Here is a 71,782-nt window from a genome sequence, read left to right on the forward strand (position 1 = left end):
ACCAGGCATCTGCATTGCTTTTTGTAGTCACTGGACAGAAAAACACACTTGCAGGGACCAACATTAGGGATCTCTTTATTCAAAACTGGCCTGTGTTAGATATTTAACCTAGATGAAATGGATTTTGTCTTAAAATCCATTTAGTAGATCTTTACCATTCATGAAGGAAGCTTGGGTGACTGGCCTGGATTTATATATATATGTTATAGTGGCATCCAAGCCTTGTCCTTTCTGTTCAAAGTAAAACCTCATACTGATTTGACATCTTCAGTGGGTGTGTAATGGGTTATATTCCATCTGACCAAGGAAGGTGTTCCAGCCTTCACTACCAAAACCTGATTTGCACTCTTTTCATCACTGTGTACTGTACACGATCTTGTCAGTCAGACCCGTATGCTGGATATCAATTTTGACTTCTTTGACCTCTTTTGAACTAATTTAAATACAGATTCAATGGTTTAGGTTCCTCTAAAATACATCTCATCAGCAAAAATTGTGTGCAAGTTTTAGGTCTTTTGCATGAGCAAGATGCAGAAATTGTCTAAAATTCAACTACTAAAGAGTATGAAACTTTACTCAGAACATGGATAACTCTTAGCTGTGCAGTACTTATGTACAATCCATACTCTACTTGCATTGCCACATCTGTATGGTTTTACTTTTCCCCTTCTGTGTTCATCAAAACTCAGTTGTATCTCTTCTCTCGGGTTAACAGCTTTTCTGTCCTCTCTTCCTATCATGCATACTGAGTGACTCCTGCTTTTGCCACATATTTGACATGTTAAAAAAAAAAAAAAAGTATTCCTATTAATGATCTCTCAAACCCATTCATTGTTCTAATTCAGATTCCTTCTTTCAGCTTTCCTTGGCTATGATGGCTAGAAAATTCTTGGCAATCCATGCTGTCTGGCTGGCTAATGCAGTTGCATCGCTTCCTCACTCTCCATCTAGGTCTTTTGTATTTTGTCTTGGATTTAGATTGTAAAAGCTATTTGCCCATGTGTATACAGTACTGAGCTCAACTTCTGCTAAGCCACTACAGAATAGAAATATTAAGGTATTAGTGAAGAAAATAATAACACTGAAAAAAAATTTGAAAACTGAAGGGTAAATAACATTTCACAAAAGCTTTCCAGTGGAGATTTGCACTGTCCTGTTTCATAAACACTGACACTGTGCTTCCTTTGTTAGAAAATCTTTATTCTTCTGGTTTTGATTCTTTCATACTTTTAAGCTGAAAAGCTTCAGCTAGGTTCTGAAGCCAACACTGTTGCAAGCATGCAGCCCTTTGGCAAAGTTCTTGTATTTTGTTTTTGTCTGTAAAATACCATGCTTTAGAATAAAAGATCACCATCATTTTCCTCAAGTAAGACAGAAAACTTCCAGGCTGTAGCAGGTTTCTACCATCTGCTACTCAGACAGAAAGGATTGTACTCCAAGTGGGCATTGGTGAGACAAGATTTATTGATAGTCTTTTGTTGGATCAGCTGGTATAGTTTGAAAAGTTAGACAATTTTCAGAAATATTAGCCCTTTGTATGTCCCAAAACTTAATGTATATAAAATGTCTAATATACCTCATGCCATAGAAACAAGAAACAGGTAAAACACAGTAGGAGAGGTGTAATATACAGCCAAGACCTGAGATACCACCTCACTTGGTCTAGAAAGAGCACAATCAATGCTATATCAATAATGTTGTATTTTTTTTTTAACAAAGGATACCATTCTACTTAACTAGATGGAGTGTTTGAAAATAGGTGTTTAAACACCTCATAAGGAATTACTTCACAACAGAGAGAAAACCTCCACTGGTTCTGTGGAGTAGCTGACAAGAGCTATCCTAGCCTGGAACCCACAGAGAGCAGTAACAGCTTTGATTACAGTCTCAGGACATAAATATCCTTCTTTGAAAATGTTCTAGACCTCCTTTCCATCCCTCAAACAGCCCTCTCCTTTGAAACCAAGGTGTCATTTACAGAGATACAGTTTCTTCAGGTCTTCTGCTTTGTGTGGTGTCTCATTTCTGTGTTGTATCTAGTGAAGTCTCAGTCAGTGATAACAGGGGAAGAATTAAACTACTACATGTCAGTAATTAATAATAATGCAAATATCTCTGAGACACAAGAATTATGAATTCATTGAGCTTGTTTTTCCAAAATGTATGAAAGCTAGTCACTGTCAGGATGAAAGAGAAGTCATTTGGGGAACTATCTCATGTGCCTGTCACCATTAAGCACTTATATATGCCTTATTAAAGCATTTGGCCACACAGACTGGCTCAAGGGAGCTGCCTAGAATAGAATATAGATGGCTATAGGTGTTTCATCAGGAATAAAAGTCTGTGCAAAGCTCTGTCTCAGTGGAATCAGTCAGCAGTCCTTCTGAAATCTGCCAGCTTTCTGAGGCACCTCAACAACTTGACCTTATCTTGTGTGTTCTGTTCCTCTGGATAACTGTTTTCTGCTCTGTGCTAAACATGCCTTGTGTGCTGGGAAATGCTGTTGATCTGGCATGGTGCCTGAAAGGTTTTGCATATGGGCAGGAATGTTTTGTTCTGATAAAGAAAGGGCTGCAGATGTAAGAATATCAATTCTCAAGAAAAAGGGAGGAGAGTGCAGTGGAAATAACCCTGCTTTTCTCATGGACAAGGGAAGTGTTTAATAGTGCTCAGCACCAGCTCTACCCATTATTTTGTCTGTGAGGAGCACCTGATCTTCACCTTGGTGATTTATCATCCACATGAGCAACTTTTACAAGAAGCAGTGAACTAATCTGAAGTTAAGATATTCAGTTGCAGAGATTGTTGCTGCTTCAAGTCTGTCGATCCTGACATTTTGGCAACATCTGTACATGAATTTATCTATTACACCGCAGGACTGTCTTCTCTTCACCAAGGTCTTGATTTGATACAGTGTCTGTGCAACACTATGAAATTTGTCAACTTTATGTAACACAGCAGTGTTACAAAGGCAAATCTTTTTCAATTTGTACTTGAAACTTTCAGGCTTTATTTAATAGGATGCACTCAACAGTGGTTTGTTCACATCAAGTATGAAAGTGGCCTGAGAGACACTAAGACTGTAATATTGAGCCCTCAGTTACTTTTATTTTTTTTTCCTTTTACAATTTTAAGATTAGTCTTGGATTGCATTGCATCCTTTTACAACACTCATAGCCAGGCACTAAAGACCAAAATCAGGACATCCTAAATTAAATGTCTAAACCAGAGTGGATAGATGGTGCTGCCTCCTCCACTGACTGCACATGGACCCCAAGGGGATTAGCTGAGACCGTCACCTCTGCTGTGGACATGGGGCACTGGGGGCAATCTAACTTGCCTGAAACTACCTGGAAGCACTCAAGTAACTGTGTTCCAGCACAGAGTATGCATGATGACAGTTGCTGTAGGACAATTGCCTCTTTGTACTGCCAATGAATATAGTTTGTCCCTATAGCTCAAGCAGCCTGAGCAGTCAAGCAGATAGGTGAAGTTTCACAATGGTTCTACATGTGCAATATACAGGGAGAATAAATTAGGACAACCTTCTATCAAACATCTGCATAGCTTTTCAGCCCATATACATAATGTTTTGCATAGACATATAGGAAATGTAATGGTAAATTGCCTGTGAATCCTGTTCATGGTGCAGTTAGGGAATGGGTGGAATGGTAAAGGATGAGAAGATAGTGCAGAGAAATAAGGTCATTCTTTAGCATCAGCTTCCTTCTGAAAATATGCTGGGAAATGCAGAGAATAGGAGAAAAAATGAGGTTGTCAGCACAGATTAGAGAAGGAAGTTACAGGAATGTAGGATAAATGGTAACATGACTGAAAAACTATATAGTCACTGTAGAGATTTGAAAGAGTTTAAGATTCAATGAGACACCAATAAAACTATATAGCACACTTGAATGCTCATCCAGTGTTTTAGTATTGAGAGGATAGGGGAATTAAAGTTTATTTTATGTCTGGAAACTTCAATACTGGTCTCTGAAAAGGAACATCAGCAGTATGTTCTTCATTTAACTTTCAATGCTCTCTTAGGTGTAAAACAGCCCAGTGGTTGCTCTGGTGGAAGATGCTGGCTGGATTTAGATGAAACTCTTCTAGCTCCCTCTCTCCCTCCTGAATGTCTGTATCATGCAGATGAGCACAGTGTAGAACATCCTTTAGGAAGTGCTGATTCATACTGGCAAATCCACATAGCAGAGATGTTCCCAGTCTTATCCACTGTAATCTTTCTGGAGCAGATGCCCTGCATGCAGAAAGCAGAAGGAGAAAAATATTCTCTGCCAGAGCCAGCTGGTGGTGGAAGAAGTGGCCACTGCTGCCTGTGTCATCACATCTCTCCACCAAAGTGGCTATTCTTTCTTCTCTTTTAAAATACCAACTCCACGGGTTTCTCCTGATGAAGCAGTAGGAATACATTTCTGACTCACTTAAGTGAAAAAGGGACAACTTGTCTTAAAAGTTTAAATAATTAATTTTCACAATCTAGGTCACTTTGCCAGAGAGATGGGTTTGGAAGTGCCTACATAAACAAGTCATCTGACAAATATGAAGGGCCAGGAATACATGGAAGAGTGGCAACAAAGAAAATTTGGGAGTGATAACTTCTTCCAGTGTCACAGTTGAATCTAGAGGAAGGTGTCAGCTCACAGACTGAAACTGTGCCACCCAGAAAGGGCTGATGTACACAGCTAATAGTGAAACCATGCTTCGGTGTCTGGGATACTGGTTAAGCTATAATTCAAAATGGAATGACACCCTAGAAAGATGATACCAATATGACAAACCCTTAGACATCTTTTGAAAAGGAAATTTATGTCTCAGCCTTATATTATAGTACTCTAAATCCATTAATAAAATGAATCAGGAAGAATCAGGAGACAGAAAGTTGGACTTGAATGAGCCTTTGAATAGTTACGCCATCCAAGAGAAGTAAAATACCACCAGAGGCCATGAGAAAAATCAGTAATTACTCCACCCATGTTCATCACAGCCAAGAGTTAACAGAGTAGCCAAAAGTTTGGAGTAGAAACTGCAACACTCAGCATGGCAATACCAAATAGCAGGCAACACTCCAGTCCTGGCAGCTTGGTGTCCTACAGCATTTCCCCTGAAATCATGTGTTATATAGACTTGGCAGTGATGGTGGGGACAGTGTTGCCTCTTCTGTCACAAATGCCAGAAGCAATGCTATCCCCAGATCTGTTCTGGGGAGAAGGATTAAAGGAGAGAACAAATGCTCTTATTACTTACCACGACTCTTCCAAAGGAAGAGCATCATAAAACACACTTCAATGCAAAAAAAAAAAAAAAAAAATCTACCCAAGCTAAGCTCTTGCTATGTGATAAGAAAAACAACTTGTATTATTTTCTGTAAAATTGCCATCTAGGGGCTACTCATATTATATTCCTTGTTTGAAGTGGTGACCATGGATATATTTATGAATGTTTGTTTCTGATCTGGAAAGAGGTGAGAAGCAGGAAGGCAAAACCTGCAGACTAGTCAGTATTATTTCAGAAAGAAAGACCTGGAGACAGAGCAGAAAGTTTTTGAAGGAGTATTCTGAAATAATGTGCTCAGCTTGGCCACTGAGTCTAATAAAAAATATAGTTAAAAGAAAAGGGTTGAGAGATGGGTAGTAAGACTCATATAAGAATGGAAAACCACGGGTATTAAAGGAAAAATACTAAAACTTAATTTTAGTAGCAGGACAATGAGGAGATACTATGATGAATTGCATGAAATGAACACTTAAAAGAAGCACATTGGGATTCTTTCATTCATGTTCTTTTCACAGAACACCATTCACAGAAAGAGAATAGCAGTGAACATGAAAGGAAGGAGGGAGATATTATTTCAAACACTGTACAACCCCCACTAACTTACAAGGTACTAGAGTGAGAGACTAGCTGTTCTTAAAAGAGAATTTTTTATTTTTTAATTAGTATTTTCTGACTATTTTCATGAAAAATGGAAACGTTCTCATTTAAAGGAATAGCAATGAAACTGTGGTATGGAAGAGATTTAAACTCTAAAATTCCATGGCATGAATGCAGCCAAACTATAAGTGAAACTGAAACAAGGTAAGTAACTCTTTTGATTGTTTGTGGCAGCTGCCTGTATTCCAACATCTATTTAAAAAAATAAAGCTATGCCAATATGAGCTATAATAATTCCTGAGATTAGATTAAAAAATAGAAATATGCACTTTTTTTTTTTTTTTAATTCAACACCTTTCGAGACTTCTCCTTCTGGAAATGTGACACCAGCTTTTGGTAAGGAATTTATTACTTTACAAATTGCAATGAATCAGAACTACAGTGAATATGAAATGAACATGCACAAAGGGAAGACAGATGATCATAACCAGCAGTCTGATGGCCAATGCCTGTTTAGCTGCTCTGGGAATCTATGTATGAGCATGAGCATCATTAAGATATTACATTTTCTTTAAATGTGTCCCTGGGCAAAACAAAAAAAAAAAAGGCTAAACTAAGCGATCACCATTGTAACAACTCTTAAACAAAAACAAGGCAGTCTTTCATTTCTTTTCCAGCATTTAAACATCTCATTGTTGAGCCAAGAGTAAAATAATGCTGTTCTGAAGAAGCCTATACATTATCCTGATGTGCAGCAGCTGAAGATTTAATCAAGGTTGCTGACTGAGACCTTCTCCCTAAACCTCTAGCCTCCTCTAAGGTATTTAACACAGTGACTGCATTCTAGTGAGTATCTTCAGGGAGCTTGAAAATAAGCTGATCTCTAGCTTTCTTTGTGGTCTGTAGTCCAAGATGTAGGCAGGGCTCATTGCAATGACAATTTGAAAATGCATGCCTAATATTACCTCTCCCATGTGTCTGTATTGTTTTGAACTTGACTTTATACATAAGATTGTCAGCTTTAAGGTGGTTCTAGGTCTACAGATGAATTGTGAGGATGGTGTTAACTGTGTCATTTTGCTATTGAGGTCAGAGAAGCTTTGGGCTGTGACTCATGGGCACAGGCAGATGAAAAATGTCTGTAGGGGCTGACACCTATAACATGAACACAGAATTCAATGTCTTCCATTGCACTGACACTGGAATTTGTCCAGTCTCTTGATGAGCTGGTTCTGGGCACCAAGGTGCCAGGAAACTACTTCAGTGAAATAAGTGAAAGTTTTCTGTGGATTTATTGCCTTGGAGTGGGGTCCTCAAGAGTCATATAATAGGAGAGCTGGTACTAGGAACAAGATGGGATGATATGGGCAGGGACTAATCAGGCAGGTTTAAATTGTCATTTAGTTGTGACTAAAGGTGGGCAACTACACCTGTGGATGGAGATCCTTGCTGTGCTCAGCGGTGTTTGCTGCTGCTTCCAGACTCCTCCTCCCAACACAAGGTGCTGCTGCCTGGCATCTGCTTGCAAAGCTGCCCTGTTGGGTCACAGTGAGCCAGGACACTTCCCTTTAAAATAATTAAGAAACCAAACTATTTGTGCTTGAAACAGGCTGGGAGACAGGTCTGACAGCAGAAAGAGACAGGCAGCTCCAGAGGAGAAACATGGCAAGAGGTGTGGTGGGCTGGGCACACAGGAGACTGGCAGCAATTATGCTTGTGGTCATGGCTGTTTACCATAGGTATGCTGGTCTCTACACTTAAAAAACTATGTTTTAGCTTTGAAAAATCAAAAAAATAGACACACACCCCACCCAAAACCAAACCAAAACAAAACAATCCCCATTAAAAACAAAGATAAATTAGGAAGTGGCTTGATAAAAAAACTTATTCTTACAGGGAAGAAATACCAGGTGCCACTTAATGTCACTAACAGCTGGGGCCAGGAACATTTCACAGGAGAAATAAGGTACAATTGTTCAACTGTGAGAGTGATTAATCAGTGGAACAGACTACCATGGGAAGCAACAGATTTTCCATTTCTTCAAGTCTTCAGCTCAGGACTGGATGCCTTTGTGGAAAATACTAAATAAACATGAGATTTTGGGCCCAACACTAACTAATTCAGTAAAACTCAGTTGTGCTTATTAAACAGGAGGTCAAGCTGGATCATATAATACCCTTTCTACTCTTAAAAGTCAATGAAGTGTAAATGAAACAGCTATTGAACTCCACTATGGAACTGGTTAGGGAACACATTCCTATGCTTTCCTTGTCAGTAACAATGTTTTGGCTGGAGTATTGCAGCCTCTGGTGTCCAGGACAGCATCTTGCTCCTGCTTAACCCTCCTCTGAGGACAGCCTGTCTCTGTCTGAAGCCCTTCAGCTATGACTATCTCCAATTCAATGTTCTTTGTGTCTAGTTCAAGTTGTGTTACATAAAAACAGAAGTACAATAATATTGGAAAAAGAAGTATGCTTAGTACCACATGAAAGGTAAATAGAAAAAAGCTAATTTAGTTAGATACAACAGATGCTACATGTGAATGAAATCTGAGTGACAATTTTTTCATGCAGTCTTAAATCTGCAATTTTCTCAGCAATTCACCTCTAAAGTCACTAAAAATGCTGGGTTTTTTTTTCCTCCTAAAAGTAATAAAACAATACTTAAAAGTGAACTTTTCCTCATTAGGGCCCAAAAGTTTATTAGTGAGGAAATCATTATTATTTGCTTCAGATTTATAGATGGAAATGAAAAGAAGGTCATAGGTAGTCAGAAAACTAGTGAGGGTGATCCTGCTGTCTGTATGTCAGAAAAGTGTCCAACAAGATTAGGAGTATACACATATCTGTATTTTATTGCAAGAAACCAAAAGTATTTTCCTAAAGGTTTTTTCTGTGGCTGTCTTGATAAAAATTCTGAAGGAAGTGGGCTAAGGGATCTGATGACTTCCGTCAAATACAGTCATACAATAGATAATGTATAGCTAAAGCTGCAGGCATTTCTGGTACCCTCTGGAGTGACATTTCCAACCATTTATCATGTTCTTCAGATGTAGTTAAGATGTTCAGAGTCAATCCATAGCCAGTAGCGTGGGTAATGTGCATCCCAATGGCAAATGAGAGATACAACAGGTGGGAGAGGAGTAGCTGCAAAGTGCCTGGTGCTCAGCCTGAAATTCAGCACACAACTGCACAGCTGCTCTGCATGCACAGAGCTGGTGCCTGAGTGCCACCCACATATTTACATGGAATCATGATTGGGAACAGTTAGCTTGTACAGTCTTGGACTGTCTGTGCACTTAAAAGCAAACCCTCAGTCTGAGGATGAACTAAAATCAATGTTTTATATTACAACATTGTTGTCACCCATTAAAGAGTCACACCATATAGACAAGCACAGGCCATGGTAAACAGAAAGGAACTTGAAGGCTTCAGAGTTTTCGTAGTAACTTTTTTTTCCTACCAGCCAACTTTGGAAACTCCTTTTCAGCAATAAGCCAACATGCACACAAGAGGTAGAAATATTACGTCTTCTCTTTCTCAAAGATTATCAGAAATATGTAGCTACCCTGAGCCCAAATCTTACCTTGGCACTAAGCGTGAAGGAAACAGGCCAGCAAGACTTTCCCCTGATTCTGCTGCAATGTAATCTGTTAGACTATTTTGTTCTCTACTAATCCCTGTTAATTCTGTGCTTCCTCCTTGTCTGCCCTGCATCTGGAATATGCTTATATAGAAAAGAATTCGAGAGGCCATTGGCCTCACTGGCCTTATATAGGATCAGTTACGCTTAAAATATTAATGACTGACATTTCTCTAACCTTGAAGCTTCCATATACAATCCTTCACAGCAACCTCTTCCTATTAATTTTCTATTAGTATATTTTCCCTATACATAATCTGAATCTTCTTTACTGCAATTAAAGTTCATTGCTTCTTCTTTTGAAGAAAAGAATTTATTTCTTCAATGATATTTCCTTTTTTTCATGTCTGTTATCACCTCTCTTCTCAGTTTTCTGTTATTAAGGGTAAGAAGTTCCAGTTTGTTCTGTTTTTCCATTGCAGGTCATGGTTTCAAACCTATCATGATTCCTGCTGGTTCTTCTCTGGACACTCTCCAACACAGCCAAATTATTCTTGAAGTGCCTGGAACTGGATATACAGACAAGACCTTAGCTGCAGTAGTTGACATTATTCAAGCCTTTATGTTATAATCTCCTCAGCCTCCTTCTTGAGGCCTGGTCTTTACTTTTATGTTGTCAGCCCCATGCTTGTGCAGTTGAACATTTCTGCCCAAGTGCAGTATCTCAAATTTACCTCCATTAAAAAGCTATTTTCAGACCCTTCTATAAATATGTCAAGAGCGTATGGAATTCTAATCCTATACCCCAGTGTTTCTTCAGTCCCCTCCCACCTCTTTGTTATTTCCATGTGGAATGTGCCCATTTTCCATTCCAGCAGCTAAACTATTATTGAATAAATTGAAAAAGACTTAACGAGGGAAAGTTCCACTTGGTAATGCCACTACACTAATAAAGGATGGCAGCAAGGAACAGTGCAATGCAGTTGTGACAGCACTGTCCTAGTCTGGTAATACCCAGAACAGAGATAGACCAAATTGTTCTTCTCCAACCTTTTAAGGTCTTCAAGTAGAAAAGTGATGCAAAGACATTTTGGGCCATAGTTTAACCTATTATGTTTTAAAGCAGCAAAAGTTTATGTTTTCTGTTTCCTGCCTTCCCTTTGGCACATGTACCCTGCACAGCCTTTTCTATCAGGTCAACACAACTATTTGTGTGGCCAAGTGGTAAACCAGGTTGGGGGAAAACTAAGACAGTAGAAAGAGAAGATGCATAGCTCATGCATAGATGCCCGCTCTGAACCAGGTCACTGTGGAGATTGTGCCCATACAAGGAAAGGGACAGGAAAGCATGGCTGGAAGTGTAGGCTCACAATGAAAGAGAAAGACTCAACCCTGGTTGCTGCTTGGAGAAATTATCCATGCACCTCTCTGCCCTTACTTTCTCTCTGATGCAGGCTCTAATATTTCAAAATATTCTGTTCTTTTTGGCTCCATTAATTTTGATTTTGGTTGGATCCCTGATCTGGCTGACCACAAGACAGGCATTAGACATAGGAGAGAAGCTCCTGAACTCCTGAAAATGTAGTTTCATTACTGGCTCTCATCAAGCAAGTGCTGTTTTGGCCCAGAAGCATTTTCTTTACTGTGCCTTCCACCAGCTCAGTGTGAGGCTGTGTGACTGACAAAAGGGCACAGCAAGCACCAGCAGTGTGTCCTGGGCTGCTGCATCCATGCCTTAGGCGTCTCAGCCTTCTGTATTGCTAAGGGCCTTCCATCTGCAACTCCAGTCCTGCCTCCCAGAGCTGGGTCTCTCACCCTGGCTGCCTTGGCAATGTTCCCCAGAGCTCCTGGGGCACTATCTTTCCCTTGTTTTTCTCATGCTGTTGTTCTCATGCTGTTATTCTGTTTTTCTCATGTTGTTATTCTAATGACCTTGCACCTGCAAGTCCCTGATAGTGTTCTCAGCAGGTTCCCATGGGAAGTGATTGCCACCAGCGTGGCAATCATTCTACCTTTCCCTCTTATCCTACCCTTTGCTTCTGGTTTTCATTTCAGGGGGCACAAAGCTTAACAATCACCCAGCATGTGGCACCTACAACATAAGTGGTTTCAACCAATAGCATTTGAGTGGGTCCCAATAACCATTATATCATTGCTATGGTAAGAGCACTTCAGGGCAGCCTGGAGAGAAGTCCAGGAGAGGATGCTTTCTGAGCACCCTCTCCCCATTTTTTTTCAACAGTCCATGTAGAAGAGCTTTGCCTTTCCTTTCTTTTTCTCAGTTTCTCTAGATATTTTTTTCACTCTTAGTTTCAATATATGCCCTCAGCTTTGAGCCCCATTATTAAATATTTGTGCATGTGAACTTGTCACCACACCCTGGGTGCATCGAAGTTAAGGCTTGTAAGGAGGAATCCCCTGGCAGCCCCCTTGCTCTAGCAACACCACCTCCTATAGCAGTCTGCAGCATCGTGCAGGGAAGAATGCAGCTCCATGCTGGAGGGGAGGGAACACACAGCTGAGGCAAGACAGAAAGTGACAGTGGAATGGCAGCTGCATCGCGCTGGAATAAAGTGAAAACATACTCTAACTGGGAAGGAATAAATTTTAATACCCAGGACTTTCCTCTTTGTAGAGAGACAACAAGTTTGCATCAACTGGCATGAACAGAAGAATGGCTCTGGTACTGAAAGCTGCCTGTCACCACAGAGACAGGCAGATCCTGGGGAGCAGAGTTCTTAGGAAAAGAAGGGACAAGAGAAAAGTGATGAGGTGATAGGACATGGGAGCTGTTCCAGCAGCTGCTGGTGTGGACTGTTGCCCTCTTAAGCACTGCTGGCAAATCTGCCTGCACCCTGTTATGAGGTTTTACAGTTACTCTGGAGTTTTTCCAGTACAACTACTGGAAAATGAAACTGAAATATGAGCTGAGAGAATAAAGCATTCATTTAAATACAGATTAACCATAGGTGTTGGACCATTTTCCCCAGCAAATAACTCCTGCAGCATGCAGCTAAAGAAAGCCTGAATTACAAAGCATAACTGTCTGTCTCTAAGGCATTTCTAAATAATCACATTTTGATGCACTGAAGTTTTAGCATTGTGAGTAGCTTCTGAAGATGATGTCAACGAGGTCATCATGACTGTGTGCGTTTCAGTGGAAAACACTTGGGCTAAGCCTTGTGCATGGCTATTTCAATAGAAAAAATATTTAAGGGAAAGTGTATTGCCATAGTGATCCAGATAGAAAAACTAGGGTGTGGCATGGGAAAAAAGGCAAAAGTTACAGGCAAAGGCAGAAGCTGCATTTTTGAAAATTTTATTAATTTATCCAAATATTTTTTGCATTAGCTGCTCCTTTTGTGAGTGATGCTGTTACAGAACAGGCAATGTGGCACAAGACCTGAGTCTGTACTATCTTCCCCATAGACTGGCTGTGTAGCAGGGTGGCTTCTCTAAGAGTATTCCCTGGTATTAAGGAGACACCCAAGCCAAGAACTGCCTGCCAAAGTGGCTACAAGTGGTAATGGAAGCATGAGGCTTCCCTGGATACTCCTGATGTGTTGTATCTTTCCAAAGTTGAAAGCAAATCTTTGTGGGGATCGTCCTTGCAGTGTTTTTGGGAAGATGGGGAGAAAATCCTAGGGAGGTAGCTGCACATACTTCTGCTCACTGTACAGATGGCAAGTGAAATACAGCTTAGCTGAATGTTAGTTTCTTATCCTGGCCTTTCAGATTCTTTGGTATTATGGTGATTTAATGCTTTAATAGTCACACTTCTATGGACTAGTTCTGGGATAGCAAATTGCATGGACAGCAGCCCTTAGCATTTAAGACATTTTTAACTGCTGCTGTTTCAGGCCACACCAGGAGCTGAATTCCTGTTGATGGCAGAGGTTTCATCAGAGTCTTTATTGTACTTTGTCACTCAGCCAGTGTGTGGGACTGTAGGTCCCCCAATTTCTTCTATAAACTGGGCTCCAAAGTCCCTTTGCAAATGTGCTCCATGTACTGTAATGTGCCTGTCTGGTTCAGTGGGAGCTCCTTCACATACAGAACAAGCTATTCTGTAAAAAAGGTCAATTTAAACTAGGCTAAAGGCTCTGTTCACATGAGCTATGGGTCCAAGAGGATTTATTTGGTGACAATACTGGCTTAAGTAATTCTGGCTTTTTTCCTGCCACCTCCCTCTCTTCCCACCAATTGTTCTTGCGCCACTCCCTGCACTGTGACAGCAGAGCTGTTTGTGTACTACTTTGTGAACAAACAAGGAAACTAATCTAATACAAAAAAATAGAGATGTGCTCCTTGTTTTCTTCTGCCAGTTCACTTGACTTGTGTGATTCTTTACACAGCTATGTAAATCACTCCTTGGCAGAGAATAGAAGGGCAGGTGGAAGCAGGAGAAATTAGGCGGATGGGGTGAGATGGGACTGGCTGAGCCACGCTGTTGCTGATCATGAAGGCACAGACTGAGATGATACTTTACTGACACAAAACTGCACATTGCCCCTCTGTCATCATGGCAGCAGAGCTGCTAGAGCAGATAGAGAATCCTACACCTTGGATCAAACCCTTTCAACATTGAAGATAAACCATGAACCGAAATGGCCCACGGGCAGATTTCAGGGCATTGCTGAGCTGCAGCTTACCACTACTGAGATCTTGTTTCTTTGTCATCTTTGACTCCTGGCTGCAGCTTCCTTTCTGGTGGTCATCAGAGAATTTGTGTTTGGCTGGTTTTGCCCATTAACTAAAGACAAAGGATCAAGTTACTTTGTGCTTGATCAATTTTCTTCTGGGTTAGTGAGCTGAACTTGCTCATTGAGAGTGTTTTGAAAAGCAAAGCCCATGGAAGAGCAGTGGTGGAAAACCAGAATTAGGAACATGAAGAAGGTTTGGAAAGGGGGGTGGGTGAGATATCCTTCCTTCAGTATCACTGAGCTGTCAGATCAACTCAGCTGTCTTGTCTTCTGATTCAGATACATCTTCCATTTTTATGCAGGTTGTTAGCTCTAGCAGATGGATAACGTATGTAAGTTTTATCCAGATCATCTTGAACTTCTGCAGCAAGATTTAAATGTGTGAGCTGTTCCTTGCTTTCAGAGTATGAGTCAGCCAAAGGTTTGACCCATTAATCTTTCAAAAGTGAGAGGGGGGGAAAATACTGCAGCCTTTTCTGGCTGTTGCTCTCCCATTACACAAAAGAGATGCTACGGTTTTTCATGTGGATGCTTTTCCAGTTGGTTTCTAATGTTGCTGTTTTCATAAGGCAAAAACTATGTAAGCAGTCAGACTTAAAAATTCAACTGGTGTTCTGAAAATCCAGCCATGTTTTCAGACTTTTAATAAAAATGCCAGTAAAATAGCCTCTGTAATTGGGGATGGACTGACAGGGATATTGACAATACACGGAGCAGAACAGAATCCACCTCAGTTGCCATGGCTATGTTTTCCTGTTGAGCTAATCCAATTTTAAAAATTACTTGTATCCAGTTAATTCAGTAGTTCTGATCTATAGACACATAAAAACCAGTTAGTAATAATAATAAGAAACACTTTTTATAAAGCAGATCCTGGTATCAGGTAATTTAGCTGTGGGGCTATCTCTGCTCAGAGGTAAAACACTATGCTACCTAAGGCAGCAAAATATCAGGGCAGCACAAAGGCCAGGGCTCCTCTGTTAATGCAGAAGCTCTAAAAAGCCAGACTCAGGTGCTTCACTGAGTAACAAGAGAGGCTGGAAAAAAACAGGTATTGCCTGGGCAAAATAACTCTCCATGCTGCCTGTGTCAGTGGGAACAAGAAGCTTGTTATCCAGGCCTCTACTCCTTGATGTCTGTCCACTAGCTCACTAATTCCATATGTCCTCCATTCCAGCACAGCACAGCCCCTTCATCTTTAAGATGGCAAAATTAAGGTCTACCCACACTGTTAGAAACCCTGAGCAAATTCTAAGACTCTTTAGAACACCACTATCTCTTACATTCTTTCTTACATATTGTCTACTGCCTACTCTCAGAGACAAAAGTTCTCAGCCACTTGGAGCAGCTGGTCTGCCACTAAAAGAAGGCAGAAGGTATGTAGACTACCTGAAGCATGTCAAAGAAGAAAGATGACAGGGGAGCTGTCTTGCTGGACCTGTCACAAACAAAAGTGAGCTAGTCAAAGATGTGGCTGCAGCAAACACAAGACTGTAGAGCTGAAAATCCTCAGAGAAATGAGCAAGGCAAGTAGTAAAATCACAACCCTGGACTTCAGGAAAGTAGATTTTGGTCTACTTGGGAATCTTTTTGGCAAGATCCAATTGGTATGGGGCTCAGGACAGCTGGCTGATCTGCAAGGAGAAGCTCATCTAAGAAATTAAAGAGCAGTCCATTCCAATGTGCAGAAAACCAAGCAAGCCAGGCAGGAGACCAGCATGGATGTATAAAGGATTCCCAGCTGAGCTCCAACACAAAAAGGAAGTGTATGGAAAGTGCAAGCACAGATGGACTGCCCAAGGAGAATACAGAGATTTGCTTCAGTGGGTAGGGCTAGTGTCAGAAAAGCCAAAGCTCATCTGGGAGATGAAACCAGACAGAGAGGGGAAGGTTATCAGGAGAAGGTTCTGTAGGTACACTGGCAGCAAAAGGAAGGCTGAGGAACATAAAGATCTGGTGCTCCATGGAGCAAAGGGCAGACACAGTCACAAAGGACATGGAAAATGCAAAGGACACAAATTGAAGCATGTGAATTTCTGACTAATTACAACTTAAAAAAACTATTACCATGAGGGTAATTAAACACTGAACACAGAAGACCACAGTGGCTGCAAAATATCTTGTGTTGAAGGAATTTTTAACTGGACTCAAGGAGGCCTTGAGGAACTGGCTTTAACTGTCCCTACTTTGAGCAGGGCATAGAGATGATGAGCTTTGGAGGTTCCTTCCAACCTCCAGGATCCCATGATTCTGTGAAGAAGCTTGCGTGGTAGAGAATGAATGAAAAGTGTGAGACTGATTTACTTGCAACCCATATATAAAAAAAAGTATTTCAATGTCCCAGAATGATCCAGAAATATTGTGGTATGTATTAAAAAAAACCCCAAACAATTCAAAAGCAGACTATCTATTAAGACCCCATGTCTTCGATGCATTCCAGAGTTTTTTTGACATTTATAATTGCAATCCTATGAGAACTCATATTTGGCAGAGTCTTTCCATATATATTAAATCCAGCCTCACAAGTACCCACCATGTGTTTTTAAATACCATTAATTCACTACTTAAAACTGACTGCAGATTTTTTTTTAAATATTGTTCTCCTGTTTTCCTCTATATACTATATCAAAGTCCCTATTACTTCTTAGTTAATATGTGTATGGTATTTATATAGCAGTATTATACTAATTAAACAAATAATGAGCTATATTTTTTCATAGTATCCCTCTGGGATATAAGAAATGCTTCTCATGTAGCACTGTTGAGAAACTGAGGCAGAGAAAAGCATGGAGGCTTTCCAAAGAGAATCTCAGCAGAGCACAAATTGGAGCAATTTCCCTGAACTTTCAAGCTTATGTTTAACCACACAACTAACTCTTTAAATAGAAGCTAGATGAAATGTACTATGACATTTGGAAACTGAGCTCCCCTGGTACACCAGTCTTTCATGTCTTTCAAGAAAGTGAAAGAAAAGCAAGTGGTTGAGACTAATAGTGTCTCCAGAGGGAAGCAGAGCTATCACCTTGGGATGGAAGCTATCTCCTTTTCCCCAGCATCTAGAAGACACAGACCTGCCAGGCCACAGCCGTTTGTGAGGGAGATGAACTGATTGACTCTGGGAGTGGGTGAGGAACCTTTCTGCATGCTGGCCATGAAACACAGGCTGGCTGAGGCTTCCACTTTCCTCGTGAGCTGCTGAAACGTGGTGGAGCTGAACGTGCAGCTTAGCTGGCCGTCTGGAGCATGTCAGCTGACAGCTGCAGGACAAAGGGGAGCTGTCTTCTCCCCAGTAGCTCAAGGGCACCCACAGGGAGAAGTTCAAAATTCTCTCTGCTGAAACTTTGTGCCTGCCCTTCTTTCAACAAATCTGCAGCACAGTTGTGCTTTAGTCTTCATTACAAGACATCGGTCAAAAAAAAATCCTGCTGTATTTTAGAAACAAGCCTGTATATTTTCCCACAAACACTTCTAACAAAACCTCAATCTTAACAGCACAGACCTATGGAGGGCTATTAGCTGTAAACTACCAACTTTTGCTATATGTTGTGTAATGCTTCATTGGAGCCTACAGTTCTGCAGAACTGAGACTGTTTATTGCTAAAAACACTATAGAACATGCACCATTTGAAGCATATCTCTTCTTCCTCTTTATCTCTGAAGTTCATGTGAGATTAAATTTTATACACAAGGCATGGCTCACTTCTGTCACTGCCCTCAAAGCTGGCTTTATTGACACTGGAATGTCTCCCTCAGGGAGAAAAGACTTGTTTCTGCCTCTACAAGTATAGCAGATAAGATGCTGTGCCTGTAGGCAGATTACTTTTCCCCTTTGTTAGAAGGTTGGGTTTGTTTTTATTTTTTTACTCTTCATAACTATTGTGACTCTGGGACCTGTGGTTTGCGAATAAGTAAATGAACAAACATAAACCTGCAAGTGCAGTTATTTAATTTATAGCCGTAGAAGGAGCTTGCCGGAGAGTAAAGAAGTAGGAAGAAGAGAAGAGCTTGTCTTTCTTATCCGGAAACACTATTTGCAGACTGAAGGAGTTTTGTGGAGCAAGAAAACCCAAACAAACAAACAAACAAACAAACAAAAACCAACAAAAAAAACCACACACAAAAAAAACCCCAAAAAACAAAACAAAAAAAAAAACAACCAAAAAAAAAACCCCAAAACCAAACCCGCCCCCCCCAAAAAACCAAACCACCACAAAAAAAAAAAAAAAAACCAAACAAAAAACCAAACCACAAAAAAAAACCAAGCCCAAGAAGCCCTTTGAGCACGAGAAAAGAAGGACAGAGGGGTCGGTGACACCCTCGGCGAAAGCGGCTGTTTGTTTCTCCATCACACGCGTGCTCGGGCTACAGGCAGCAGCGCCGGCCAGGCGCCGCCACGCTGTGACCACGCGGGCTCGCTCCCGGCTGAGCTCCCAGGACGAGCGGGGTCCCCGCCGCCCGCCGAGCTCCCGGGGCGGCGGACAGGGCGCGTTTCCAGAGGCGGGAAAGGCACTGCTCCGCCGGCCTGGCGGCTCCGGCCCGGCCAGCGCGCCCGCTTTACGGCACAGCCGTTCCGACCTCCCCGTCCGCGCTTTGCGGCTGCGTGGCGGTGGGTGGGGGGCGGGGAAGATGTCTGAGCGGGGAGAAGCCCCGGCGGCGGCGGCACCGGCGGGAGAGATGCCGGCGAAGAAGCAGAAGCTGAGCAGCGACGAGAACAGTAACCCCGGGGACCTGTCCGGCGACGAGAACGTGAGGCCGGGCGAGGGGGAGGCGGCACGGGTGGGGGGCTGGTGCGGCGGGAGCGCGCGCGCGCGCGCGGCGGGCGCGGGGCCTCGCGCCGGGGGCGGGCGGGAGCGCGGAGGGGCCGCCCCCCCCCTCCCCTCCCCCCCCCCCCCCCCCCGCTGGCCCCGCCGTGAGGGGACATCGCCCGCCGGGACCCCTCGGATGTATCCCGGGGGAGGGGGAGGGGGAGAAGGGGGTCTCAGTCCGGCCGTCTCGGCTCGGTGGCCGCCCCTCGGGGCCGCCGGAGGGAGGCCCCCGGTGGGAGAGACCGGGGAGGGTCTGGGGGAGAGACTCCCTCTTTGCCTCCACGTGGATTTGAGGCCCAGACTGCGAGCGGGCTCTGTCTCGAACTCTGCTTCAAACCATCAGACTTTTTTTTTTAATTTTCCCTGCAAACCAGCAGCATTTTCCATCTTTCTTGCAGTTTTGCATTGTGTGTCTTCACTGTCACGTTGTAGAGTAACATGCAGCACAAGTTTCTGTGTGCAGCCTTTTGGTGAATGAGGAGTAGGAGACGGTGCTCGTAAACTACTCTCAGCAGAAGGCAGCAGGGATGGGGTCTGTAGTCTCTAAGTTAGGTAAAATTCTAGTGCTCAGAGCAAAGGTAATGTGATTGATGTAGAATAACTTTATATCTGAAAGCTAAACTTAACCTAAGGTATTGAGCAGTCACTTTATGTAGTTGCTGGTGTGGAGAAAAGTTGTGTAGTTATGGTGTGTGTATTTTGTAGTGTGTGGAAGTTTCTTTTCCTGCACTTTTTCAGCAAGTGAGGGATCTGGACCACATCCTCCACAACCTTTGGAAGTGGTGCTTGTGAGGTGACAGGCAGGTTTGAGAGGTTCCACACTGCTGCTCTTTGGGTTTTTTTTAGTAGCTTAGCAGCATTTGTGGATCCAAGTGTAATTTGGTGACAGACGTTCAGACTTAATTTGTTGTCAGTTGGAGGCTATCACTGAGCATGGAATAGGTTGCCCCATCCCTGGAGATGTTTAAGGCCAGGCTGGATGTGGCTCTACACAGCTTGGTCTAGTGAAAGGTATCCTTGCCCATGGCAGTGGGTTGGACTGGATGATCTTTCAGGTCCCTTCCAACACAAACCACTCTGATTATACAATTCTCTGATTCTCTGTGGGTTGCCTCAATGGTGAAGGGATTCCTTTTTCAAGAGTTGTTATTGGACTCCACTACTCCTGCAAGATGGGGGATTCTGTTTAAAAGTTGACATAATGATGTTGATTTGGAGAAAGGGTGCATTTTGCTCTGCAGGTGTCCTGTGTGCAGGTTTGTTGGTTATGTGGTAGTTGCAGATACCTGGTGTAGTTCACCACACCAGCTGCCTGGTGTTCTCACGTTGGCAGTATCTATGTCTAGTCCAAAGAAAACTTCAGTCTTGTCAAGTATTAAAGTTCTGGCAAATGTGCTTGGGAGATGAGAATTTGGCAAACTCTGAAATTTTTTTAGGGTAAAGGAGAAGAAACAGGAAAACTTAAAACTGTAAAATTGGTTATGAAGATTAGTGGAGGGTTGGCTCTTTTAGGGGTCCAGTGTGAAGGGAATGACTCCAGATTTGGGCAGTACACTTACGGGCTTGTGTGGTATCTTTCCTTCTTTTTGTCCTCTGAATGTCCTGTCTTTCAGAGTTGTTGGGCAAACAAAGACTAATACACCTCTTCAGGCTTCTGATAATAGAGACATGAAACTGGGACAAAGAATGAATGTTTAGTGGGAAGCAGTGTATTAATGTTTATAGTTGACCTCATTCCATATTCCTAGTGCAGTTCCTAATGCAGCTTCATGAATCCCCTACAGTGACAGGCTGTTGTCTGCCTCTGTCTCCCTTAGTTCAGCTTTAGAAATTACCTGGCCTAGGATGAGTTGTTTTCCCCCCACTAGTGTGATGGAAAGTGAATGGACTATCTTGCCAGAAAAAATGGGAAAAGTTGATTTTTAACAAGCTGAATGCACTCATACAGAAGTTGGCAGAGTTGGCAGGTACAATGCAGGTGAAGGTGAAGTGCTCTGTGACAGGTGGTGGAGGGAAATGTCCTTTTAACCAGTGCCCTGCAGTCAGACCACACAGGAATTTGTAGTTTCTGCTGATTGTCCAAAGCTGATTTAAAATCTCAGCGTCTGGACAGAGTGTTTTGTGTATCCCTTTTTTTTTCAATTTTCCCCATTCTTATCTTATGCTAATGGTTAGAGGGCCAGTTGGATTAGTTAGCTGATCAGAATTTAGCTGTTAGTGGAAACAAGTAAATGTCTGTGGAAAAGTGTAGGAGGGAGAGGAGGGACTTTCTTCTGGTGTTGATGCTGACCTGCTGCAGAACTGTGCTGTGAGTACAGAAGCCTCAGAATGGCTTGGTTCTTGGTAAGGTCAGGCCTCATGTTTTTACACAAGCAACTCTTCTTCAGTACTTCAGAAGTACTCATTTCATCTGGATCAAAGATGTTTCCTAGGGGAAGCAGCTGCTTTATCTCTAGACATTTTCTTGAGAGCAGCTACCAGTATTCTGAAGAAACATCACTAGATCACAGTTCATATCTCTCCCTCTTGGATTAGTCCTCATGTGATTCATGTTCTGTTTCTAGAGAAGAATGCTATTATGCTGGCATTAGATTAAAATACATGAATCTAAATAACACCAAGTCCTGGGAGATTTGTTCTTATGAGTGACAAGAAAAAGTGAAAAGGCCAAGTGCTGCAAGATCAGTTGAATGTATACAGCAATTATGATCTCTCTGTGACATTCTGTATGATTCTGAATGTTTTCAGGATGATGCTGTTAGCATTGAAAGCGGTACTAACACCGAGCGCCCTGATACGCCAACAAACACTCCTAATGCACCAGGAAGAAAAAGCTGGGGGAAAGGAAAATGGAAGTCGAAGAAGTGCAAATATTCCTTCAAATGTGTAAATAGCCTCAAGGTGGGTATGCATGAGCTTCAGGGAATGCTGGGCATCACTTAGTGGCAGCAATGTTAATGTTGGCTGTGAGACAGCATCAAGCTAGATACTTTAAAATATCTTTAAGCAATTATGTTTCCTGCTGATTTGAAGCAGTTACTTTTCTTGCTTGGAATAGCCAAAGTTTTGAAGAAAAAATGTACTGAGAAATAGGAAATAGTAGATAGTGCTGCAGTTAACATTGTTTTTGTAGAGTTTGCAAAGTTTTGTGCGATGCTATGATTATGTATTTCATTGAAGCTGTAGATGCTACTGAAATATAAGAAGTTGGATAAACAAATTGAACTAAAACAAAACCTGTGACAACTCCATGCAAAGCACAGAACCTGCTCAGATTTCTCTACGTGTTGAAAAAAAACCCAGAACAAACCCACCCAACAGTCTTAGAGTAGCTTTTTCCTCACACTTAACCAGATCAGGTATTTTCTATCCCCTGGCAATATCTTAACTACTGTGTAGTGCAATTTGGTTAATTTATTGTGAGTGTTGGGATCATGTGTTAGCACCTGATTCAGGCAGTATGTGTCTTCCCATGTAACACCTGGTGCTTTTAAGAGAGGTGGATTCATGGTCTTTACTCCCTGTTCTGCTGTTTTAGCATAGTCCTGTTTTCTTCTGCACTGGTGACAGATTGTGGTGGACTGAATGAGTTTTCTCATTCATGACTATTTTACTCTGTCAGGATGTTCTTCTTTTTCTCATTCCTTGCTTCATGTTTATTTACATGGCAAGATGGGAGTTATGGCAAACTCTGTGAGGATCTGTGTAGCTCAGCAGTGAATATTTTCTGCAGAATTGCTCTAAGAGTATTTTTTCATTCCCCCTATGCCTAACTGTGGAGCTGTGCTGATGTGGCTGTGTTTCTGAGCTTTGTCTTCAGGCTGCTGTAGTGAGACACTGGGGTACTTGAGTGGGAGGGGATAAAAGGTTTGGAGCATGGGAACCTTCTAAATGAGCTTTGCCACTGGTGAAATTGCGATATGAAGTTACAATGACAAAGGTATCTGGGAAACAAATTGATCTTATTGTGTTCTTGAAGTATAAAAATTGCCTCCATGCCTTTGAGGGTGTAGGAGGAAGGGAAGTTGTTTCATTTCACCAAGGTAGGCAGCAGTTCCTGTGAATCGCCCCCGCGGATGGTGCTATTTACAGCTTCAAGTCATACTTCAAACGCAGACACCAATCTTTGGACACCCAAACTTTGAACAAGTTCTGAGCTTTGTTACTCATGCTTGTTTTCTGTCTGCAGACAAAAAGGGTTGCTACTTTCCAAGTGTCTTCTGGGAAAACAAAACATTCCCTCACCCCAGTGTCAATCCAGACCCCACTGCAGGGTGATCCAAAAGACCAAGCTATGAAACTAAGCAATCCCTGACTTCCTTGGGTTTGGATGAGGGCTGGGAACAGATTCCTGTGCAAGTGGAATCAAGCTGTGAGGGAATAAATGCAGCATTTCAATTAAGTGGGGTATTATTATTAGCTTTTTTCCCCTGTTTCTCTTTGGTCTGAAATTAATGGTAATGATAAGAGATGTGCATGTTAGACAAAGACATAGGTAGCAGCCAAATTTGGTTTTTTACTTCATGACTGAGGAAGCCTCTCTTCCTTTTCCTGTTCTTCCATACTAACTTTGCAAAGACTCTGGAGAAAACTAATATTGAATGTTGTATGTGGGTTTAGAAAGACACTTCTGACTCTTTGAGTACCGTGTCATATATCCCCTAGTTTATATGATTTTGAACTATGCTGTAAGATGCAGGTATTGAAGTTAATGAAGGGTCAACATGATTTAAAGATCATAGAAATTAATATTCTTTAGGGGTGTATAAATTACATGTTCTTCCACTTTTGTACTTTTGGTTTTCCTGTCTTATTTTGTTTTTTAGTTTTTTTCCTTTGGGAAACAAATATGGCCATTACTGTCTGCTTTGAGTGTTAAATGGTTATGACTCAGCCTGAAAAACTCAGTGCTTGCTAAATATGTGTTTTAAACACTACTTTGGGAGTTCTTTTGGGTGAAATTTAAGCATCAGGAAAACAAAAATAATGGAGAAAAAATGGAAAATCTTGGAAAATGTCAGGAAATAAAAAACTGCCTTTTTTTCTTTATGAAGTAGTAAGTTACTTGTAAAATGTACTGAGAAAATTTGCTTTCTGTGGACTGAATGGAAATAGGGTTTATAAATGAGCATATACAGCTAACAGCTAGCACAGTTGCACATCCTCATATATCCATCTATATCTTGCTGATAGATCTTTTGGCAGAAAACTGTGTATATTTTGCTTTGTTGTGCTCCCTTTAAAGCAATGCAATTATTTTCCCTACCCTTTACTTCTGCTTAGGTGTGTGCTTAAGTTCTAAGCAGCCTGGTGTTGTCTCAGCTTCTCCTTGCTGTCCCCTACCTGGGAACCAGTATGCAATGCCATGCAGAATTCTAGCTTGTTGTTGGTGTGTAATGGAAACTAAATGTCACTACACCCACTGCCCACAATGGCTTACTTTCACTTCTGGGAACTGGAAATGCACGTGTGGGTTGTTGGTTCCCCACTGGCAGTGTGGGTGACACAGATTAAAAGGCATTCATGCAGGTGATTATTTTTGCCATCGTAATGACTTCACTGCTTTCTGTCTAAAACCAGGTCTGATCTTACTCTTTGATTGAACCCAAGTTGGTGTTGAGTGAGTAAGGCTCATTATTGGTTGTTTATTTATTTGCTTTTGTAGCAATAGGTCTGTTTTGTTTTCTGCCTTCTGTCTCTAGTGCATGAAGAACCTGGGTACTTTGGGTTTCGTGCCCTGTATTCATAGCAGGGACAAGATGGCATGTCACAATTTTACTTTTGGACGGATATCTGGGTCACTTCTGTCTGTACAAACCAATGTCAGATTTGTGTCACATACTTGGCATCTGAGCATAACCATCGTGTACGGCACCTAGAATACAATGTTGTGGAAAATCTCCTTCATTGTTTAGCACTTGGGACAAAAATTAGAGCAGACAAGTATTTTCAAAGTAGCTGTGTGCTGTCTCTGACCACTGGGGATGTTGGGAGTTTAAATAGGAGCAGAGCTTCTGCAGATACCCTGGTATCTTCCTGCAGGAGCCTCTGCCTGGCTGCTTCATCCATCAAACATCAGCAAAACTGCAATATGTACAGTCAGGCTCCTGGAGATTGTAGCACTTGGTGTGAGAAATGTAGTGTGGGTGAAGTAAGTAGAATAAAGACCTTTGTCTTGCAGAGTAATTTTTTTCCAGGGAAATAGGTTTTCTTTGAAAAAGCTTGCAAAATACTTTAGGTATGTACTCAAGTATAAAAATATGGAAACTGTAGCACTCTGTTATATATCTCTACTTATCACCTTAGTCTTGGTCCTACCTAGAAAATCAGAAACATTTTGCAATGTATGCTGGAAAAATATCCTATCTTGAGGGTGAAAAACATACTGCTTTTCACTTTCCATGTTTTGTTAAATTTATCAGAAACAGGGCATATAACAGAGAACAAGGTTGTTCCAGAAAAACAAATGCAAAACCTGCTAATATATCTCTGCAATAAAGCAGTGGGAGCCCATGCATTTTACCTGTATTATCTTCATGTGATATGTCAGAAGCACTCACTATTCAGCAGCAGGAACTCCTTCAAGCAGAAATTTGAAACCAAGTTATTATTAGTGGAAAAACTTTATTAAGCATTTTCAATTTGATCTCTCAGCCATTCTCGTGAACAAGACTTAAATACACTCAGAATTTAAGGCTACCAAGTAAAATTAATAAATATATTGCTAAAAAGTAAAATTAATAAATGTATTGCACACAAAAAATCATGGCCACATGTATTCAATATTATGGCTTATGGTTTTCCTCATTCTTAATTTCTAGTTCAACTGTAATACTTAACAGATACTGAATACCTGCTTTTTCCTTCTGTCCTGGGGTTACTAAGAGCCCTGCTACTTTTCCCTTTCTTAATATCCTATATCCCTCATCTCATGAAGCCGTTAGTTTCTGCTTTTGTGTTATGATGGATAATACTTTGAGTTAAGCTGTGAACAATTCTTTTTAATCTGTATTGAGCTTTGAAAGTTGTTATCTCTCTTAAGAATTGCAGGAGGGCCTTAATCTCTGAAAGATTTTCTGCTTTCTCTTTCTATTAATAACAGATACTGCCTTTCTCAGTAAATAATGCTATTTAAAATTTTTCCAGACTTCCTTTACTTTTCTTTTTCTAAGGAGTGTTAGACTCCCTACTCACACCCCCTCCTCGATTTATTCTTTGGTTTTGGATAGGCTGGAGCTGCCAGGGCTGGTACTTCTTGTGTTGTCTCTGAAGTGCTGCCATTTGAAGGCTGCTGAACAGCCATCATGAGACACTTCCTTCCTGCCTGCACTGTCCCAGACAGTCCCCTGTGGGGAGGCACTTTAATGAACATTATTCTTGCTGAAAACATCCTGTCAGGACAGGCCAAAATACTGTTATCAATTATTAACAAGCACCACCATATTCATCACAATTCATAAACATACCTCTTTTTTTTTTTCCTCTCAAACTGATGTAAGTTGTGTAAAATAATACTTGGCATTTCTCTGGTAACTGTTTGTAAAGGGGATCTGAAAACATTTTGTAGACATGAACTTTGTAGCAGTATTGTGACACACTGGAGAGAGTTCCTTGTGTCTGTGACAAAGTTACAAGACCTAACTGTAATGTAATAGTTAAATGTGGCTCTTTTCCATCCTTATACCAATATAATTCTTCTCTCTCCTGGTAATTCTTCCCTGTGAAGTTGCAAATCCTTGTGGTATAAGTAATTATGATAGAAAATGACCTTAGATGCAGAGGTTGCCTTACTGAAAATTGTAAACCAAAATACTGGAGCTGCAAATACAGCTTGGGAGTTCTGCCAGCTTCTAGGCATGACTGAGACAACAGTTCTTCCCATTTACTTTTTAAAAGGTTGGTGGAGAAAGAAAAGGGAGGGGTGTGTTTGTCAGAATATTCCTTTAACCTCCCTTTAAGACGGCAAGTTAAAATGTGGTGTTACAAAACTATGATTGTTAACTGTTCACTGTCTAAAATTATACTGCCTGTGAACCCATTAGTTTGAGGAGGGAAAATTGTCAATGAAACTGTTGAATTTCACAGCAATGATATGCTTGTGGGTTTTGTTGGGTTTTTTATCTCTAAACTTACTTTACATGTATAGGAGGACCATGGCCAGCCTCTGTTTGGAGTCCAGTTTAACTGGCACAGTAAAGAAGGTGATCCTCTTGTTTTTGCCACTGTAGGCAGCAACAGAGTGAGTAATCTGTTTTTCATCATACCGCCTTCTGTGTGGTTCTGCATGCATTCCTGTTTTCAAGCAATCCCTTTACCTGTGTTTGGTATGGACATGCAATACTTTATATAAACAGATGTATTTCTAAGATCTGTAGCATCTGTTATCTGGGAGAGCTGCATCCTTTGGATTGTTCCAGGAAGTCTTGCTAGCTATTTGGTAATTAAGCTATGGAATAAAGAGAAAAGTCTTACAGTAGTATGCATATGGGATAAGGAAGAGAGGTGCTTAAATGTATCTTCTCAATAAAATTACTTTTCATAAATATTGTCATCTAAAAGTAATGTACTCATATATACAGGATGAGAACTGTCTGCAATAGTGGCTGGCTGATGCCAGCCAGCTCAGTAGCTAAATTCATGGCCTGTGTGGAGGGAATTTATAGACTTCCTCTGAACCACGTTTGATGTCATTTCGGTCTTGAAAATAACCCCTGAGAAGTGCGTTTTATGCAAGTGCTGTGAATAAATAAGTGTTTCATTTCTAGGTCTGTTCTGCCTGGCAAGTCACCAGAAACACTAAGTTTAAGCAAGGTATCAATGACTCATTACAAGACCAAGTCACATTAGAGATAACTGCAGTAATTAATTCCAGCAAGGGTTTATCTTATTAAGGCAATTCAAATAATAGACTTCAATATCTGGGAAGGACAGCTGACAAGTCCTGGAATGGTGCTTTAATGAAACTGCTGTGGGCAATCTTTTATCAAACCATTTCCACCTGGTAAACAAATGGATGATGGATGAAATCTAAACCATAGAGGCGCTCTACCTCTCCCCATCAGGCAGTCAATAGATGGGTGCATGTGATTTCCTTTTGAAATGTTACAACTAAGCAGCAGTCTCTCCCACTTACTTATTTTTGGGTTTTTTTTTCTCCAGGTTACTTTATATGAATGTCATTCCCAAGGAGAAATCCGTCTGTTGCAGTCTTATGTGGATGCTGATGTATCCTTTTAAGTTAAATACCCACGTGTTTGCTTCTTCTTTATGAAAAATCAAGAGGCTTTGGAGGAAAAAACATGAAAATGTTTTGTCTGTGATTTAATACTTTGCTCATGTGGTGCATTCTTTATGTTAGGTCCAAGTCTTGCCTCTTTCCCACATCCTAGAATCCCTCCTATTGAAAAAATGTTAAAAACGCAGACTCGGGGACCAGACTGTATTAAAATATTTGAAAACTGATTCTCCATCAGTTTAATCTTCCCAACACTAATATTTGTATAATGTTTCCCTGCTTTAAAGTGTTTCCCTGTGAATTGGAACTGGGTTTAAAGCATAAGGATTGTGTTTCATGCTCTGTAGCATTAATAATTTGTGTTGATCATTTGCAATACACAAGTCATTAACTTGTGAACTTGGTCATGATTGATTATTCCTAATCAGAGGTGATGCCATGAAAGAGAAGGTGTTCCTTTTATGTTATGGAACAGAAGTGAGGAAATCAACATCTGTAGAAAAGGTGATGTCGCTGGTATTTGCAGGTGTATAACTGAATGTGTTTTTTTCTTATTGGATTCAGCAGAGACTCCTGGGCACTTAAATAAAATAGCTACAGGTTAGTTTAAAATAAAATGTTAAAAAAAGAAAAAAAAAATCTCCTGTTTGTTCTGTGATCCTTAACTTGATGCATTGTAGGCAGATGAAAATTTCTATACCTGTGCATGGACATATGATAGCAATACAAGCCATCCTCTTCTGGCTGTGGCAGGATCCAGGGGTATTATTAGGATAATTAATCCCATTACAATGCAGTGCATAAAGGTGAGTGTTCACAACTTTAAGATACAGCTTGTGTTTTAGTAAGGTATGACACTTTTTTCTTCTAAGTACATGTAAGCATGAGGAGAAATGGTAACTTGGTCTCTGAATTCTATCCCAGCACTACGTGGGCCATGGAAATGCAATCAATGAACTGAAATTCCATCCAAGAGATCCAAATCTTCTTTTATCTGTAAGCAAAGGTGAGGAAAAACCTCTGTTGTTTTTTGTATAAATGAGGATACTTTGGATTGGAGTTTGGTCTTGAATGTGGCCAAAAACCTTCGTGAATTTTTTTTTTACGAATGGTACTGAACAAGTTCACTTTGAAAGTTGAGAGCAAATCATGCTTTTACATGGCTATATATTTTATACTTACTAAATCCATGGCCTACAACCATAACTCCAGCTATGGTGCAAAGGGATTGTGAATAGTGCTGCTTTTTAGGAAAGAAGAATCCTGAGCCTTGGGTTTGCTCTTTGCTTTCGGGCAGTTGAAGTTTTTTCAGTTGTTGAATCACGTTGCCATCTAGTGGGGACCTCTTAACATTGCAGACAGCATTCACCATCCTGTTCACAAGAAAAACCTGGGTTGTCTGTTGCTTGGGAACTTTAATTGGACTCTGTGTAAAAAGCATTTTAGTAAAGGAGGCTTTTGGTGTAGTGTCTTATGGGCTTGTCCAGAAAATTCTAACAGTCACAACTTCCTGATCTTGACTGTTCTGTTAAGTAAGGGAATGATCTGCCACAAGGAGGTAGCCTTCAGGAATTTTTGAGTCAGAAACATTCACTTAAGGGGACTTTTTACTTTAGTATATTTGAACTTACTGATGAAGCTACATGAGAACAGGAGTTGGGAAGCTCTCTGATGATTGTAATGGTCAATTTGGTGCTGTGGGTCTGTAAACATCCAGTTTCTGTATATTTTTTAGGTTCTCTTTGTAATAAGGTTTTGACATCAGCCATAGTACTACAAGTTTCTCCGGTGCTATGGCTGAGAAGGCACAAGGAAGGAGAATATTTGGGCTGTTAGAACTGTTTGGCTGAGAGATTATTAAAAAGGGAGGAAAATATTTGGGACTGCGTGGCCACCTGTTTCCCTTCTAGGATTTTGGGTGTTGCTGTAATTCAATGCAAAGTACTTGTGGAATCCAACAGGGAAATACTCTAGAGTTCCTGTTTCCAAATGGGAGATACACTAGAGGTTCTTCATTAGAAATTTTTAAAACTTTCTTCAAGTAAGTGGATTAGTCTAATTGACTTTAGAATACATATTATTTATGTAAACAGTTTTTCTCTCCCTTACTGACTGTGATTCACCAAGAATAATGTTCTAAAAGTTAAAGAATTGAAAATCACAACTTTTCTGAATGTTGATGTTAGAATGGCAGAAAGGAATTCTAGCATTTTTTGATACATAAAATTGTTCTTATGACTGACTTAAAGCATATTTGTCAGATCAGACTTTCCTTTGCTTTTTGGATGATCTAAAGATCCAAGTGTGTTTTTGCTAGAAACTTTCCCTAGGGAAGGGGGTGGGCACGCTTTTTCAATTACAGAATTACTTTTAACAGTTAAGTTAGTTATAATAGCAACTTTAGTTAACGCAGTTCTTTTGTTTCTAACCAAAAAAAGAAGAATTTAATGCATTTTTGATGTTGACCTAAACACCTGTTACTCAAAGTGATTAAACTGAAATATATTATTCAAATGTACATATAAAAAGCAGCATGTAATTCTATTTGTTCTTTATAGATCATGCATTGAGACTGTGGAACATCCAGACAGACACGCTGGTTGCAATATTTGGAGGAGTGGAAGGGCACAGGGATGAGGTGTTAAGTGCAGTAAGTGGAAGACCGTGGGGCAGTGGTTTAGATTTACAACGGGTAGTAAGCAACTTTCTATCCTTCTGTGCACTGTTTAGATACTATAGCTACTTTAAAATAACCACCTGGAAGTGCATAAATACTGTTTTAAGAGGATAGACAGCTTTAAATGTCAGCTGGTTTGATTGATGTGGCCACCTCTTGCAGACAGGATCTGTGTGTTTCAGTAGCTGGTTTACTCACGGTGCAGCCTAGAAGTGAGCAAAACAGGGCTCAGTGGGGCAAGAAAGAGTAAAAACATTTCATGATGGTCCCACTTTTGAAGATCTTGAGTTCTCATCAAGTCAAAGCAGCATAAGCAAATAATCCTGGAGAGACATGGTGGTGAAGGAAAGAAGTTGTTTGAGTTATATTGTTTTTCAGTGGCTGTGAACAGACACTGGTACCCAGCAAACATCAACTAGAATAGTTAACTTTTAATATGCTGTTCTTAAGAACTCTTTCCATTCCTGTTATTTGACCTGTTGTGAAAGGTGAGGGGTGCATCTGGAGGAAACCTGACACTGTATTATTCACCCGTGTTGTAGCCCTGGAATTCTGCCAGAGTTGCTCCTAGGGAACTTAGTGAAAGAGGAGAACTAGCTGTAGATTCACTGTCTGTCAGTGCTGTTGAATATGTCTCTCTTTCTTGAGAGAGACTAAATATAATTATTAAGATGCTGTGCTGCTTTGCAGTGAGCTGATTACATTCTTAGTGTTTTTCTATTTGAAATATTCAGTTTTATTGCATGCTCTATGCATAAAATGCTGTTTTGATGGAAATGATGGAATAAAATCTGAGTTGATATAATGCAGCATAGGGTGAGAATGTTCAAAATTATTTTATATACATAGGATTACGATCTTCTTGGTGAAAAAATTATGTCCTGTGGGATGGATCACTCTCTAAAACTCTGGAGAATTAATTCAAAGCGAATGATTAATGCTATCAAAGAGTCTTATGAGTACAACCCAAACAAAACCAACAGGTATGTAGTCTTCATCTCCTTGTCTGTCTTTACCAGACATGAATACTCCTATCAACAGTCCAGGTTCCTTTCCATATTGGGAGTTTTTGGGTAGTGATGTGGATGCTGAATCTCACTAGATTGTGTGTCTTATTGTTGTTTGCTTCACTGGAATTTTATTGAATTCTGATTCAAAGTCCCAAAATTTTTTATTTTTAAATATCTCAATTATTTCTTATTTGCTGGACTAGAAAATGTCTAAAATTATTATCTTAAAGCTTGTATTTCATGCATTTGAAGATGTCAGTATCTTTTCTTCATATCATCTCATCTCAAAATTTCTAGAAGGGAATCAAATCTGTGTAATTAAATGTGTCAAATTATCTTATATTGAGTAGCTAATTATTGTGTATTATTTTACTTTGGGGTGGGGAAAAAACCATTTACATAGTCATAACTTTAATTTTCATCATTCTCTGGTTTGACCTCAGCTATGAATAAATGATCAAGTAAACATAACAATTAGATACATGATAGATAAATCCTCCTTTATGAAGTTCTTCAACTTTTGGATCTTAACTTGCAGTTAAACCATTGAGAGAATTGAAGAGTCTAAAACACAGTGAACATGTTCAGCAATGAGACTAGCTGTGAAAATACTCTGGCTTTTTTTGGTAATGTTACCAAATATTAAATGATGCTTTTTAGCGTGCTTTTTTTAAAATGATGATTTTTTTTTTAAGTGTGCATTTCTGTTTAACAATTTGGATGTTGCAGCAGCAGCATCAGGAGGACTGAGCTTTAATTAGTTCTTGAAGTATTTGGTGACAGGCATTGTATTCAGCATCTGAAGGAGTAGTTTTACTCAGCACAGTCTTTTACATGAGAAACTTAGTTATTTCATTAGGAATGAGGATGAAAGCAAGGACTGTTCCTATTACTATTAAAAAGAAAAACAAGCTGCATACAAAATCTACTTTGTTATAAAACTGTTAAAAAGCTGGGCTTGTTCTTTTAACATTAAAATATATTAAAACTGGTTATTAAAAATTACACTTGTGCTTCTGCGTTTATTTTTCTGAACCTCACTTGGCAATTTTCTCCATAGGCCTTTTGTTTCCCAGAAAATTCACTTTCCTGACTTTTCTACAAGAGACATACATAGAAACTATGTTGACTGTGTACGGTGGCTGGGAGACCTAATTCTTTCCAAGGTAATGCTGCATTTTTCAGCTATGTTACATTTATTTGTTGGTCCTGAGGATCCTAAACAATTTTATTAGCATATGGGTCTTAGGTTAAATTACTATCTTGTGTCAAATGATTTTGTGGAATGTGCTGGGAATTTTGTCACCTGTTAGGATCTGTGGGTAAGCAGCTTATACTTAAAAAGCAAAATTCTTACTACAGGTGTACTCCCTTACAAGTAAAGGGTTTCTGGCTAACCAGGATCTGCACAGACCATATGACAAAGGAAACTCTAGATACTATTTAGGGATCCTGCTAAAGAGTGAGATGAGGAGTAGCCATAATGGAGTAACTTTGATTTATGTGTTGTGTCCATTCGTAGCATTGGCTTGCAGATATTAAAGCAGGCAGTCCAACTGCCTTGATGCCAGCAATTGGTGAGTGCACCAACCTGTTAGTCAAAGGGATTGGGTAAACAATCCTCAAACCAATGTATATTTAGGCTGCTTATGAAATTGTGTTTGAGCCATCTGGGTGACTTCATCTGACGCGGGTGAGGGAGGGCCCCTGCAGTCCCATTACCTGGCAAAGCTGGGAGGGCATCGGGTTGCCAGCATGGACAGTGACTGTTATTGGTGATATGGCTGTGATCTAAGGGCAGAGGTGAGATTTTCAGTTCTGCTTTTCATAGTGTCATTGGGGAAGATGTGAGATGAAATGTTTGCTTCTAGTTGGACTGATTCTGCAGTATAAATTACAGGTGATTTTTCTTTTCATTATTTCGCTCCAGTCTTGTGAAAATGCAATTGTTTGCTGGAAGCCTGGCAAGATGGAAGATGATATAGATAAAATCAAGCCCAGTGAGTCAAATGTGACCATTCTTGGGAGATTTGATTATAGCCAGTGTGACATATGGTACATGAGATTTTCAATGGATTTCTGGCAAAAGGTATGTGTCTGACTTTGCTGTATTTGAAGGTGTGTAGCTTTTCATTGGTTACATGTTTATGGGTATAGGAAGGGTCTTGGTTCATGTGATATTTGAGAAACAGAATGGTTTGCTGTAAGGGACGTCATATGAACCTGCAGATTAAATTACTATCTTGTGTCAAATGATTTTGGGGAGTGTGCTGAGAATTTTGTCACCTGTCAGGATGTGTGGGTAAGCAGCTTATACTTAAAAAGCAAAATTCCTACTACAGCTGTACTCTGCTACAAGTAAAGAGCTCCAGATTTTTCATTCTGGGTTCTGCCTGTGGGGAAAAATTCCATAAAAGAAATACTAATTTTCCACCAGAAATAAGTTTCCCGATGTCTTCATCCCCTGTCTGCAGAGATTGTTCTACAGCCTTTCTGACTCCTCCAACAAACTTATTAAGTCATTCATGTTAAAATGTTCACGCACAATTTATCAGCTCTATAGCCTTTATAAACTTCGGACTTTATTCTTTGAGGGAGTATTTTAAAACCTCTTTATCCTCTGCTTTCTTTTTAAGATGCTTGCTCTGGGCAATCAGGTTGGCAAACTTTATGTTTGGGATTTAGAAATAGAGGATCCACATAAAGCCAAGTGAGTACTTTACTTTGTTTTTGCTAAGACAGAGAGTTGGGGTCCTTTTCTTTTTTTCTTTCCTTATTATAGAGAAGTTCTTTACTGTACTACTTACTTTCCATTATAATTAGTAGGGAAATAAACATTGTGAGCCCCTGAAGGTTAATGTTTATTTTATCTCACTGATTTATAAATTATATTTTATTAATGCCACGAGGTCCCAGTTGGATTGTGCTGCCTACCATGCATAGATACAGTAAAAGGCAATTTATTTCTCACAGAGTTTACGCTAATTGGGTGGAAATTTTGCAAAGCCATTAGGAGAAGATGTGCAAGGTGGGTGTAGCACATGACAAAGGCGAGATAGGTGACAGGACTGGAGTAAAAATGGAGAGTGTAAAGGTGAGCTATGAGCACAGTGTGGAGAAAACACTGTGGCTTTCCACTTCCTCACCTGTGCTGCCAGGCAATTTCACAGCATGTCTCTTAGATACATATAGGTATGTATGTATGTGTGTAAACATACAAATGCAAAAAAAGCCTGAACACAAAAAAAGGCCCCAAACAAAGCCACTGCCAAAAAACGTTGTATATAAAATGGATATACACTGCATTTTATTTTTATATGCCCTATTTGATATATTATACATATCTTTATATATATATATATATATATATATACATATATATATATATAATTCATGTAAATATGTATAAATGAATACATTAATGTATAAAATTCCTGGAAGTGTGGCAGTCTTTAATCACATGATTCTGATTTTTCATTCCTAACCCTGTGAAATAACACTGATTATGAAGTCCTAAATAATGTGATTCAATAGGCTTTCAATCTTTGCTTCACTAAAAATTGGGTGGATGAGAAACAACTGTGGGTGAACAGGAAACTGCTGTCCCAAGTCCTCATCTGGAATACAAAATACACCATGAAGGCCATAATCCTGTTGCTTTCAATTCCTCCTAGGTCACATAAATAAGGGATTACTGAAACAGTGCTGCATAATGTAGTAGGAAGATTTAACATTTCAGCTGAATAATTTTCTTTTCTTTCTAGGTGTACAACTCTTACTCACCCTAAATGTGTTGCTGCCATCCGACAGACCAGTTTTAGCAGGGACAGCAGTATCCTTATAGCTGTGTGTGATGATGCCAGTATCTGGCGCTGGGACAGATTACGATAAAGTACTTTTTCTTAATTCATAGAAGAAAATATATTTTCAAATTATAATATAGTCTGTTAACATGCTAGTACAGTAGATGCATTTAGTGTAGACTCTCTTGAAGGTTCGGCAGGCTGGAGCTGGACTTAGTGATGTTTACATTCTGTGTATTGTTCTGCTTGAAATTGCTGCTTTTAATAAAAAGAAGTATTTTTGTAAAGTTTTCTGAATTGTCCATATTAATTATTTCCCACAAGAAGCTTTCACTTATGGCCTAAGAAATTTCTTTGTTAGAGTTAACACATGAATGTATGTCAACTTGCTAGAAATTTTGTATATTTATGCTTGCAGTTGTATTTTGTGCCTTTCTTTATAAAACCTAATGAAGCTTTTATTCAGGGACAACACACAGGAAATGCTACTCTTAGGAATATAATATAAACCATTGTTAAACAATTCCTAAAAATATTTTGAACTCATTCTTTAAGTTAGTTGCAGATTGAAATTGATTTGATCTTTTGTAATCTCAAACTGGAATTTGCTTCTCACCATATATGTTAATGACTAGTGGGGTAAAAACATTACTGGCTTTGTCTTATGGATCACATTGTTCTGTCTAGTTACTGCATTTATCTAAGTTAGTTTTTGGAAATATATTTTAATTGTCTCTATTGTCAGTATTCCCAAATAACCTCCTCAATGTTTTTACTTTCCTTAGGAATAATGAATTCTAAAATCAATCATATTTGATATAGGATTAAAATGTGTGTACAGTTAATAAAAATGAAAGGGGGAAATAGATAAGATGGCAGAAATGATTAGCAGTGATAATCTGTGTTCAAAACTTGTGTGTATTTTGTCAGCAGGTAGCTGAAATGCTCGTGTCTCTGTTAAGAAAGTGGTCCAGGACATTGCTCAGTAGCTGTGTGCACATGAATGAGGAAGTAAATAACATTTATTGAGGCTGAACCATTTACATACTTTTTTTCCCTTTCCCTGCCTTTATCCTTTAACATAGCATATTACTTGAGAAGAATGTTTTGAGTTATGATGTAAATACAATTACACTGTCATTGTTAGTATTATGGTGCCTTTCTGATCAGTAGATTAAGTAGTCCTGTCTGCTGCTGACTTCTTAAGTGTGTATCTAACTTTTCATCTTTCAAGATATTGCTTTTTTCTGTTTGTTACAGTTTGGGAAGCTTGTAAATGCTCTAGTTAGATAAACTACCTGTGCAGTTGGAAGTAATATGACTATACTAGTTTTAATTTGTGTCCTTGGAAACCTGAAAAAAATGAGGCCCAGAACAATGGACTGACAAGCAGTTGACAAATTTTAGTCTGTAATATATAATTGTTTTTCTTTTTTCCTCTTTTAAATCCTTGATCTTACTACTGGGGAAGTGCAGTAGTACCACAGGTCCATCCAAAACAAGTATTTAATTGAGCTGGATTTTGGACCTTGTTTTTCTTGCACAAGCCACATGGCCGGTATGGTCTTTCTTGTGCCTATGAGTGTCTGGTCAAGAGGACATGGTCAGGAAGCCAAGTGTAAAACCAGAATTGGGCAGAACCATGTAGAAGCCCGAGTACCGGAGGGAGGAAGCTGAAATTCCTGCAGAGTTGAACACAGATCAGCTGCTGGAGACAGGTGAGACTGGAGCCTGGAGAAAGTGTTTTAACTTCCTGCACTTACAGAACTGCTGGCATAGTACGAGCCAGTGTTTACCCAACAGCAGTGGTCCATAGACATCATAGATCATGCTGTGGAAAGTATGAGGGGTTGGCAGAGTCTGAAAAATTATGGGGCTGGGGTGTGGTTGGGAGAGCACTCCAGAAAGGCAGTGGGAGTGCTCAGGCTTCCTGCAGCCTCAAGGAAAGAGCTTTGATTGAGTTAGCTGTACTAGGAACGCTTGGGTTGGAGGCTGGTGCCACTTAGCCTTTGCAAATGCTTTACAGTAGCATGGCATTAGACCATCTTCTGTGTTTTCCCATGGCAGGGGCTGAGAGTGAATTGGGATACAAAAGCAGTAAGGATTTCTCAGCCATGGGTGTTTTGGGACATAAGTGGTACATTCTGACAAATGAGCTGCTCTGTTGGAGAGGAAGGAAAGGAAGGGTGGTGCTTGACTGGAAAGAGGCTGAACAAAGTTAGGGTCAGCTTTAACTTTTGTATTAACTTAGGAATGTGCTGAAGACTGTCCTCTTAAAATGCAGACAAATGTTCCAGGAGCTTTGCCCTGAGAAACCTGGATGGAGCTGAAATTGGATAATGAAGGGAAGTACTTGTGTAAGTAAAGCTGTAACGTGCCAAGGGGAGAAAAAATTCTTTACAACAGTCAGCCCCATCTGCATGTAGAATTAATAATATTTTGAAAATACACAACAGGGGAGAAAAGTCTCTGTCAACAAGCAGACTGATAAAGCTCAAATGGATATAAAACTTAGGTGTTTATTTCATTAGAGTGTTTTCTTCCTACAGTTGCCTACTTCTAGACTAAAAAAAGGAGAAAGATTAAAATTATTGTGTGTCTTCTGGAAGATACAGAGCTATTAGAGTTATAATCATTGCAAAAGAATTTAAAGAAGACTTTAATATTTTCCAAAACTTTTTAACCTTTTAATGTATACTTTTGTGAAACTTACCTTAAGAGCACCAGTGCCTAAATTTTTCAGCAATAGAAGTGTGGTTTAACCCTAGTATTGGAGAAACCTACCAAAAGTAGCCTGAAAGAACATGTAGTTTACTCCAGTGTCTTCAGGCCACCTTGAGGTCTGTTCTTTGGCAAATTCTGTAATTGACTCCTTCTGTTCCCATCTCAAGACAGGTGAGGGAGAGGTAAAGTCAGGCTGATGAGTAACTGCAGTACAGTCAAAACAGTCAGAAAGAGTCTAACTGCAGTACAGTCAAAACAGTCAGAAAACTCTTTCTGAGGCTGCAAGTGTTGTTATAGGTGTCTTTTCTTCATGAATTTTGCATGAAGAGCATACTAAAATTTGAAGGTTGCTGATTCCCTCAGTTATTGCGCACTGAGTATTTCCCTGAAGAGATAAAAAAAAAGCTGAAGAGTAGAGGTATCTGGCAGCCCATCTCATTCTACCAACTTTTAGACACTTAGAAATTGCATAAATGGTAGGCTTGGACTACAGTTCTAACTTTTAGGCAGAGACTTTCCCCACAGACAGCAAGAACGTTTGCACCACAGCTGGAAGCAGAAATAGAAAACAGATTCCTGATTGTTAAATCAGTGGTTCACTTAAAAGGTCTCTCTTCTCAGAGTATGGTCCTATTTCCTGGGGTGATGCTCCATCTGGTGGTGAATGAATAAAGAACGTTACCACAATGCAGTTTTAAATCAGGTTCTTCTTGACGCTTTTAATGTTAAGCCAAAAAAATTTCATGTTAATATGGATCAAATTTGCCCTTCCTAGTATAGGTAGGAGTGCTTGTTATCTCTGGTGCATTTCATGCTTATGTTTCACCACTGATTGAATTGGGGAGCTCTAGCTAAAGTCAGAGTTGGGGAGTTCCATGACTAAAAGTCAAAGAATTAACTTCCTCTGCAGGTGCTACAGACACAGTTAGGTTCACCTGAGAATGCTTTGCTGTCACCATGAGCTGTGTCAGAAAAATATTTACAATGAACAAATGAAGCAACTTTTAGAAAACAAATAAACAAATCCTGTGCATAATTAGAATTTTGACTCCTTGCTATGAATTTTGCACCTGTTTCTGTATAAGCCAGCAGCAATATATGCTCTTTATTGCTTCCTGTATTTTTAAATTCTTCTCTGGGCATGGTGGTGAGGGCAGATGTAGAAACAGGTAGGGCCTTTGTGACAAGAATCCCCACTCTAACAATTCCTGTTGCCTTGGAAAGGAGAACAATTGGGAAAATGTCCCAAAATGGAGGGAAATATATCTACCCCGTCACGGTTATGAGTGTGGCATGGAAGGGTAGGTTTAGCCTCAAAGCCTAACGATCAGTAGACAGTATTTTTTTTTCACACTTTTTCTTTAAAACCTGAACTCCCTAATATCTAGAAAGTGGGAATAGGAAAATTACTCTAAATGTAGGAGGATCATTACAAAATAATTTGTATTACATTGAGGTTGTTACTATTACCTCTGGCTATACCTGGGGAAAGGAATTTTAGTATTTTGTGTGTGGAGAAAAAAAAGTAAATGTGTATATATGGCTATATATATATATATATATATGTATATAAAAATATGTTAAAGGCAAAATAGCTGAATGTATGTATCTTTGTTTCTCCTCAGATCTTTTTCCTATAATCCTGTTCTTCCATTTTAAAACCACAATGTTGAGATAAGCATTGTTGGGAGACAGGTTAGAAAACCCTGGGGTTTCCTAAATTAAATTTCCTTAGACAAACTGAATGCCTATTTCCTCAAGCATCCTAACTAGTGATCATATGATAGGATCTCACAGAGCTAGTGAAACTCACCCACCCTAATCCTACGCTTCAAAGCTGAGAAAGAAAAAGCACTTATGCTTGAGAAGCACAGTCTGGCCATCCACACGACCTGTATGAATGAATCAGTTCTTACTTTCATAGCAGCTGTGAAAGGCAAAATACTGATACTGAAGGGGGATAGACTGTTCCCTCTGTGAGTTTCTATTCTATAAGCTCAATCACAGCAGGAAAGAAAAGTAATTTACACTGATGCTCTCAAGCATGTGCTACATTCAGTGAGCTCAGAGACACCTGCTGAACCCACAGTGGCTATAGCACTGGGAGAAGTTCTTAACCTATACTATTGAATTATTCAAACCCCATATAAATACATACTTTCATTTACAGCCCTAATGACTGGAACAGGGGTAAGAGCAGCCACAGGACTCATGCTGGACTTAGTGACCCCACCCACATGGTCTAGTCTGGCCTGTCTGGCTTCCTGAAGCCCAAACAACAATCCCACCAGCATCTGGAATAACCAGAATGCAGCTTTGGTCAGAACAGAAGTAGCTTGTTATGACTAGTAGAGAGAAGAGTGAGCAGCAGAGTGACAGCCTGTGCCCGAACAGGGCCCTTGGGTTTAAATACCATTCATTCTGTGACGTGCTCTTCACCAAACCATGACAGTGAGGGCCATAGAGAATTGCAACAAGGAGTAGTGACATGAGGATTATTTCATAGAGGGCAGCTCTGGCCAGTCAGGTGAAGTTGTAGCTAGTACCTCTTTTTCTTACAAATAAATCACTCCTTTGGTAATTAAATTGTGCTGATGGAGTGAGTTTGCTACATCATGTAGACACATATTCCCTAACTCCTGATGCCTTGCAATGGCTTGTGAAGTGTTAATTACTTATTTCCACACCAGCCAGATCCTTCCTTAAAAGTGTGAGAAGCTGAGCAATGACCACTCCCAACTTCCATTTGGTTCCTCTTGTCTTGTCTGATGCACTTTTATCACCAGCTATGTGAGGCATCTGCCACCTGTGTGACAAAACTACCACATCCTACAGCAGAATTTGACAGGGGACACAGAATAATCTCAATGACCCATTCTCATGAGGAAGTTCAGCCTGGGCCTCTGCTAAGTTCCCTTGTTGCTGCTTCTCTACAGACATTTGGCCTACAAATGTGTCTTTAAGAAAATTAAGGCTTGAGTCAAGCAGGCAGCCCAAATTTTTCAGGTCTTGCATCTGTGCCATGGCTTCTAGGAAATAACCCTGAGCTTTGTCCGTAAATTACCTGGGGGAGAATTAGTTTTACTTTTCAAAAGCTTATAACAGCTTTCCTGGGTTTCATCAGTCTGTTTTCCTCCTCTTCTGGGTTGAGCTCATTCCTTTTATTCCTTGAGTCCCTCTGCTTTTATGTGAGGGAAGAGTCCATTTTAAGCTGAGGCAGAAATGACACAGGATGTCACTGGGCACGTTCGAAGGACTGAGTTTCTGTTCTCAGGACAAGTGTACCTAAGGCTGACTTGACTTGATAAAGGATTCCTTAAAGGCTTCATTCCCCAGTCAATGAAACCAGTAAAAACTTTTATTTTCATGCCAGTGGTTTGGGAACAAATCTTATTCCTTGGTTATAGAAAGTAACTTACAAAAGCAAGATATATTGCTCAAAATAGTATTTCTGATCAAGCTAATTTAGTGAACAGAAGGGCCAGCTGGACCTTACCTATGAGATACCTGGGTACGTGTGGCACCAGCAGAAACTGCACTGGTCATGAGAACCACTCAGACCATGCCAAAATCCTATGGCTTTATGAACAAATGTGACAGCCTTCCTTATCAGACACCCCACGTCTGTTTCTAAGAGAAACAAGATTTTACTCTCTTATTACTGGGAATAATTCTAGCACAGCCAAAGTTCCCAAAGATTCCTCTTCATTACATTTTCATACAGGAAAAGTTAAAGATAGGTACTCCAAGATTAAGCTCAATAGTGTCTTACTGCCTAAGAGGGAAATACTGCTGTACAATTTATATGAGCTGGGACAAGAATATTGGTTGTCCACAAAATGGAAGAACTTACAGTGCAAGTACCAGCAGGAAAACCATCAGCATATTCACAGTTGCTTGGTTACCCTTCAAATGAGGTAAAGAAGGAAAAATCTGCATTCAGTTTGTATACAACACCCCAAAGCACCACACAAGTATGACACAGTGCTGCCATTTTTCAACTTGTAATTTTTTCCACTTTAAATGCAATTTCAAAGAAGTATTTCTACATGGAACACTGATTTCTTGATGCAGCCAAGCACTTCAATTAAATAAACCAACATGCAGACTAGTCATTTTCATCGATTTTAATTTTAAATACTGTTCAAGAGTAATATAAAAGTTACTAGTTTGTCTATTTAGACTAATCGTTGTTTGGGTTTTTGCTTTCCTCCCCCACGAAAATCTTCAGTAGAGTTACTTGATGCATCTTTCAGGTAACACTTTAGAAAGAACCCCAAATGACAGAATTTAAGCTTATGTTTTCCAGAAGAGAGGGTTCTGTGTCAGACGTCTCTGGAAGTTTTCATACCTAGAAAAATTAAAAAAACCAACAAAAAATAACAGCTCCTGCATATAAAATCGTGTTTTTAAAAAAGGGTACAAATAATTTAGTCTATGCAGAGAACATGATAAACAACATCTACTTCACACCAGGAAATCACAAGTCCATTTGCATATCTAGTATATTTGCAGTTAGAGTTGTGTATTTCACCAAGATGAATTTCATTAAAGCAGTATCCCAGAGGAGAGTCATCCAAGCTTAGTAAAATTGTAAGTTAATTTAGATTTGACAAGAGGAAAATTTTCTTCACTGACGGGGTTGTCAAGCACTGGAAGTGGTGGAGCCACCGTCCTTGGTGGTGTTTAAAAGACACGTGGACATGTTTTATCAGCCCTGGGTTTGTGGTGCACTTGGCAGCAGGAGGTGAATGGTTGGACTCCATCTTAAAGGTCTGTTCCAACTTAAACAAGTCCATGAATTATAAGTGACTGTTTTATGCATAGCATTTTTGGGCTAGGAAATCATGAATGAATGTATGAATCTGAGGCTGGATGGTAATGTTTTAGTAAAATCAAATAGGGAAATGTAATTCTCTAACATATAAGGCAAACATGTATGCACACATGCTGTCCTAATTTCAATTTTCATACTCACAAAACCAAGCAAACCATAAACAAACAGCATCAGAATTCACTGTTGACACACAGTGAAGAAACAGACAAAATATACATTTTCTGTGCCTTTCTACAAGAAAAAAAAAAATAGAGAAGCGTATAGGCTTTGAGCCACAAAAGTTAAAACCCCCCTTTTAATCCTCACAAACCCAAAATCTAAGGAATCAAAAGATACTGCCAATGAAATAAAGGAAACCACAAAATGTTCTCCTATACCTCATAGTTCATAGCCCAGCTTAAGTGAGAAAAGACTGAAGGGTTTTAAACCAATTCAGCCTCACCCAGGCACTCACCAGTCACATCAGAGACCCTACTCACATACAGTTCATGGAGTTTGTAGTTACCTTCTAAACACAAGGCATCTGCATCAAATTACACTCCCAAACAATACACAGGGCTCTCATCAACTGCTTGCATATTCATGAGATCTTACCAATGATAAAACTGTATTCAGATAGTCTCAAACAGTGATTAAAAAGGGCTTAGGTTAATACTGCAGAGGCTAAATAAATAAGGCCAAACTGATAGGAAAGACATTTTCAGATAACCTAAAGTATTGCCTGCCATTCACAATTTATCTCCAGACTACACAGGCTATCCCCAGACAGTTATTAAACTAGTCCCTGGAAAACAACTCCCAGAAGGACTTGTGTATTTACACTCAAGGATCTTGGTGACAGAACCAGGTCAACTAGTAACATGATTTCATCACCTCTCACATATTCTTAAGTAAGGCAACTATGCTGGAACTATGTCTAGGAAGAGACCAAATAAAACAAATAAGCATAAATTGACAACTATCAGTGTGCTCTGTCTTCCCACAGCTCCAGAGCATTTGCATTATCAGCAACACAGTACAAATGCACATATGTTAAAAGCAACCCTTTTAGAACCAAAAAAGTTTCATTGGTTGCATAGCACTTTTCTAACAAAAAAAAAAGCTGACAAATAAATATAAAAACAGTGGGCAGGACCTCTCTATACTAGCAATAAACAACAACAATTTTAAACACTTCTGCATCATCTCACTGAATAGCATGACAATAGTTCAGTGCTTAGAAATGATGGTCTAATGCCTAGAAAAAAACCCCATTTGTTACTAGAGATCACTGCCATTACCATTTCAGAACTACATTTGCAGGAATGAAAGCTTCAGAAGGATTTGGGGTCATCTGTGCCTGAGTGACAGCAAACGAGGAAGCAAAGTTATAGAAGTTATCCAACATCTTCTGAGTGAACTGAAAAAAAAAGAAGAGATATTTTAAGGAAGTTCTTTCTTCAATTTGAATTTTTGTGCAAAAGTTTAAGATATACAGCTCCTACATGAAGTAATTTTGTCATTACTTCATCATTGTCATCTAAAACACAGTCGGAAAGTGGATGTAGTAGGTCCACAGACAATGATCAAACATCCTAAGCTTCAGTCTTGCCCTCAGATCCATCTGGCATCCAGAAATCATTTGAAGAATCTTCACTTGCCCTCTCCCTGCTCAGTTTCATCCAACTGGACAAACAGCTTTGGGAAGAACATTTTCTGTTTGTGTGACAAAGTGATGCAGTGACAAGAGCTGTCCCTCTCCTCCAAACCGAATAATCAGAAGAACTCCAGACTGGGCCAAAGCTGCCATTCCAGCTCCCAGAAAAACACTTGTTAAACTATTGGAAAAGGCTGCAAGCTATTTACAGCACATCAGACTCCAGTGACAGGGCAATTTCCTTTAGCATTCCCCACAGAAGGGCTGCTGTCCTGGCATCTTTTACCACAAGATCTTGTGGGGAAAGCACCTAAAGGATGCACAGGGCACTCCTAAACTGTAGGACTAGGAAAGAAAAGAGTGAAAGAGAGGCCAAGGAATAGTAAGCCCCGTGTGCAGAGGATAAGGGTGTAGGACATTCCCAGCAAGCCTACAAATATACAAGTATACAGTACCTCCTTATTTCCTCTATTAAAAAAAAAAGGAAAAAAAAGTTATGCTTTGCTTTGATCATATAGAAAATTTCAGACAGAAATGATACAAGAAAACAAAACAGAGCCTGAGTTAATAAATGCAGTCTTGTGCTCCCTTCTGACAAAAAGAGCAGAAGAAATCATATCCCAGAACCCTACCCTCACTCACATGCAGAACTCAATGGTTTTGTCCTACTTCTTTTTTATATATGTTTATACACATAAAAAAGACATATTCAATCATATAAATCTTACTAAAAATGTAATAGGAGATCAACTGCATAACTTTGGGTAGCAACAGATGATTTTGCCATTAAAAAAACACTTTTATTGCTATAATGTAGCAGTTCCAAAGAGCTGATGTCAAATATTAAATGAAAGCTATTAATTATTCACAAATATGTTCCCAGTCATATATGCCCTTCCTCTGCAATCTACTCCTGCAAAGGTTTCCTTCCACTTTGACCTCACACATTTTCTTTGTAGGAGTAAGCAGTACTTCACCCTTTGAGTCAACTGCATTCCTTGAAGGCAATTACAATTTCAGTTAAGATGCTCAGAGTTGGATGCTGCTCTTTTTCAACAGAAAAATTCACTTAACTGAGAATAACATTTGTAAAAATGTTATGCAGTCATGAGGTGGTTCTTTTTCTTTAAATACTACTGCCAGAAAAATCCATGAGCCACCTTGCAAATGACCTGATGTGGCACATTATTCCTCCTAACTTTAATTACTGCTGTAATAAATATTTGTGGAATCAGAAATATTATTTAGGTGTCATTAGGCCCTAACAACTCCAGAAAAGCCCAATTAACTGTACTATACAAAGACAGCTGTTGGTCAACTCCTAATCATGGTAACTTTCTGCAAGAAACATTACCTATTTGGACCTACAATGTGTATAAACTGCCAAAGAACATCAGCTACAGTATCAGGATTACTGTGCAATTACTACACAATTACCAGTCTCAGCAAGCACCTGGAAGGAAAGTGAGAAGGTAAAAAAGGCCTGAAGAAAAGCCTCAGCAACTGCTGAAATGCTGAAAGAAAATGCCAGAGCCATCAGTGTTAGGGAAATCAAGACCCACTATGCAGGTCTAGCTTGCCTGGGACTGCTCTCAGACTGCCAACTAACTGCCAGAGCTGGTTGAGGATTTCCAGAGGTTCAAACTAATGGACAGGCTGGCCATTAAAAAATGGCACATTGTAGCCCAAGGCCTGATCCACAGAGAAGGCAGTGGGGAAAAACAAAAAAAAACCCCATTCTGTGGGAAAGGGCATAATTCTGTAGTTCTGCAGAGCAACATCAGAAGGATTTCTCCAGGGAAAGTGGTACACCTGAATATCTCTCTGCATCCATACCCACATTTGCCTTAACTTGTGAATAATTTTTGACCATTCCTGCAAGTCTAAGTACTGAAGTTTCAGCACCTACAAATCACCAAAGATCCACTCTCTCTTACATGTATTTAGTCATAGCTGCTCCTATAAGAAGTATATAAATAACTTTAGAGTAGAGTGAAACTGACACAAGTGAATCTCTTGGCCTCATGTCACTGAGGATGAAAATTCCAGTCTTCTACAGAAGACAGTTTTTCAGTGTAAGAAAAAGCAATTTCATAGTATCAAGGCACCCAACCAAATGATTTGACAATTATTATGTTGCTTACAATCCTACTGCCACCACCAGCAGCATCCCCTACCCACTCCCCAATTAGTGTTTCAGAGGCTCAATTCTTGAGACTTCCACAGAAAGAGAAAACGGAAAGTCCAGGCTACCTCTGTGAATGAATCTACTGATGACACAGCAGCACTTGCAACAGGAGTCTGCTGGGCCAGGTTCTCCAGCAGTTCCACTGAGATTCCAATCTGAGCCACTGTTGGTGTCTGTGGGAGGTTCATGGCACCAAAGGGGTGTTGACTTCCCTTCCCTGAAAGCACCACGAACAGCGCACGTTAGGTCTGACACACACGTAAAGGCTGTGCAACTTCAACCACTGTGTTTCTCCCATAGAAGGCATTCCCCAGCACCCACCAGAGGGATCTCCCTGTCCCAGGAAATGCAGAAAAATCACAGTCCAAGCACAGGCAAAAGTACACACAAGTACAACAGATAGAACAGTGTGACTGGTACATTTAAAAAGCACAACAGATCATTAGGAAATTTTTAAAAACCAGAAAAAACATGACTTTACAGCTCCCTCTGAAGTAAACGGAAAGAGGGAATATGATCAGTGAGTGAAAGACAGTAGAACCTTTTTCTACAGGAGCCAAGTTTTTAATTCACATTTGGGCAATTGCAGATAAACAAGAAATAGGCATCACTGCTGCAGTTTGATTCACTCATTAAAGCCACATTCTACTGAACCTGCTCTGCAAAAGTAGCGAGTACTGGTTTATGATCCCTCTGACTCAGGGAAGGCTGGGCAGCCCCAGGTACTGCTAAAACCCACCAAAAGCAGCAAAGGTCAAAGAAATAGTCATGGAACAGAGAGGTCTCTGACTTAGCAAGTGCCACAAAGAAAACAAGGAACCATCCCCAAACTGCATGCCACAAACACAGGCACCATCCCAGCCCTCTGCCCTCACTTCTGACCTTTCTCAACCCATACTTTCAGTCCCAGCTTCTGCCAAAGTCTCTGCAAACAAGGACAGACACGCAGCATCACTTAAATCATGTACTCTTCTGTCAGCATCTCTAAAGGAAAATGCAGGAAAAGGCCTGTGGGACCAGAGTGCTATCAGTAAGCAAACACTAATACTGCAGCTGTGTTTGTGGGAACACAATAGTCAAGTACACTCTTAACACAGAGGCAATGTTTCAGCAGCACTCTCTGGCCTCTTAGTAGCAGGAGAAAGCGAAGCTAAATCAAGAGCTGTCCTGCAGACCAGTCAGCACTATCTTGAGCTGCCAGAAAGGCTAATGGAGATTAAAAGCACCATCTCACTTAGTCAAACACTTAGCCAGCAAAAACGGTCTGACAAGTTGAACTGAGATCAGGACTGAAGACCTCAGGAACTTGACTATTCCTCTGCAGAGACACAAGGCACAAAGAAGCAAACAGCCAACCGCTACAGAAAGTGCACTCACAAACTCAGCACCCTTTTCAATTGAAGTGCTGCTCCTTAGTCAAGATCCTACAGCTGCAATACAGTGCTACCTTATGAGTAAAGCACTCCTATTAAAATGTTACTTTGACACAAGCTAAGTAAGAAAAGAGTTCATCTCCTGAAATGCTACTTAGAACCTCTTCTGAGAAACGCCATTTTATTGCTGTTTCACCTCACATTTGCTGTTGTTGGATGCTTGCTTGATACAAGCTATCAGAAACCAAGTATCAAGTTCATTATTAAAATGCCAACAGCAACAGAACTGGTACAAGTGTTGCATCTTGTAACATCTTCACCTGAGAAACTGATTTTTCAATAAAAATGTAATATCTTCAAGCAACAGGCTCTGTTACAATGTATGATTACTTTAGACAGTCATGATACAAACAATAAAACACATCCATTCCATTCACTTTACATGGACTCCCACAGAACCACGGCCTTGGAAAGATGTCTGCCTAAAAGTGTGAAATAAAAGCATCCATTGCCATCCTTACACCAGGAGAAATACACTCCACATTTTCCATGCTTGGCTCTTGCAATTAGCATTCCAAACCTTAGAAAGGCAGAGAATGTTAATCAGTACTGAAATACAAGCTCAGTTTTTTGTATTCAGACCCTACACTCTCCAACACATTACATCACTGCAGAGAAACTGCTATCAGAAAAGTATTTTTCCACCCATTTCTTTTCCTTCACTGAACCTTTAATTCAATGATTGAGCCCTTTACCTTTCAGCCCAGCCACAACAAAACCCTTACCCATGTGTAGGCTTCAAATGCCGACATGATATTAGAGCATAAACAGCATGGCAGCAGAAAAGTCTGTATGGAAAAGCCTCTGCTGTAACTCTTACCCCACTTGGGAACCTACTCCCAGTAAGGGTGCAAAATACAAGCCCAAAGTTTGTTTTCTATTTCTACCACACCTTCATAACATAAAAGCCTTTCAATTCCAAGGCAGGGAGCATTTCTAAGCCCCTTCTTTACATGTAAACAAATGAAACTCTGCTACAACTACTGCTTCCCAGGGAACTGACAGGGACACATCCTTGGTCCTTTCAACCTGGTATTAAACCCAAATGCAGAGTTCAAGCAGCAGTAATGTCTCTCAATGATTCCAGCTCTCTGTTATGTAGTCTTCTACACCTTAAAATTGTTTATGACCATGGAAACGTAGATTGTGTAGCTTAGACTGAGTGCACAGTCAGAGCTAAGCTGCAGACAATGCGAATGGCAGAGCTCTCTGCTGCTCCAATCAAGCACAGCAGTGCCTCAAGGCACTGCAAATGTGTTCAGCTATGTCACTGAGTTCTTCCTTGAGAGCAGCCCTTACCAGGAAATTACAGCTAATCATGCAAAAAGCATCTGAAAATGCATTTTCCTCCAAAACTGTCCGAGACCACACACCAGTGAGTCTTTCAAGCACAAGAAATATACACCAAAAGCACTGGTGATATGCTTTACTGTTGCACTAAGCACACAGCTTTGGGATACACAAAACCACATCCCCCCAAACCCTTCTGGAAGGTGCTCCCTCTTCTGAAGAAAGCCCAAATTTCTGAGGAATGTGTATGATCAGAATTCATTTTGCTTTGCAGCTTGAAAGCCCTTATCTCAACCATACTGCCACATCCAGGACTGACCTAAAACAAAGAATGCCATGTTATGAATGAATGCATTTTAGCAGAGCAACCTCATCGCTTAATTAAACAGAAATTTGAGTTAAAGAGGTAGACTACATCCAAACCTACAAAAGCTGTGTACTACTTAACCACTGTAACACTTTAAGCTGCTTGACTGATGTAGCTGTCCCTTTCATACAACACAGGTGTGCCATTGGAATGTCTCATCATTTTTATAATGCACACAGCACAGCCCTCGTACTTAGGAAAACACACGCACACACAGACACACACACACTCTACTCAGTGTGCCAAAAGTACTAAAACATTTGGAAAGCTGCTTTCCAATGGGGACACCCTCTATTGGCCAGTTCTACAGAGCAACTGTCCCTGGCTGGGTAGTGCCAGCTGTCAGAAATCACTGCCAGGCTCCACTCCCTGCAAAATCTGTCTGTGCTACAAAGAATACAACCACTTAGCAGAGGAAGCTGAAAGAAGATGCTGCTGGCATGTCTAGACAAACAGCTAAAAACATGGCAGGGAAGTTACAAGGTCATTTTTCCTCTATGCAGAGGACAAAAACATATCAAGTCTGCTTAGAAGAATTTCCAGATCAACACCACACACAAGAGAAGATGAGACAGCAACTTCACAAGGAACAGTAACACACAGACAGACTTCCATGAAGATGACAGGCTGCTTTTAGTACATCTGCTCAACACTATCTGAAAACACAGAGTGTGCTACCTTTTTAAGTAGCTTTTTGTTCAAAGCAACCTTCACACATTTATCCCTTATGTATTCAGGAACGCATCTGTTGCAGCGACTGCTATGTTCTACCAGTCTTACCGGATTTGAGACCAGAAATTTTGAAGATGGCACTTGGCTTCTCATTAGTGACAAACCCCAGCAGCTGCCACACTGCCATCCCACTCTGGTCTGGGTAACAAAAATAGACAGATCCTCCCATTCCATCTGGAAAAGGTATAGTTCCCAGCATGAAGACCACTACATGGTTGATGTTTTCATAGTCAGGTAAATCAAATACAAATTTGTCTTCAGCCACTTGTTGGGGCGCAGCTTGCACCTAAAGAGAACAAAACCTTTATTAGTATTAACATGTTTCTCATCTTCATCTGTCTGCGAATTTCCTTTTACAGAAATACACCTAAAGTGGTACATAACAAAAAGTGAGGAACGTACTAGCCTAAAGAGCAAATAGCCAGATAAAAGTCAAACACAGCAGAAGAACAACTGCAAAAAATATTACCAGAAAGACACGACAGTCTTGTTCTACCTGCACTGAACACATATCCCACCCGGGACTACAGGATCAGAATACCTTCGCTCCCCATGTGCGTAGGAGGAAAGTAGGGTGCAGAAGAGGTTGCCAAGTCACTAAGAAGTGGCTGTTGACCACCTGGCTGGCACAACCCCAGGATCATGGAAACCTGTTCACATAGGAAATACAATAGACCTTGAGAAAGGCAGCAGAAGGATGGCTGAATGAATGCCAGAGCAAAAGATACCCTCCTCTTTACCCGAGATGCCACATCCTTGCAGCCAAGGCACAATCTAGCCTTAAAAAGCTTCTTTTAAGCTCCCAGCTTGTCTCTGAGGAGACAACACTGCCAGGGGGATGGCAAGCGCCTCCCGGCAAGGACGCTCGACAAGGCAGCAGCCTGTGGGGACGCGGGGCAGGAGCCAGCCGAGCGCCAGGCAGGCGGAGCCCCTGCCTGGGGGCCCAGGGCCCTGCGGCAGCTCCACCCCGCCCCCGAGCGGGTTGAGGGCCCCGCCCGGGCCCGGGCAGCGCTCACCAGCCTGCCCGCCACCAGGCAGCCGAACATGGCGGCGGCCGGCGAACCCCCTCAGACGCCTCGCTACTCCCGAGCCTCCATGAGCGCCGTCCCCGGAAAGTCAACACGCCCCCGCTCACCCCGGCACCGCCGAGTCACTTCCGCGGCGCCGCCAACACGGACTACAACTCCCGAGGTGCAACGCGCGGCCGCGCCCAGGCGGTGTGCGTGATTCGGGGTGAAGCATGACGGGAGATGTAGTTCTTCGCGTCAGGGCGCTGACGTGCGCGATGGGCGGCGAGCGGTGATGCCGCCCGGCGCTGGCCCGGGCCAGCCCTGCACCTGCCTCAGGGGCTGTGGGCAGGAGTGCTCTCAGCCAAAGTGCCGCAGAGTCTTTTGGCCTTGTGTTTTAGCCAGGCTGAGTTGTCATAGATCCATGATAATGGCGTGTAGGCATGGGATGAAATCAGGCAACAGAGGAAGAAAATGAACAGGGAGATGAGGAGACGCAGTTCATCTGGTAAATCTCCGTAAATTATGACAAAAGTTCCCCTCAGCTCAAGACACAAAGATTGGTTTTCAATCTCTGCTTACAGGGCTGTTCCCTTGCAAGTTAGTGCAATGTAAGCTGCACCCCTGTTCTTTGGGCTGAGGGGAGCTCCTGTGCTTCATTGCTTGTGGTCTCCTGGGTGTCAGAGCACAGGAAACAAATGGAAACAAATCATTCCTTGCTTTGACTGAGAACAGTGTTCTGCACTTTCTGTAGAAGCCATTCCTTTAAATCTTGTTCTCATGTGTCATTTGGTGTTTACACGGGTACTTTGATTCATGCTTCAATCTTAATCATACCTGTGTTTATATTTCTGTCACAAATCTTTATGAACCCTCTCCCATGCCATTGTGCTGCTATGGACTGTGAAACCTGAGATTCACCCATCTCTGTAGGCAATGTCACGGTCTTTGTTTCCTGCAGCCAGGATCACATTTGGTGGACAGCTTCTCCTGTCCTCTGCCCTCCCAGACCCTGGGCACTGCAGCTGTGGCTTATGGCAGAGGTCTGTCACTGGGGAAGCTCCCAGGGTGTTACTTTTGTTGCCCACTTTGTGGTAGTAAAGTTTTAGCAAAGGATTGTGCTGCCTTTCCAAATGCTAAAAACTTCAACAAAATGAAGACCCCAGTGCCGGCTACCAGATGGAGTAACCAACCTGTCCCTTGCAGTGTGAAAATGTGAGGCAATTACAGGAGCAAGACCTATTAAAAATGCTGATGCTAGTCCATGGTTATTTGTACAGGCAGGGTGCAATATGTGTTTCTGCCTGGCTCACCTCTCACATGTAGTAAGAAGCCTAGGTGTAAGAAGTATTGAGGCAATAGAGCAGAACTGCTTAGTCCCAGGCCTCATTTTGGTTTTGAACCTTTGCAAGGGAGTTCTCCGCTTGGCAGGTGCTTTTCCAGCTGGCCGCAATGAACTAGAAAGAAAGAAAGTGTTTTAAAGCTTGAGATATTGCAAATTAGTGGAGGGTGGCCAAGCTCTGCAGTGCAGCCACTGAGACACAACCAGAAATCTGCTAATTAGGCAAGAGCTCACCTCAGATTGCCAGTTTGCTGCAAACCTCTGAGATTACACTGTGTCAAAAGGCCCAGGGCAGCCTGATCTCAGCAGGGCTCTCATGCACTCTTGCTTAGGCGTGATTTTTTTTTTCCAGTTTAAACCTAATTATTTACTATTTATCTAAACTTGTGGAGCTTTCTGTGCAATGATAGCAGCAGAGCCATTGCTGCTCCCCCTGCCAAAAGCTAATCTCAGCCTGTTTATGAAGTTGCTCTAGAACTTACTTGTGACACAAATGTTCACTTGCACCCCTACTAAGATCCATGCCTTAATGCCATTTAGGTAAAAGAAGGTCATACAGAGTAGGCACATTCCCTCTGTGCAGGAAGGGAAGGTATTTCCTATTTAATAGTGACAGATAGTGGCACTAGATACAGAAAACTGTTATTTGTAGAGAACTTCTGAGGAGATGTTTCTGTTCCTGGGTGAGGCAAAGACAGGAGAAAGAGGAAGAAACCTCAGGCAAGTTGAGGCCAGATTGACACAAAACTTCACCAATATAGTGGTGGGTGGTGGGCCAGAATATGTGCTGGGACCCCAGCTGAACACACAGACCAGAAGCATCTACACATGTCTGAACATGAGGGCAGCAAGGTGTGGATACTGGATCAGCAAGAACTGTGGAAAGTAATTTTTTTCCTGAATAAAGAGTAATTTTCTTGTACTTCTTTTTGTGGAGGGATAGAATGTAAGAAAATAAAGATAGTGCAGAAGGTAATCTCACACCTGATGATTTGCAGCTGTACTAATCACCAAAGATTAGGAACAGGCCTGCCCTTAATAGGCCACAGCTGTGTCCAATAAGAAGAAGAGTGCTACAAAAGAGTGGGTTAGCTGGGTGAGGAGAGTTGGAGCTTGTTGGCTGTGCTGTGAGGAAGAAGGAGTCTGCTGCAAGAAGCTGCCCATGAGAAATCATTGAGAAGGTGTGGAGCTTTGCAACAAGGTGACAACATCTTTTCACATTAGTTACAGTTGCAAAAGCAACAACAGATTGTAAAATATTCCTGTGGCAGGTTGGGGCGGGGGGGGGGGTTTGTTGTTCTCCTTTCCTCTTTCTCTGGACACCCTCTCTTTGTTTGCCAGTGTATTTTTCTGTTGTTTGTCTACTCTCCAGGTCATTAAGGATTTCATGAATTTATGTCATGTGCATGTTTTCTAGCCTGAGGAGTTGTATCCTATGTAATCATTTATTGTTCAGAAGTTGTTCCATATTTTTTGATTGTCCTTGTCACTTCTTGGCCTATTTCCCCCAGATTCCCCACAGGAGAGCAGTCAGCCCTGCAGGCAGTTCTAGCTGTCAGCAGTCAGGAAGGCACTGGGCAGATCTGCCCACAGGTGTACGTCTCTCCCGTTTCAGGAAGGTGGTGAAGCTCTCATTTTTGGCCATGTGACATCAGGTAGTATGGAAGAATGAACTCTTGACCTGTTCCCGTGACCAATCAAGCCTGGGATGTTTCAAGAATTGTTTTCTCTGTGTAGCTGAGGAATCTTAGAGCTTGTGAAATCCTTAATGGGCTTGAGAGCACAGATGAGGCTGCTGTTGGGTACCAGGGTATTTGGGATAGTGGGAATGTGTGATAAGAAGGATAGGGTTATGTAATGGTGAAGAAGGAGCTGCCTCATGGGACAGAGGAGGAACAAGGCTAAATGGAGCATGCAGGAATGTCATGTCAAGTGGTTCAGGGTCAGTGACTCTAAGGTCCCTTCAGAAAGATTTTAATTGTCTTTGTTCTGGGCAATGGCCTGTATTTGTTGTGTAGCTGCTTTCCTCGGTGCTGTTGACCCATAAGTGTTAATCTTCTCCCTTTTAAAGTCAGTGAGCATTTTGTTTATAGAAATAGTGATTGGGGAAAAGTTACCAGATAAATCTACAGAGGCTGAATGTTTACTTGGAGACTGGAAAAAAGAGCCAAAGTGCACAACCTAACTGCAGCCTAGTGATGCTTTTAAGCCTGTCCAAATAACTACATAAAGCAATCAAAATCTGGGGACAGTGAACATAGGTGCAATTAGTGGCACTGTTTCATATTAAAAGATTTTAATTTGCATTATAATTTTACTATTATGGCCTTTGCTTACCTTCTTCTCAACTTTTCCAAACTTTAACCATTAGGAGTGAACTTTTTTTCAGTAAGTGCTTCCATTAGTTAATATTTTTATATGTGTAAAAGTTTCAGCCAGAATGTTGTTTCCAGGACATGCGTCAAAAATGCCTTGTTTTACTCAAAGTAAAAAATTGAAATTTGGATGACATGTTCTTTCAGATGCCCTAATTCCCTCATGTTGTAAAAGGAGAGACTGGCGATTTGCTGGCAGGTAGTCTTGAGTCAGAAAAGGTGTAGGGGGATAGACTATAAGAAAATAAATATAGTGTAGAAAGTAATCTCACCCCTAAGGAGTTGCAGCTGGGCCAATTATCAAAGATTAGGAACAGGCCAGAGCTGTAACCAATGAGAAGAAGAGTGCTATAAAAGGGTGGGGTGGCTGGTTGAGAGGGGAGCTGGAGTCAGTGGCTGCTTTGTGAGGAAGAAAGAGTCAGTGCTCTGAGGAGATGCCCATGAGAAACACCAAGAAGGTATGAAACGTTTGTGATGAGGAGACAACAGTATGGAACCCCTGCAGTAAGATGACAACAATAAGGTGCTGTGAAAATAAGCTCACCTGTATCTAGATATGAACTATTTGGAGAATTCCAGTTTGTACGTGCTCAGGAGAAACTTATGTAGCACCACAGGTTCCATCCATGCTGAATAAGTCTAACTGGGGCTACAGAATTTTGTCTGTAGCTGCCTCTGGGTTGAGAACCAAGGCAAGAAAAGAGTATTGAGCACTTCTTACCCAACCTAACAACCTGAGGGAAGTACCTAAATTAAAATCGGTTTCATTCTGTTTTTTTCTAGACAGTGGCTCCTTTAAGGCAGAAACTGTCCTCTAGAAGAGCATCTTTGTTGCCAGTAATTAGAGAAGACAACTTGGCAGTTCAGCCTCGGTTACATGGGAATTTAAGTGGAGGAATCCAGTCTCTTCTCCGGCTCACAGTTTAGGTATGGTAGGAGGTACAGGGGAGCAAAGGAGGAACAGTGAAGATGGGGGAAGGCATAATGGCAATAGGTTGCAGCAGAGGTCAAGAAGGAGGAAGAATGTAGTTTACTCCTCAGTAATGCTGATTTTTTTGAGATTTGGGAAATAGTTTTAAAACCCCCTGGACAACTGAAAGAGGTGATGACTGGTTTGGTCACAAAAAAGTGCCTGGCATATTGACCTTGCATGACCTATTCTTTGGCAGTGGTGGAGAGGAAATTTGTGTCTCTACTGTGAATTTTATTTCACTTACCGGTGACCTTGAGGCCTCTGTTAGTGTTACCTGACAGCAGCTGACTATGGTTCTGTGAGAGCTTTAGCTATGATAAAATATTTATAGAGTATGGAAGATCATGTAATCTGCTCCTCAGATGACCTTTTGGGACTTGAGTTCCGTGGATGTCTTACTAGTCTTGCTGCATTTAAGGTATCTGTCTTTGCTGCATTTAAGGTATCCGAATCTTCATGGAGAGAATTATTTTGTACATGCTGAGATTGAATTTACATTTTTAAGTGAATGACACTTTGTCACCAGCAGATGGTGATAAAATACCAGGGTTTGGCATTTTAAAAAACCATTCTTCGTGTTGAAGACTAGTTGAGGCTAGCTCTGGCTGTATCTCTGCTGAAAAACTGCTGCTCTGTTCAGTTTAAACCCTAAGGAGGATGAAACAGTTCATAAATATCTTAATGCTATGTCATTAACTGGCAGGCAGTGAACTATACTTTCAGGATCAGAACTAGTAATGGAACAGGTAAACCAAATAATCCCAAGGACCATCATTCTCCCACATGCCACACACATAGGGAGTCCCCAAGACCTGGGGTACAAGCAAACCAACCTGTTTTTTAATGCCATCTGCATTTGGAATTTAAAATCAACTTTGCAGCACAATAATATTTTTTTATAGATCACGATGTAAGGATTTTTTTGAAGGCATTTCTATTTGGTTATGTAAAACATCATTAGAGACCTACCCTGTTTGAGTATCTCTCCAAGCATGTTTTAACCACTTCAAACAGACAAGTCTGGCTTCCCTAAAGTTATCAGTTTAATTCTGTTTTGTCTAAAGTTCGCCTACCTCCTTCTTGTGTGCATGAATAAAAAGAAACAAGCATACAGCTCCTTAAGGAAAAAGTTTCAATTGATTTATAAGTAAGACATTCTCTTGGCTTTATTGATGAATGTTAACAAAAGGTATTGTCCAAGCTTAGCTTTCTAGGTCCAGCTGTGCTATCTCCATGGATTTGTGTCTTCTGCTTAACTGTACATGTTCATCACTCCTGTTAAAGTATTTTCCTTCTTCAGGTTACTTGCTAAGTGTTCTCCAAACTGTTTTTGGCATAATAATCTGGATTAGTTTAAACAGATTTGGTATTAGATCTGCTAACTGGGGATATTGTGAATGAAACAGTGGGTAAAAGAAACACAGAACAAAGTAACAGTCCAGCTTCAGGTGGTGGTGTTGATCTACAGCATATATGGAGGCTCCTCACCCTTAGTTCTTGCTTGCACTGTCCTGTCATCTACAGCTCATTAAACTCCATTTCTCAGCTTTTGATGATGGCCAATCCATGATGTTCCCATTATATGAGTGTTCCTAAGAGCCAGAAGATCTTAGGTGCCTGAGATCCTCCGATACATCAAGAATCGGCACGGCATGGCTCAGTCCCAGTGAAGAAAACTGTTTCTTTCGGTATAGAAGGGTCTTTCTACCTTGTGTGCTGTTGGTGTTGCTATTCTGCAAAATTGTACTGTTTTTCTTAAAGTCTGAAAGAAGTAAGTAGGAAATTCTACACCACGATGACTGAGGTCATTGCTGGTGTTGGGAGGAGGCTACTTGAAGGTGAGGTGTGAACTAATCTTGGGGGATGTTCACAGGACTGTAGGTGGTTGACTTTGCTTGTCTTGGTCTGTTCCAACTTGACACTGAGACATCATAGCTGAGCATTTCTGAGCTCATTCTGTCCCAGGTGAAGGTAACCTCCTTGTGTTTCACTTGGCAGCGTGTAGTCAGGCAGACCATGACAGCTACATGTCTGAAGTAACACATATTAACTTTCTGGCTTGCTGTGTGTGGAATGGACTGAGCTTTGTCAGTAGTTAATTGCATGGGTTGTTGACTCCTGCTCTCAGGAAGTGTGGTAACTCTGCACCATAGCTGGCTATTTGCTTTCCTGTTCAGAATGGAGAACCTCTCTGCATGGTCATTTGGCTGTGCTTTGAGTCCTCAGCTTTGCTGACAGGCCTCCCACTACTCTTTTTCTGGTTCTCACTCATGACTGCAGACAGCTGCTCTCTTGGTGGGGCTAACCTGCATGTCCAGAAAGGTCCCATTGCATTTCAGAACTGTCCAAGTGCTTTTTGTTCAGTCACATCTCACTAGATGCAATTGGGGTGAGATTAGTGTCAGTTTAAGCAGAAGTGCACTTGGATTCAGGATCTGTGTTTGCTGTTTGTGTGGTCTGGAATACTTCCATGAAGGACAGATGTGACTAAAAGCACTACCTACTCTCATTATCATGCTAATAAATCAGCTTTATACAATCCATGTACTCCTATGTTTGTAAGCAGAAATGTGGCATGAGTGGTGTGTTTTATTCAACCCAAAATAACTTTTTTAAAGAGAGCTTCCTTTTTTGAATTACATAGGACTTACCAGTGAAAATACAGAATATAACACTGTAGCCCTTCTCTGTGAAAGGAGTCTAATGAAGTTCTGTCAGGGTCATGTTTAAAGACTTGATCTATAGTAACTAATCTCTGCCTATCTGCTACTTAAATATATGCATTAGAGATGTGGTTTGCCTTGGCTTCTAGGATTTGGAAAAACATACTGAGATACATGATCAATCTGGAGACACCCTGAAATTCTTCAATTCCTAGTAAGTTCAAAGGCTATTATGGTACCCAGCAGCCCTTGGATGGGCGTCTGGAAACACACCAAGGAAAAAAAGAGATGGTTTAAATGGTTTTTCCTTTGTGAAACCTTATCTGCATTTCAGACAAGCCAAGCAGGACAGACTAATTCTTCCTACACAGTGATGGAGAAAGGTCATAGTGCTGAAGGATGGGTAGGAAGTATTACACATTTGTAGGCATTGGCTTCAGTGAAATGTAGTGGTTTCCATCATGGGAGGTTATTATCCATGTTTTCCCAAGTTTCCTTCCAAAAATTGGTGCTTGTGCTTCTGGGGAGCTTTGTAAATTAAAAATCTGCACTACCACAGTGATCATTAAACAGGTTGGTATTTGTGTACTGGACACAGAATCAGCCTGAGTTCAGAACTGCTTTCAGTTTTGCAGCCAAATTGTGCATATCTCCCGTGAAGACACTTTGATTACTTTCTAGTTCTTTTTTCTTGTATTCCAGCCAATTCTGCTGAACAGTCCCTCAGATCTCACTATAACTTAGCTCTGTTTTAAACTGTGGGTCTGTATTTCAAATGCAGCCAATGTTATTTAAGAATTTGTATGCATCAATCCACTGGATGAGATGGGCAGTGTCACCCAGCCAGCATTAAGCTCCCTTGGGAAGAAGTGATGCTTTTTCACCCTCATCTGACAAATCCCTGACCTGTCCAAGATGCTGTAATTGATCTTTGTCATTAAATTCAATAATGTCCAAATTTACAGATCTACCTTGTTTCAGGCTAATGCAGATAAATGAGGTTCATGGTAAAATATTGACTTTTACTTGGCACCTATGCACCTCAGCACTTTATGCGTTTGATTAACATACAAGCAAGGCTGTAAAATCAAATAAATGAATGCAAGGAGTAATGTTTTATTCTCTTTAAATGATATATGAGACATAGCTATTTATAGCAAGAGATTGGGAGAAAAATGTAAAGTTAAGCCAATTCTAGGAATGCTGATACAGGAGATTCAGTGAAAAATTGATATTCATATGAGGAAGCTTCTGTAGGGAAAATCAGAACACCATGTAGTGGTGTAGAGCTCATTTATTTGTGCCTTGATCTTGGTCTGTACCCAGTGCAGCCAAACATTATATAAGATGCATTCTTTAAAAGTAAGGCACATGTTTTTAATGTTCAGTTACTGGAATTCCTTGCTAGAGAGTGTGATAGATCATTTATATGGAAGTCTTTAAAGCAAGATTTTATACTTCTCTGCAGGCAATGCTGCAGCTGAGCTGTGAATGCTGGACTTACTAAAGAAAGTTCTCCAGCAGATGATCATTATGCAGGAGTGCAGGCTGGATGGTCATGCTGGTCCCTGTATTGATGTGACACACTCAAATTAGAGAATGCTTATTATGCAAATGCTGTGATGAATTCAAGCTACTAAGAACCACCAGATATTTTAATAATTTAAGAGAGAATGTCCTCAGAGAGATGATGCCTTGAAAAAGTGTTTATCCACTGCAAGGGAAACTGCTCAGATCTCACTGAACCCACAGCCAGGGGAATTTTCAAAATATCTCACTTGAGCATAGCAAAAATACTGATTCATTTCAGACTTATTCCCTCCCTATGCAAAATACATATGCATAGTGATCCATGCACAATACAAATAGGCAGATCCTCAAAGGATGGAAATCACAAAAGCTCCATCAAGGAAAAATCTTTAACAGGTGAGAAGGTTGCTGCATCTCTGAGAAAGATGTTTTCTATGCAGCATTCTCCACAAGTAATGAAGATAATATAGTAGTGTGAAAAGTGTGACCAATGTAAACACAGACCACTTGTCTGCTTTCCTTGCTGTCAGAATCATTGTGGATTTAGACAGGAACCACAGAACCTTGTTCAGCATTCTTTGAAGAGGGGAGGGTTTTTAGCACATGTGCATTGGGAAATGGCTGAGTGGGAGCATGAGCAGAGCAGTTTTCCTGCTAAAGCAATCAAGAACTAGATCACTATGGTGATCTCTTTGATTTCAGACTGAATGTTGATTCATTGCAGATACTTAGCTTGCTTTCAGGACAGAGCTAATTTTCAGGAATAGGACTTTTATTTTGGAATAAGGAGTCCACAAGGGAAGATACTGCAGAAGAGCAGTCATCCACCTGTGTATTTTGGCTGGCCTGTATTTACAGAGTATCAGAAACTCTGAAACCAAATGCTGGAGTGGCACTGCTTCTTTCCACCTCCTTAGTTATGTGGCTGCCCTGTCCAGAAAAGCATTCCTGCACCATTTTCTCATACTGCCAGTCTCTGAAATAAGGAGTAGCTAGTTAAAATTCCTCTTTGATATCAAACTATAGGAAAAAGAGAGAAAGTTTTCAGAAGGACTAGGTCTACTCCAGAACCTGTTTTTCAGATAAGTATCTCTAATATCTTACCATAAGGTTTCTCTTTGTCATAGTGTTGCTTCTGGGGCTTTTGCTGCCTGTTGGATTTCCCAGCTCTTACAAAAGGGAAGTGACTTTGCTTCAGAAGGGGAGTTATGATATCTTGAAGGGTCACAGGAGTCAGCATAATTTTCTCTTCTGAAGTTAGGAATGAGATAGCATTACCCAAATGGATCCTGGAAGGTGTGAGTACATTACCAGGTCTGACAGAGACATCTGTGAATCCCAGAGCAAATTGATGGGCTCCATCCTGCCTACCAAATGTAGACAGCTGCTCAGTCACTGGATTCAGTACTCTGGGCTGCCTTTGCAGCTAATGGAAGGAAATGTGTGCTTTCATCTGAGCTATTCCAGATACTTGCCACAGGATGCAATACCCCACAAAGTGCCTGTTTGTTTCCACCTGTTACAAAGCTAGCTGAGGATGACTACCCCAGGTATAGAGATCTAAACTGTAGAGATGTGCAGTTAAGTGAATTAGGCTGAAGCTCTCTTGTCTTTAAATACATTTTATATAAATGTGTCTTTAATTGTAATCCTCAAGGAGGGATAAAAGGGTGTGAACATGGATCATATGCCCTCTTAAAGAAATGGGTTTAGATCCGATGTTGAGAGGCTCTGAGAAGGATTATGTCCTCTTCTATCACGAAAAAATGTTTTACAAAACCTGGGAAGTTTTGTTGATTTATGTGTGGGGGGAAAAAAAGGAGAGCCTGAAAGTCCTTCACACAATTTCTTTGTTTCAAGGTCATAATGAATTAATTTTGGAGAGCCATGGAATCAGTTGTGTATGTCCAATAAATTATGGAGAGTAATTAAGCTATTCATTTTAACTTCAGTGCTTCACTTTAGTGTCCTTGTGGATCTGCAACCCTGGGTGCTTTTTTGCAATAAAAAAACTTGGATAGACCCATTGGTTTAATAAAGGCATTGGTAGAATGCTGTCATGTGATTCTCTTCTGTGAAGAGTTACTATAATTAGTTCTGTGAGCAGATAAATCCAAGTTGTTACCTTTATTTTACAAATGGAAAAGCAAGACACAAAATTGGCAGCAGGGAGCTTTGTATCAGGCTGCAAATATTCCACTCAAGATGTCATAAACTCTGTGGCACCCTTGGGAAAATAATGCAGAAAATCTAAATCACACTGAATGCATACAAAAGGTAACACAGATCATGAGGATGAATTAAGATGGCAGATTGCACTCAGACTTGTGTAGGCCTTGCCTTCTGGTTTAGATCACCAGTGTTCTCTACACAGGTATACTACAGGCTAAACTATTGAGACATGTATTCATTTCAGCTGGTGGACTTTTGCTTGTGTCTCTGGCAGTAGTAACATCCCAAACACAACAGCAACCTGGTTTCATAGGGCACAGGGACGTGAACCAGGCAGTCTTCTCACCCTCTGGGTTCCCAATGTCTGCCTGTTGCACAGCCAGCAGTTTTCTGAATGCCTTGGGTGCCAATCTACTGCAACTGCAAAAGGATTTGATATGTAGGGACTGTTCTGCAGGGCATTTGTGGTAGTGTAAGCAGGAGAAGCTAGTATAGAAATGATGCTGGTAGAGATCATCTGGGTGTTGGGATTCACAGGAGTTGCCTTCCTGGTCTGTTAGAGACAGGCTGTGTCCTGAAATCCAGTGGCAGGGAGTGCCTGGTTAGTGACAACACACTCAGAGTACAGGCATTTCCATCTGCCTGGTAGCTGTCCCTTTGACCCTGACCTCCTCCAGTTGCTGGCATCCAGACCTAAGAGCCCCTCAATCTTGTGGCTTCTAGACATCAGCTTGGGCCAGTAAAATTGAAGTTCGCTGTGGATTGTGCACACAGAGGAAACAGGGAACCATGCTCACACAGCTTGCTAATAAGAGAGTTTAGTGTGATGTTGTGGTGGAGGCTGGATGAAAATACTGACCAGCAACATGCAGGTGGCCTTTTCTGTCCCCCTTTTCCTCTGTACACAATTGCTCCTCTCAGATCCAACTTGTTTTCTCCCTTTCCCCACCTTTGATCTTTCCTCTAAACATCCCACAATATGTTTTGTGTCTTTCCACAGTTCATTTAAAATGTCCTATAATAAATTCTACAGTGTTCAAGCAGTCTCTGCTCTATCCCCATGTCTCCCATAATAAGTTGTACACAGCTTAAGGCAACAACCCCGTTCAGTTTTCCAGGGGAAGAGTTTTCTTTTGCTGACACATTTTGGAGGGTTTTACATTCAGGTACAGCCAAATTTGCCCAAATGCAGGTGCAGTCTTTCTGGAAATCTTTTTTTCCAGTCCTTTCAGCTCCTTTCTGCTGTTGATGTCTGAAGCTGAGCAGACCTAAACAGTATTGTTCACCTTCTATGTGTGATTCTTCATTTCACAGACCAATGTTATCATGATTATTTTCATTCATTTGGCTTTTTTTTACAAGCAGAAGTCTTAGTCTATTCAATTTCTCTGTGTACAGAAATTATTCTACATCTTTCTCGTTGCCACTGTGCATTTTCTTGTTTGTCTCTCATCTAGCTGAGACAGGATCAAGGCATACTGGCAGTGGAATTTAGCTCTGTTCAAATAAAGGAAAGCAAAAGGGCCTTATGGTTTCCAGGACTGTGCTGCTTCTGCCCTAGTTTGGTCTGAAAAAGTTCAATTTAAACTAAAATAAAAATAAGGACAAAAGACCCAAGTGAATAACATCATCTTCATCATGACCCCATTAAGGTTAATAAAATGTTAAAATGAGGCAGTGCTCACTCTCTGTTTTATCTTTACTTCATTGCTTTTTCCTACCAGTAGTGCATCAATAACTTGCAGTATATTCTAACTGATTGAATAAAAAGTTATATTTAATTGGGAAATCAATGAGCAGGAATAGGGCACTGAGGTCATATAGATTGTATCATCCTGACCAATCTAACTCACTTGCCCTTTGAGCTGGTCTTTCATCATTATATTTCACTTGCCAATTCCTCAACAGTCTTAATTATGGGCACAGCAATTTGTCTTCAAATATCACACTACAGTGAAATCTATGCATCAATAAATACAGCTCAAAAGTGGTTTTCCACACTGCTGGAGACTTAATTGCTTCTATGGTTAAAGTAAATGCTGTAATTTTTTACATTTGTGATGCTTTTCAACATCTTCAAGTGACTGGAAGCCATTCAGGATGGCTAAATTAAAGGAAAACATGTATTTAAATACGAACATTCATTCTGAGTAATTTCGAACACTTTATCTGTACACAACATTCTTCCCGGTGCTGCAGTTGGAGCATGGCTAAGAAATAGCAGAGGACACTTCAGAAAGAATAGCTGGTGTCATTGGAAAGATCTGCTGCCTGTTCCGTTTTGATGGCCTCTTTTAAATCCCAGCTATATGCAGGGGAAGTGGTGAATACCACATTTACAAATTTTGCCCAGTCTAGGAAAACCAGGCTTTCTTTTCAGTCAAGTGTAGTTTTAGTGCTGTCCTTGTGTTTGCCCCCTGGAGGAAGCAGGAATGTGGGAATACCACTTGAAAAGCACGGGATGCAAGTGAGCCTTAAAAAGTCATTGTGTGAGCAAGAGTCATGGAGAAGTCCACAACTATGGGATATATTGGCTGGGGTCAGCATCCCTGCTGGATTTCATTGAGTTCCTGCAGCCAACCCTCCTAACTGCTGTTGTGCTCCCTCATTCCTAAACCAGTATTGGTTTCTGCAGTGGCAGCTTGCCTGATTTCTGAGTGGCTGTAAATTTTTGTTTGCCTTCATATTGGTAGCCTAAGTCCTCCTAGAAGAGATTCTTGCATCTCTTCTGCCTGGTATTACCTTACCAAGGATGGATAGGACAGGGCAGACCTAGGGCCAATGATATCATGTTTCGAGTGTGTTCTGGCATCTCCTGAGTCCCTCTACCAGGAACACCTGCTCAGTTGCTTGAGAAAAGAAGCAACTTTTTAGTGAGAAGCTTGGGTGATTAATTTAACCTGGAGCCCATGAGATGTTCCCATCCACATTGTAGTGTGGGTGCAAATAAGGAATCAGTTTTGGGGTGAAGAACTCAACAAAAGTGTGCTCAGTGCTGAAGAACAAGATCTGGGCATTCTTGTTATCTCAACTCCTTGCTGGCTAACAAAGATGATAATGATCCCTTCTCTGATGGTTTAAGGCTGCCATTTCAGAAACAGATGAAGAAGTATTGTTTAGAATTCTTGGCTTCTGACCTACTCTACAGTATTTTCAGCAGTAGTTTCTTAATGGTATGTGAGTAACTAAATATGCCTTGGTCCTGTTTTGTGCTGCATTCTAATATTTGTGATTGGCATTTACATGAGCCAAGGTCAAATCCTAGCTTTTGCCAGAGTTAAAAAAAACATTCCTTAGCAGGCAGAACATGTTGTTTTGATTTTTCTTTATCTAAAACTTCAGTCATGCAGCTGAGGAACCTCTTCTGATCAAAAGATTTTTGGAAACAGGTCAGTGGTTGTAAAAAGTTTCAATTTCGATGCTTCATCTTTTTCTGACAAAACCATTCTGTTGAGGCATTTCTGACAAGCTTTAAATTGTATCTCTGAAATATCTGGAGAAATTTGTTATCTTCTGAGGATTATTTTCTGTGGAAGATGTAGCATGATCTGAGCTGGTGCTACAAGGGCACCTGTTTCTAGGAAACACATGTAGGAATAATCTTTCTTAATTTTTTTTTTTTAAGATGCTATTTAATTTCCAAGATATAATTTCTGAGCCAAGCAGAATAAAACTATTCAATAACTGTACCCTTGGATGCATAAATATCCAGAAGATAAATCAATTATATCTACATTAGACATAATGGAAATAAAGCTACTATAATTGAACATTATCACAAGTTTTGATGTTCTTGGCTTGGAGAGCAAATATCTCAGCTTTGCCTTGGAAGATTACCTTGGAAACCTATCTGCCCACACAGGAGTACTGACAAGACATACACTTTAGGAAAACCACAGCACAGTCTCTGTACAGCCTCAGCATCTATCAGTCCCCAAAGTCTGCTTCAAAAATTGAGAGGCTAAGGAGAGGTTTGTGCCTTGGCTGTATTTTGACTTTGGAAAGCCTTTTCCTGGATTTTTCACACATAGAACCAATGTGCTGGACTTACATGATGCTCATGTATATCTCTGAAAAGAATTTTAAGATTAGCTTCTTGCTATAGGGGCACTGATATTGTTGAATTTCATCCCTACTTATATTCACAGTACAATATCAAGGATGTCAAGATAAGTACCTGCATTCTCATGGACAGGTTTGAAAGCTCTGAGGATTAAGTGTTGCCTCCAAGAAACCTCAAAGTATTGTGAAGTCTGTCTCTCCAAATAGACACAAATCATTTAATTACTGTACTTGCCATGGGAAGTGGTGGAGTCCACAGAAAATTAGGCAGCTGGTCAGAACATATGGGAATAATCATAGAACACAGAATGGTTTAGGTTGGAAGGGACCTTAAAGACCATGTCATTCCCACCCACACCTTCCACCAAAACAACCTCCTCAAAGTCACACCCAACCTGGCCTAGATGATGGCAAATATTGACTTTTATCTAGCATTTCAGGTGCCTTCCAAAGTTTTTGGGGTTATTTTGTTTGATTTTTTCCCCCATTTTCTGAGTATTTATGCCAGTGGTTCTTAACTTTACTGTCCAAAATGCAGCAATGCTGAGAGAGCAATGCACTGTGTGCTGTCTCCCATTTTGAGCTCTGTATTCCTGGGGACCTCAAGAAGCAGGGAATCCCCCAGCTACTGAAGGATCTTGTGGTGAGCTTAATGTCTCCAATTCCAGGGATGGGTATTGTTTTCTACATGAATAATATATTTGTTTGCACCTTGTTTATGGATGGAGAGATTTGGGTTAAATGAAAAACCCAAATATTGCTTCTAGACAGTGATAATGCTAAAAAGAAAATGCAAACCATTTGTTTTGGACCTGCATCCTCATCTCAGCATCCAGAGCTCTGGCTGATACACAAAAAAAATCCAGGTACTTCTTTGTCTGTACACCCCTGTAGCTGGTCCCCCTTGCACCCAGAAGGTACTTATTGAAATGCTACATCAGCAGATACTTGTCTCGGTCTTCTCTGGCAGAGGAATACATGCATACCCCATTTTTCTTCTGTGTTTGGTCACAGGATCTTGTGATCTGTTTTATGAAGCTTTTCAAAGCAGAGAGGTTTGTAGGCTTTGTGCAGCAATTGGAGCTATTATCTAGTTTGTTTTGTTTTGCTGATGGGGATTTGGCTAGATTATCTCCCCTCATCACATTAACCCTAAATGTATATTTTCTATGCATGACTGATATGGTGATATATCATCCCACAAAAGCTGGAAAAGAGTGCTTTGTGACTTTGCCCTGAGCAAACTGACCTTCCTAAAAATGAAGCTTTGCCTCTGTGAATGCTACTGGAGTGTTTCCTTTGTAAGATAATACTTTGCAAGAGTTACAAGCTCTACAGTTGTGTATTGCAACAATTTCCCTCTACAAAGAATACAATCTCCTTGAGGAAATAGCAATGGTTAAGTATTCATTTCTTTTACAGAGTGTAGATCTGATTATTCTCCAGTCAATTCAGTGTTTTTCCTGAGGTCTTAGCTGCTAGTCACAGGCAGTGAAATAGAGCAAAATTGTGAAAGATATCACTGTATACAGCTAATGGAGAAACAATTGAAATGAAGGAAGAGGTCACCTTTTGTATGCAGGCGTTGTATCCAGATGTAGTATGGATTATACAGATTTATATGGGCTTCTGCATTTAATTAAAGATATTGCTAAAACGTGATGGTGTGTACACATGCAAATGAACTGAAGTTGTGGGGTTTTTTTACTTTTCTTCAGGGCAAAGATTAAGTAGGGCTACTGCTTCAGCAGAACATTTCTTGAGACCATTATCAAGTTCTGGTGCAATTCCTTATGTCCATCTCTAGTCAATGGCAATACTCATGCAATAGCTCTAGTGATTGCAATAATGTATATATTTGTTACCAGTATACAGATAAATTAGAGTAGCAGAAAAAAGCTGTGGCAGCTTTTATTACATTATAACAGAGAGAAAAGACTCTTGAAATATGATTAAATAGATTATGGGTTAATTCTGAGCTTCCTGAGCTGGTGCATATGCAAAGACCAATTTTACTTTTAGGGAAGTGTGTCCTTTTCACACAACCGAATGAAATCAGAGTGGCAGATCAAATGATTTTTCATGCTGAATCCAAAAGCAGGAAGAAACAACCTTAAGAAAATGAAATGAATGGAAAATAAAGTCCATTCACAATATGCAAAAGAGAAGATTCTCCATATGGCAGGCTCATACTGTGAGAATGCTTATGTTCTTCCTGGAATGTGAAAGTAAAAAGGAGGAGCATGACTTTAAATCATCAGGAATCTTCAAAGAAAATAATCAGCTGGGAAACTGAGAAACGAGTTGGTGGTGGCAAGTAGTAAAAATCTTTGAAGAGCTCCAGACCCTCTCCACTTACAAAGGAAGTTGTGTAGTTTAATCATCAGCAGATGTTTCCCATAAAATCCCACTCTCAGTTATGCACTCAACCATCTGAAACAGTGCCGGGTCCCTCATGTGTCTTGATTACATGGAAATTTTCTGTGATTTGCCAAATTCATGCCAACATATCCACCCTTGTGCCATTTGGAAAACTGGAACTGCAGCAATTGCAGTTAAAAAAGAGATGAATGAAGTTAAAGTTGTGCTCAGTGCCAGTTTCCTCCAAGAGGTTTTGAAAGGTTTTTATTGCTATTGCTGAAACACTTTCACCAATGTAGAATGTTTTGCTCATTCCCCAGGTCTCATAGTCCCTATCCCTTAACTCAGGGACATCAAATGTGAAAATTTCTGGCAAAAGCAGAGAAAGGAAGCTACTGTAGTTCTTTTAAAAGTATCAGCTCTTCTTCAGGTGTCAATGGTGGCTGAAGCTGAGGCAAGATGGAGGCTCTCCTGCCTCCTACCTATGTTCTTCCTCTGCACCAGCTTGTCTGGGTGATTTGTTTGGGTACGATCTGAATGAGCTGGTCAAGCATTTGTATTTGTGCATGTGTGTGTAATAGAAGTAGTTGAAAGGGAGGAAAGCTCAGTCCTCACCATTTTCTTTAGTGGATAGAAAAAGCAAAGCCCAAGCTAAATGTGTTTAATGTTGCAGTAATAGGAGAGGAGCAAGGAAATGGTTCCAGTACATTGGGTCCCATTGACCTTCTGGGAAAAAACTGTGGGTTTTAATAGTAGTTACTTTAAGAAAGATGTGGAAAACCATTGTAGTTTGTCCTGATTAGACAGGAAGCTGCCACCTTCAGAGAGAGGCCTCAGTCTAGAGAGATGGTTGACTCTTCTCCAGTGCTATGACCTCACTCCTGATCTGTGGCCAATCACACCTTCTGTGCAGAGTGGAGAGGGGCAACAGAGATCCCAAATGATGGTTACAGTCCTGGGGGTCATGCTCTGTCTATGGCCAGAAAAAATGGTGGTAACCATGAATCACAGTCAAACTTGACAAGGAAGTACCCATCTTTTCCCTAAAATGGCTGAGAGGACATCCAGAAAAAGAAGTGCTGAAGAAACATTACACTTTGGAGCTGTTTGTCTTTAAGTTGTATCAAAGAATAAAACTGTGTCCTGAAAGAAACTTGGATGCAGTTGGATATATTCTGAGTTTGGAAAACAGTTGGCTAGCTTAAAGGCCAGAAATTAGGAAGAAAAGACATGGAATAATGTTTGAGGAAAGTAAGCATCTCCTCAGTTCTATGTGAAGGCTTCATGAGGCATTAGCTTTGTGTTAAATTTACAGGCCCCTTTTCCCCTACAAAGGTGATCTCTCCCCTGTGAAGCAATAGGCTATTAACAATCAGTTTCATATTCATCCTCCTGATTCATGCCACACACTTGTGTTCATTGCAGAAGGCAAGTTAAGCCCCTTTTGGAGAGTGCCCTATATAATTTTATAGTCATCTGCTGGAGGAACATAACTCAGTGTAATTTGTATTGCAAAGCTCACCTAGTGTGTAGCACTGGGTACATTTGCAAAGCTGTCTGAAGGAGAGCTGCCATGGTGGTTCAGCAGTATGAGCTGAACCTCTGCTTTTGGGTGGTAGCCTGGTGAGGCTGTGTTGTGTTCAGAGAGTAGGGACGCTCAAAAGATGTCTCCAGAGGCAGATTTTCACTGAAGTGTTCTTGCATGACATTTTCATGTGTGCATCTGGCTGCATTAGTCACTCCAGAGAAGAGAGACTGAAAGGAATGCTGACTTGTATATTCCAGATGAAATGAATTCTGCAAGTTACATTTTGGTCCCAAAGACTAAACTATCTGCTGTATTTTGTTGATTTGAAGGATAGTATGCTTTATTTTCTTTAGCAGCAAGCTATTGCCACAATGTCTTCAGATCTTTTTTGAATTTTCGTGTGTGTTCTTTCGTATTTGTTCCAGTTAGCAATAAGTCTCCTAGATAAGAAGCACTGGCATTTTAAGTCCCTGCAGACCAGCCTTTTCTGCTCTGAAGCACTGGAGCTTATTAACTTGGAAGATTCATAAGCTAACATTCATTCTATCACATCTCATATTACTTGGCTGTTACTTTTTTAATAAAAAGTGAACCACATACTCCATCCTTGTATTTTTCTGAGCCCCAGTAAGTCCTCGTTTCTTTCTCTTTATTATTTGTATTTAGCTAATTGACACTCATATTAATTGTATTGAAAAGGGGAAGTATTTTATGTGAAAACACAGCTGCACATGCACTTTTCAGATATTGCAGAGAAACAGTTCCTTTGACAGACATAATCTCTTAATTCTGTGTAATCTATAGTTTTAAAGAGAATATCTTGAGTGGTTCTCCAAAGTAATTTGGAGTGGAAT

The 71,782-nt window shown here is 40.6% G+C and overlaps 2 protein-coding genes across 5 annotated transcripts; one reads left to right on the plus strand and one right to left on the minus strand.

The window, feature by feature from the left end:
• Positions 1-18,801: 18,801 nt before the first annotated feature.
• EED (embryonic ectoderm development) lies at positions 18,802-35,999 on the plus strand. Its single transcript, XM_036386590.2, has 12 exons — positions 18,802-18,924; positions 21,732-21,884; positions 27,130-27,222; positions 28,143-28,208; positions 28,899-29,024; positions 29,143-29,224; positions 30,777-30,868; positions 31,745-31,878; positions 32,966-33,071; positions 33,836-33,994; positions 34,542-34,615; positions 35,670-35,999. Exons 1-12 carry the CDS (start codon positions 18,805-18,807, stop codon positions 35,794-35,796), a joined length of 1,332 nt encoding a protein of 443 aa, XP_036242483.1. The 5' UTR covers positions 18,802-18,804; the 3' UTR covers positions 35,797-35,999.
• Positions 36,000-42,420: 6,421 nt separating this feature from the next.
• On the minus strand, positions 42,421-52,036 carry HIKESHI (heat shock protein nuclear import factor hikeshi). Of its 4 annotated transcripts, none has more exons than XM_036380095.1 (6): positions 51,932-52,036; positions 51,457-51,565; positions 50,964-51,201; positions 47,159-47,310; positions 44,550-44,668; positions 42,421-42,783 (listed from the first exon to the last, which is right to left on the minus strand). In XM_036380095.1, the coding sequence occupies exons 3-6, from the start codon at positions 51,112-51,114 to the stop codon at positions 42,729-42,731; spliced, it is 477 nt and encodes a 158-aa protein (XP_036235988.1). In that variant the 5' UTR covers positions 51,115-51,201; positions 51,457-51,565; positions 51,932-52,036; the 3' UTR covers positions 42,421-42,728. The 4 variants fall into 4 exon arrangements, with proteins under 4 accessions (XP_036235988.1, XP_036236006.1, XP_036235978.1 ...); XM_036380113.2 differs by lacking the exon at positions 51,932-52,036 and adding an exon at positions 51,656-51,896; XM_036380085.2 differs by lacking the exon at positions 51,457-51,565 and having other exon boundaries at positions 51,932-52,027.
• Between the last annotated feature and the right edge of the window lie 19,746 nt (positions 52,037-71,782).

Source organism: Molothrus ater, chromosome 2 (assembly GCF_012460135.2).
Source record: "Molothrus ater isolate BHLD 08-10-18 breed brown headed cowbird chromosome 2, BPBGC_Mater_1.1, whole genome shotgun sequence".
Taxonomy (NCBI): Eukaryota; Metazoa; Chordata; class Aves; order Passeriformes; family Icteridae; genus Molothrus; species Molothrus ater.

Excerpts from the sequence above, each read along its gene's own strand:
- HIKESHI (XM_036380085.2), bottom strand. The coding sequence starts at position 51,961 with ATGTTCGGCTGCCTGGTGGCGGGCAGGCTG. Across the intron at positions 47,311-50,963 it reads AATTTCTGGTCTCAAATCCG|GGAAGGGAAGTCAACACCCC; the intron begins GTAAGACTGGTA and ends TGGTGCTTTCAG. Across the intron at positions 44,669-47,158 it reads CAGTAGATTCATTCACAGAG|TTCACTCAGAAGATGTTGGA; the intron begins GTAGCCTGGACT and ends TTTTTTTTTCAG.
- EED (XM_036386590.2), top strand. The coding sequence starts at position 18,805 with ATGTCTGAGCGGGGAGAAGCCCCGGCGGCGGCGGCACCGGCGGGAGAG. Across the intron at positions 27,223-28,142 it reads CCACTGTAGGCAGCAACAGA|GTTACTTTATATGAATGTCA; the intron begins GTGAGTAATCTG and ends TTTTTTCTCCAG. Across the intron at positions 34,616-35,669 it reads GAGGATCCACATAAAGCCAA|GTGTACAACTCTTACTCACC; the intron begins GTGAGTACTTTA and ends TTTTCTTTCTAG.